The sequence below is a fragment of the Akebia trifoliata genome, chromosome 4 (assembly GCF_017979445.1).
Source record: "Akebia trifoliata isolate Shusen 1 chromosome 4, ASM1797944v1, whole genome shotgun sequence".
Classification (NCBI taxonomy): domain Eukaryota; kingdom Viridiplantae; phylum Streptophyta; class Magnoliopsida; order Ranunculales; family Lardizabalaceae; genus Akebia; species Akebia trifoliata.
Window position 1 is genome coordinate 41,148,558 of NC_141378.1, and position 72,089 is coordinate 41,220,646.

General features: G+C 33.4%; 3 protein-coding genes and 1 non-coding gene across 6 annotated transcripts in view; 3 read left to right on the forward strand and 1 right to left on the reverse strand.

Annotated features, from left to right (window-relative positions):
* Nucleotides 1–17,621: 17,621 nt before the first annotated feature.
* On the forward strand, nt 17,622–32,435 carry LOC147404996 (Protein kinase superfamily protein). Of its 3 annotated transcripts, XR_015178033.1 has the most exons (16): nt 17,624–19,193; nt 19,509–19,807; nt 19,902–20,046; nt 22,145–22,260; nt 23,307–23,494; nt 24,305–24,841; nt 24,966–25,006; nt 27,340–27,408; nt 27,876–27,976; nt 28,543–28,627; nt 28,733–28,831; nt 28,916–28,984; nt 29,529–29,660; nt 29,917–30,011; nt 31,944–32,108; nt 32,252–32,435. XR_015178033.1 is itself a non-coding variant. In XM_086441119.1 (15 exons), exons 1-15 carry the CDS (start codon nt 18,501–18,503, stop codon nt 32,038–32,040), a joined length of 2,766 nt encoding a protein of 921 aa, XP_086297245.1. In that variant the 5' UTR covers nt 17,625–18,500; the 3' UTR covers nt 32,041–32,435. The 3 variants fall into 3 exon arrangements, 2 of the variants coding, with proteins under 2 accessions (XP_086297247.1, XP_086297245.1); XM_086441119.1 differs by having other exon boundaries at nt 17,625–19,193; nt 31,944–32,435; XM_086441121.1 differs by lacking the exons at nt 29,917–30,011; nt 31,944–32,108; nt 32,252–32,435 and having other exon boundaries at nt 17,622–19,193; nt 29,469–29,610.
* A 5,305-nt stretch (nt 32,436–37,740) lies between these two features.
* On the reverse strand, nt 37,741–47,368 carry LOC147404997 (Xanthine/uracil permease family protein). The gene is made up of 10 exons (XM_086441122.1): nt 46,483–47,368; nt 44,297–44,394; nt 43,921–44,091; nt 43,407–43,507; nt 42,250–42,385; nt 42,038–42,088; nt 41,141–41,428; nt 39,943–40,177; nt 39,483–39,763; nt 37,741–38,419 (listed from the first exon to the last, which is right to left on the reverse strand). Exons 1-10 carry the CDS (start codon nt 47,150–47,152, stop codon nt 38,198–38,200), a joined length of 2,253 nt encoding a protein of 750 aa, XP_086297248.1. The 5' UTR covers nt 47,153–47,368; the 3' UTR covers nt 37,741–38,197.
* A 15,579-nt stretch (nt 47,369–62,947) lies between these two features.
* Nucleotides 62,948–72,089, forward strand: part of LOC147404998 (uncharacterized) — a 10,946-nt gene continuing 1,804 nt past the window's right edge. Inside the window, exons 1-5 of the mRNA XM_086441124.1 lie at nt 62,948–63,427; nt 65,305–65,497; nt 67,437–67,523; nt 68,287–68,661; nt 71,219–71,381. Of these exons, the coding sequence (XP_086297250.1) occupies nt 63,357–63,427; nt 65,305–65,497; nt 67,437–67,523; nt 68,287–68,661; nt 71,219–71,381 (889 nt within the window). The 5' untranslated portion in view covers nt 62,948–63,356. The remainder of the gene's footprint in view (nt 63,428–65,304; nt 65,498–67,436; nt 67,524–68,286; nt 68,662–71,218; nt 71,382–72,089) is intronic.
* Nucleotides 70,942–71,015, forward strand: TRNAE-CUC (transfer RNA glutamic acid (anticodon CUC)). Its single transcript has one exon. It is a non-coding gene; the product is annotated as a tRNA-Glu (tRNA).

The window sequence follows — 72,089 nt, forward strand, 5'->3', positions numbered from 1 at the left end:
ATTTCGTAGTATCTCGAATACGAATCCAAAATCCATTCCGACGTCCGTAATCTTCATAATATTTTTGAGCTTCCATACTACAATCAAAAAGCATCCCTACATACGGTGTTAAAATTTCGACGTCTTTGTTTGGGCTTTGATATTCAATATATTCACCCCCATCTACTTCCATTGTCGAAGATCCCACAACATCATCAATAGGCACGTCACCAAAAGTTTCAACATCGATAGTATCCATGATGGATTTCTACAACTGATAACAGAGAAAACTTATATTTTCAAATTCAGAAGAATTCATTTGTAATAACAAGTACATTATAATTATTCCTACAACAGCAACAATTCCATCTCAAAACACTTTTATCCATATTCTACACATAAAACCTATCTAAAATCCCATGTATTGACATCAAAATCTTTTGACTAACATGTGCAAACCTTGAATGTGTATTGTGGACTTGTGTTGAATGGGTTTTCTCTTCCTGGTGACAATTCAAGGGCCATATGAAAAAACAATGGTTTTTCAAAATATGGGTTAGAGGTTTTGGATTGAGCTAATTTTTTGCGAAGATGGTCACTATGATGAGAAGATCATCCTCACAAAAAATCAGCTCAATCTGAAACTTCTAAATCCATCAAAAGTGATTTACAAATTATTGGTAAAAATTGTCAAAAAATCGACGGTCCACATTCTAAATCACTTTTAATGGGGTTAGAAATTTTTAGATTGGATTGATTTTTTTTTCCAGATAATCTTCCCATCATAGAGATCATCGTCACAAAAAATCAGCTCAATCAGAAACTTCTAATTCATATTTTGAAAATTTATTAATGTTACATTGTTTTTACATATGTTTTTTCATATGGCCCTTGATCCTGACCCTCTCCTCCCTAGTTATACTTCTATATAACGTACAACTTACATGTGCTTTGAAATAAAAACAGTATTAAGTCAGCCAGATAAAAGAAGGATTAGTATTGATTCATTCATGCCTGAAATCAAACAGTGTACAAGGAATCAAAGTCTCAAACCCAATGTGACTAAAGAATGAGATTATCATTGGCTCTGTTGATATAACTCATCCAACTAAAACATTGACTCCATCAAGTTTTAGTTGGCAAGAGAGATGAATTTCAGACTATGCAGGGTTAAATTTCGATATCTGAAATTGCATTTGAAGCAGAGGCAACATGTTTCTGTACATCCTCACTTATTCTCTATGACAATCAAATTTCTTATTGGATCTGATAAAAAGAATGTTTATATATATATGATCATTCATAATCATTCTTCCCCTCCAAATCAAATATTTAGTATTAATTTATTTTTCTCCTACGTACGTACATTCATCATCTTCTATAGGTAAGCACACAATTCAATGAAAGATCAATAATTTCAAGTCAAAAGTTCGATTCGACTGAAAGATGGCAAGAATTCAAGGATGTAATAAATATAAAAATGCATTAACAATCAAACCCAAAAATAATCAAGAATGGATAAAACCCAGATAAAATAAAAAAAATTTATGCAAAAAAATTTGGGATCTGAAGTCACCTCTGCGAGTACCAAAATTGTACAGGTTCTTTGAATGGTCTATCGATTGAGAGAGGTTTCTCTGAGAGAGAGACGTCTGACGAGTCTTCTACAAATCGAGAGAGTTATCCCTTTCAATTTTTAGGATTTTCTATTGAAGGGTTCCCACCAAATCTAGGTTTTCTGTATGAGACGAAGGATTTTCTATCGGGACGAATGGATTGGGGTTTTTGTCAAGGCGAGAGAGAGAGAGAGAGAGCAAGAGAGTGAGATCAGTCGAGGTTTTCTGTCGGGACGAATGGGGGTTTGATTTTCTGTCGAGACTCGATCGAGAGAAAGAGCGAGCGAAAGAGAGAGAGAGAGAGAGCGAGCGACTGATGTTCAGCTGAGGTATTTCGATGGAGACGAAAACAAAACTGAAGTCTCTCAGTCGTTCTGTCGAGACGAAAAGAGAGAACGAGGGTTAGTTTAAAAAGTTGTAAAAATCGAGGGAGTTGTTTGAAATTTTCAGAAACTCCGTTTTTTTACAATTGAACTGACATGAGAACGAATCTGCGCCGTTGATATCCGTCCATCCAACGTCCGAGAAACATCAGTTTCTTATCTGGTTTTGGAGACGTCCGTCGAACCACCCCTTATATATATATATATATATATGTAGGGAAATGTTCGGCACCAAAGATTTTGGCAAAACATTTTTCAAAACATAGGTTAGAAGTTTTGGAATTGGCTGATTTTTGGTGAGGATGATCTCTACGGTGAGGAGATCATCATCACCAAAATCAGCCCATTCCAAAACTTCTAACCCATCAAAAATGATTTACAAAAAATGGACGGTCCACGATTTTTCAACTTGTAAACATGGGGCTAGAAGTTTTGGAATGGGCTTATTTTTGGTGAGGATGATCTCCTCACCGTAGAGATCATCCTCACCAAAAATCAGTCAATTCCAAAACTTCTAACCCATGTATATATATATATGGGAAATGTTCAGCAATAAACATTTTGGCAAAACATTTTTCAAAACATGGGTTAGAGGTTTTGGAATGGGCTGATTTTTGGTGAGGATGATCTCTACGGTGAAGAGATCACCATCACCAAAAATCAGCCCATTCCAAAACTTCTAACCCCATCAAAAATGGTTTACAAAAAATGAACGGTCCACGATTTTTCAACTTGTAAACATGGGCTAGAAGTTTTGGAATGGGCTGATTTTTGGTGAGGATGATCTCTACGGTGTAGAGATCATCCTCACCAAAAATCAGCCCATTCCAAAACTTCTAGCCCATGTTTTGAAAAATGTTTTGCCAAAATGTTTGTTGCTGAACGGGACCATATATATATATATATATATATATGTCTGATTCTATACATACCTAGAAATGAGAATCGAATCGAATTAAATCGAATTAAACAATTCTTTAATTTTTTTTAACCTAGAACTAAATCGCAACTTGTTCCAAACCGAACCAAATCAGTCCCAAAGATAATGATTTGTTTCAGTTTTTGATTTGAACCAGGCCAACTTACACCCCTAGTTGAAATGAGTTTAGTACTTAGTCGACTCAAAATTAATCGAGTCATCCAAAGTCTAGAAATCACCAATCAAGTTGATTTATTTGTAGTGCCTCCAACAAAGGGTGGCCTAAACATTCATAAATCCATCTTAGAGTATGTCACGTGGCATCATGACAACATGTTTCATATTATATTTTACTATTATAGATTCTATGAGAAGAATCCAGATGTTAGGACCACATCATTTTGCCAATAAATTGTTTTATTATTTATGCTTTAAAAATAACAAATTCTTTATTATTTAACAACTTAGGAACATAGATGCTATGAACCTACAATTAAAAATGTAACTGATGAAGAATCCATTATAGGGTCTTATATAGTGGACAGTGTGATTAGTGAATAAATTAAAGGCATCAATCCACTGAGTGGTAAGAAATTAAAGGGTAAATTACATTTTGACCTCCTTAATTTATTATTATTCCATTTTAACCCCTTAACATTTTGATAATTACACTAACCTCCCTTTTCACTGATGAGAGTTAAAATTTAATTGCTATTTTACTATTTTATATTATTTTTTGTTAGAAAAAATAAATTTAAAACAATAATTAAAATAACTCCACCTTTGCTTTAATTGAACTCATTTTTCACGGGCATATTTTTGTTTATAAAAGAGAATAACAGTTTAAAAATGGCAAAATGGTCTTTATAAAAGAAATTTAACCATTAAGTTGACGGCAATTTGATGAACCCCTTAATAACTATAAGAGAGGAAAGTGTAATTATCAAAATATTAGGGGGTCAAAATGAAATTATGTCAAATTATAAGGAGTCAAAGTGTAATTTACCCAAAATTAAAAAATACCCTCGTGAGGCTTAGATCCTCTACTCGTGATTGTACTCGGTGTCCTTTACATATCACATGTAGATAAGCCTTTTGATCCAACTCAAATATCAATTTAATCGATCGATTAGTTCTATTTTCTTTTGCATTCTCCACTACTCATATTAGTATCAAAACAGCAAATTCACTTTTTGAAATAAAAAAAGATGGGTGGCACAAAAATAGAAAATATAAATTTTATTTTACTAAATTGTACCTTGTAAAGTGGATAAGATTGATTCACACCAATAATTTATGATAGAATGGCATCGATAAGTGACCTTAGATATTTCTTCTAGGTAATTTGTTTATTTGAAAGTAGAAATACCATAGACCCCTACCCCACTCCACCCCACTCTAATAATTAAGGGTTGCAATCTTAACATGGCCTGCAAACACAACTCGAAAATGATATAAAATTAATGAATTTGGGTCAAGTCTATTGTAGACTGTCAATTTTTTTTATTGTTAATTTGTAAATCAATTTTGATGGGGTTAGAAATTTCAGATCAAACCGATTCTTTGTGAGGGTGATCTCCTCACCATAGAGATCATCCTCACAAAAAATCAACTAAATCCAAAACTTTTACCCATGTAAGACAAATTTTGGCCCTCTAACGTTGGCTGCCAAACGCTACCCTAATATATATATTAGGAACGGGTTCACCTGTCAAAATCTTAAACAAAGATCCAAACAAATCATCCAAACCGTGGGAATGTTTGAGATCTAATGGCGCAAATATGTTATAAATGCACATGCACAATTGATTCACTTAAAATTATTACAAAATTGCAACCTCTTCCCTTTGTCTTTAAACCCAATTGATTCACTTAATTTTTTAAAAAATTACATCTACCTCCCTATGTGCGCAAACCCCCAAATAACATTTGCCTTCTTCCCCAACAAAACCCTCCTAATCTGAAGTTAAAACTTTGAAAATTCAAGCACCCTACCAGATCTGAACTTATAGAATTGATTGTCAAAATCCAATCATTATAAAAGATCACAAAAAATAAGGGTAATTTGTAAAAATTTCAATTAGCAACCTTATAGACACTCCAATTTGAATGGGCCCTCATTTGAAAAAAATCAAAAAAAAAAAAAATTAGTTTTTTAACAAAATCCGTCAATGGGCCTAAAAAATCAAAATCATCGAAAATCGACATTTTGATCAAATCAAAAGGTTCTAAAACCCGTAAAAGTCTCATGGACCCACAATAAGGCCTCACAAACTCCTCACCTTCTCCATTTCTCACCTCTTTAATCCCGAACTCGAAAACTTCCTAAACCCACCTAAGGCCCACCAATGTTCACCCCCCTAAAAATCAATTTAGCCTTACCCTAAAATAAGTCTAACCTTAGTCAATGCCTTAACCTAACCAACTTTAACCAAAATCCTAAACTCAAGTCAATTCTAAAACCTAAGCCCTCATCAAGACAAAAGTCCAACCCAATCAAGTCTAAACTAAAGTTCATACCCTTATTCATATCCATACCCATTATCAACACCAATCAAGATTTATGCAACCCTTGATTATCGAGGGGGAAACTTGTCACCACCACCCTCTGCCTCTCAAATTCTTCTAACCAATCCCATCATCATCCTCAAAAAGTAAACCAACCCACACTAATTTCATAACCTACCCACATCGTTTCATCAAAAAACAACCATTCTCCTTAGTCAACTCACCTAACACACACATACCCCCACACCTTTGGGACATTTGTCACCATCTCCTCCATCATTCCAAAATCTAATCACATAATCCCTTACACAACCCATTCTCTTAACCAAACACCATACCCATTAATTCCACTTAACACTCAACTCATATAGGTATAAGAGTTCAACCCATTTGGGTCAAATATGACCCATTCCCATCACCTTACACAAATACCTATCTCCAACCTTCAAATAACATCCCTCTTATACCTACACATAATGCCATTATCTTCTAACATTTTACCTTTGACATTTCTAACCTTAAAAGCAACCCAAAAATCTTATAAATACCCCATATTGCCTCTAAAAAGGACCTATTCTATCAAGTCCAAAAGGGCTAAAAATTCTCAACCCCTCTTTCTGCTAAACTCTCTTCCTCTCTCACTTCATCATCTCTTTTAAAAACTCACATAACACTACTAAGGACTCAAGAAGAAAGAAGAGAAGAAGAAAATAAAAATAAAGGAAGGAATGAAGATGAAGTCAAGACCTTAAAGTGGGTTAGAGAAAGCATAGCTCCTCCCTCTCTATTTTCTTCTTCTACACCTTTCCCCTCACTTCTTTAATTTTATTTTTAGAAAACTTCTAAGACGTATGCTCACCTTTCCCTACCTCTAGTAGATTGAACTTTGATTTGATCGAAAGTGTAGGGGATGTAACTACCTTCAAAAGAAAATAATTTTAAACCTTTGTACACATCTCACTCAATTCGTTTTGAAGCAATCGGTAATTAGATCTTTCTCAACCCATGAGAATGGACCCATAACCTTATTCAATATTTTTTAAAAACTATGTTCCCAAGGCTAGATTTTTATAAGGATCATCTCTTTCAATGAGATGAACCCTATAATTCGAACCAATAGTAAATCCCTTCTTAGGATACAAGTTGTCGATCATTCGACTCTTCTCTTTATTTATTTATTTTATTTTATCCAAACATGATCAAGCTTTTGAAGTTACCATCATTTGATGAAGAGAGAATGGTGCCTAACACCTTCCCCTCTCTTTAATCTGACCACTTACCTAGATTTTAGGTAGTCTGGTACTTTATTTGTATGAGAGTCACTATGATACCAAAATGACAGTTTTCTCTAAAAACACATTCTAGATAACCATTCACACCCTTTTACAAAAATAATGGTGGCAAATTCAAATCCACATAGAGGTGATCTTCGGATTCGAAAATCACGAATTTACAGACCTTAATTGAATTGCTCAACTTGCATATATATGTTCACCATTCGTGGTATACTGAAGATCTCCATCCCTTTTTCGATTCCTTATCTTCTTTAGATTCGACTAGAACTTCACAACTTCTACGGTTTTCAGAGGCTTGATGGAGTTCGCCATTAATTGTGGATAGCATCCATGTATTTTTAGCTAAAGTAGGCATAAAAATGGTGTGGGAAACGGAGAATCTGATTAACATCATAAAATAATTAGTGCTTCTAACCAAGGATATTTCTTCTCAAGTATGCATCACTAGCCTAACACTTTGAAATCGTCTGAGATGGCAAAGGGGTTTGGTTTGGGTTGGGGGTTAGGGTTACAAAAGAAAAGAAAGAAGAAGAGCAAAATTATACCTGATTTTGATTTGTTTTATTTTCATTTGGGTCCAACGAACATATATAACGCAGGGAAGTATTTGAAATAAACCCTAAACTTTTAGTAATTTTGCGAGCATGTGATTTTCTTCAACTCTGTTGATATGCTCCATTGATTTGTTGTGATCCAACAGCCTGAACATTTTTTCTAGGACTTTGCCACACGAATCCGACAAAGTCATATATATATATATGGGTTGGGATTCGTTGACTCCTAAGGAAGACTCGTGAAAAAAAAAACACGATTCCAACCCTTTAAACACAAAATCCAATGGTTGAGATTTATAAGTATCTCGATAACACAAATCTCAAAGATGCGTATCCTGAGGATAAATCTCAACATTGGATTTTGATTTTAAAGGGTTGGGAACATACGTTTTTTTCATGAGTCATTCTTATGAGTCAATGGATTCTAACCCTAAGAATGGGTTAGAAGTTTTAGAATGGGATGATATTTTGTGAGGATGATCTCTATAGAAAGGTGAAAGCGCTTCGACACTTTTCACTAAAATAATAAAAAGTATCAGACTGGTCAATTGGAGATTTTTTGAGAATTGGGAGTCGTCACCTAGTCTAAGTCTATGAACCAAAAATAACTCAAGAATGGATCGGATTGGTCCATGGGTAAGATGTTAGATTATGGGTTTTAGAAGGTGTAAGGCACCGAACTTGCCCAATCGAGATGATCAGTCTCTACTACGATCCAAGAAAATCCTATGATCTATGGGTAAAGACTAGAATCAAGATAGGGTCCAATCATTATTTTTCATGTCAAATTGGCTAAATAAATCCTATGGTCAAAATTCTTCCAAATATTATATAATGCCTCGAATTCCGTACATAAAAAGGAAAATTGTGAAAAAGCCTAAATTCTGTTCAAATACCCTTAAGCTCACGTAGCAAGTTTTATCAATATAAAATTTAAATAAAAAGACAACATGCATGAATAATTTCCAAATGAATAAACAATTTTAAAATTGATAAATATTCCATATGTATAAATAATTTTCAGATTGGTAATACCATGCATGCACAAATTGCTATCAAATAGGTTAAATATCATAACATGCATAATTAATTACCAACTCGATTCAATATCAAAATATGCATAAATAATTATCAAATCGGTTAATTATTATAACATATACAAATTGATTTTTCAAATGGGTAAGTTTCATTACATGCATAAAAAAATTAAATTAATAAAGTCTGCACATATGTAAAAATTTTGGAATCGATAAAATTCATATCACGCATAGTTACTAAATTGGTAAAATATAAATAAATATAAACTTTCTAAATTAGTAAAATATATATACCATGCATAATTGCCAAATTGGTAAAATATGGATACATGTAAACCTTCCAAATCAATAAAATCGATATCACACAAGATTGCCAAATTGATAAGATATGAATACATGTAAACCTTTCAAATCAGTAAAATCGATATCACTTAAGTTGCCAAATTGGTAATACATGAATGCATATGAACCTTCCAAATCAATAAAATTGATATCATGCAAGATTGCCAAATTGGTAAAATATGAATACACTTGAAATTATAAACTAAAAAAAAAAGAAAAATCTCACATTATGAAAATTTATAAATTAAAAAATATCCTCACATGTAAATTAACTCACAATTTAAAAATTAAATCATGAATATCTTCTAATTTAACAACTATGCTATAGCATGGAATTATTCTTAAATATAATGCATGTTAGGATTCATTGAATTGAACATCATATATTCCTAAACATGAATAATTGAAAGGATAATTTGAATTACTCTAGCCATCGAAAAAATTTCAAAACAACCTCAATAGAAATAATGGTTTGAGCATGGTAATCATGAACTTGTAAAAAAAAATAATAATCTCCAATCCTACTAATGTGAGAAATAAAAAGAAAGCAATGAGAAAGAAAAAAAAATCCGTATACCATAAGCTACATGATGGTTATAATTCGAAAACAATAGAGAGTATCAATCAAACGATCATCGAAGAAAGAAAAGAAAAATAAGAAATGATGAAAAAAAAATGAACTTACCTCTATGACAGAATGGTGGTTGGGTGTAATCCTTCAGACACCACTCGAGATAACTTGCAAGTGTATATATGAGATGAAGAAGTGATGGCTGTTGTGAAGAGAATGAGGCATTGAAGATGGATGAAGAAGTGATGGTTGATATGAAAAGAAAGAGGCGTTGAAGATGGTTGCTGCTAGGATGAGAAAGCCTTGATGGGAGAAAGAAGATGATGGAGATTGCTGTTGTGAGAAGCATTGATGGGAGAAAGAAGATGAGTTGGTGCTGTCCATTTTCAGTTCTTCTTCTTTCCTTACTTTCTTCTTGTTTTTTCCTTCTTATTATTTTATTTTTGAATGAACAATTGAATAGAAAAAAAAAAAAAACAGCCTTTTGTCATGTTAGGAAACGAGAATGGGTTGCTGCCTATCTTTTTATAATTTTTTTTCTTTCCAAAAATCCTCTCTTTCATTATGTTTTTATCTTATTTCTATTTCCACTGATTTCTTATAAGGACATTAGGGTATACTCTAAATTTCAAAGACCATTTTTCTTTCCTTTTTTTTTTCTTCTTCTCCCATCGGATTTTAAATAGGGACTTTGGGTTTATTTCCACTTTCGAAGATTTTTTTTTTGTTCTTATTTTTTATTTCCCTTTTTCACATTTCTTATAAGAAAACGTGGGTAGCAATCCTATGTTATTCATGACTCAGTAGTCCTTGACCATATTTCATTCATTGATTGGTTGGATGATGAATTAGGGCCCGTGTGGATACAGGAGCCAGAAGTACTGTCTGGAGTAGGTGGATAACTGTTGTGTGTTTGGATACAGGTTCTGAAAAGTACTGTCAGAATTACTTTTGATAGAGTTTTGTGTTTGGAAACTATTTTGGATTCTGTTAAAATGATCAAAATGCCCTTATAAGTATTAGTTACTATTTTTAACATTATAACTCAACAAATTATTATTCAAAAGAAATTAAAATGTTTTAATTTTTATTCATAAAAACTAATATAAACACCTAACAATTATAAACAAATAGAAGATATTGTGAGCAAATATAAACAAGCACTAAAAATATGAAGAAGCTTTCACCACATCAATGGATAGTAAATTTGTGTGTAATTATTCATATCAATCTTGCAATAAGAAAATTTCAACCATGGTTGGAATGCTCATGGATAAATCATTGAGTGAGCAATTATGGAAGGTAAAAATCCAAATTCAAATGCTACACTAAAAGGCTACCACCACATCAATGGATAATAATAAAATATTATTTAATTGTATTTTTGAAGATATGCTTGTAATTTTTAAAATTTTACTTAAAAGCTATCACCACATCAATGGATAGTAATATAGTATTACTGCAATTGCATTTTTTATGGTATGCTTGTAATTTTCAAAATTTATGAGGGGTATACTTGTCTCAAATGTTACTCCAAAAGGCTACCACCATATCAATGGATAGTAATATAATATTATTCCAATTGCCTTTTTGAGGGTAGGTTTGTAATTTTCAAAATTTATGAGCGGCATACTTGTCCCAATCCTGTCATTTTGACATTGTTTTGTGGCTTTGCGCAAGAGTAGTTTAGAGAAGTAGCATTATCGGTACTCTGTGAAAAAGTACTAAAATGACTTCACAGTAAAGTAGTTCTTTCTAGGAGTTATTTATCCAAACACCTTTAAAGTACTTCTGACTCCTCGCAAAAATCGGAAGTACTTAGAAAAGTCAATCCACACAGACCCTAAATTCTCATTTTTATTTACGATTTTCTGGAAATCGAGATTTCTACAAGTCGTCAAAGAGTATTTTGGTTATTTTTATAATTCTTTATAAACATCTCCATTTTCGTCGATTTTAGTCTCATTAGACTCGAAATCATATTTTGAGAGTAATAAAAGTACTTTTAAAACTTTTCAAAGGTACGGGGCCCACGAGGGGTATTTTTATTATTTTATCAATTTTTACAAATTTTAGCCTACAACTTCTTTTGATCCTAATGTGATTATTTCTAAATCTCGATGTCATATTTTTATAGTGTCACGAGGTCTCTAAGTTATTGAAATGTGTGACGAACCTAAGCGTATGTACTTACTAAATCGAATGTGGAGTGCATCAATGCTAAGCGTGCGTAACTTTTTATGTCAAGTTGTTACGAGTAAGAGAGATCAAATGACTAGAAATAGGAAAATTTTCTCAAGCTTTCTAGTTCTTTGCACTAATTATTAGAAACTCACAACAACTGGGTAATGAATTGTCAAATTATGCACATGCAAAAATGCAGTGTTTACAAGACTAGATCATCCTCACAAAAAAATAGCCCAATCTGAAATTGCCAACCCCATCGAAAGTGGTTTAGAATTGTGGACTGTAGAGTTTTTACTATTAATTTGTAAACTACTTTTGATGGGGTTAGAAGTTTTACATTGAGTTTTTTTTTTTTTTTTTGTGAGGATGATCCTCTCACCATAGAGATCATCCTCCCAAAAAATCAGCTCAATCAAAAACTTTTGAGTCATATAGGACAAATTTTGACTCCCATTGATGGCTCCCTAATGTTGGTTGCCGAAAACTACCTTATATATATATATGGGTGGGGTTCCGTAGACACATAAAACTACACATAAAGCTACAACGTTTTTGTCTTATATGGTTAAAAAGGTTCGGAATAGGCTGATTTTTTGTGAGGATGATCTTTATGGTGAAGGGATCATGCTTGCAAAAAATCATCCCATTCCAAAACTTCTAACCCCATCAAAACTGATTTACAAAAATTGGACGGTCTAAAATTTTTCAACTTGTAAACATGGGGCTAGAAGTTTCATAATAGGTTGATTTTTGGCAATGATGATCTCCTTTCCATAGAGATCATTGTCACAAAAAATCAACTCATTCCAAACATTTTTGCCCATATAAGACAAAACACGTTGTAGCTTTATGAGTAGCTTTATGTGTATACGGATCCTAATCCTATATATATATATATATATATATATATATATATATATATATATATATATATATATATATATTATTTTTATGAAATGATGAAGTGTCAACTTAGCTAAATGGTAAGACGTGTGGGGTGTTATTCCTACGTCCTAAGTTCAAATCCCCTTAAACCCCAACTTCATTTGCTAACCACTAACCTTATACCTATCAAAAAAATGTATTAAGGAGAAAGAAAGTACATCAAAAAAATAAATTGTTATTGACCAAATGTTTTCCGTACACAAATAGGAAAAAGGAGACGAAGAGACATAATATATTTTCCGTGGTGGATAGACATTGTAGCTTCCTAGTTCGATTAACCAAATGTATAATACGATGACTAATTTAATGCATTGCATGAGTTCGTAAATATGTTAGTCGGTGATAGTGACATTCTACGAAATCAAAGCAAACCTATGGTATTTGGTTTGCTTGGTTCAAATGTAGGTTTGCCTTTATGAACCTACAAACTCATAGTTTTAGGTAGAGATAACTTGTTTCTTGATATGCTTAGATTCGCTAATTTGGTTCGCGTGTGCATATAAGTAACTAAAGCATTTAAGTTACACGTATAGCTATAATGTTAAAAAATTCTAAGAATTAAACAAAAACAAAATCATATAATGAGAGTATCCATTGGTATTCGACCCTAGAACAATCCTATAACATATTAACTATTATATAATACACTCATCTGCTATTGTTTGTGGAGTCTGATGGTATTGGTCTGTAAGGAGTACTGTTCATCATTTAACAAAGTATTCGTTAAAAATTTTCTAAGGTTATTTTCATAATTTCACTGGTATAATGTAAAATCCTAGTTATGTTTTCCTAGATATATATTTTATCTTTAAAGTGAAATGGTGTAATTTGTAATTGCAAGTCGTCTCTTCATAGTGAAATCGATATAATCCGCGGATATACTCCAGTCTTGAAGGAACCATGTAAAATCTGTGTGTTTTTTTGTGTGTGATTTCATCTTTTTTTTTTTTTTTTTCTCGGTCTTTGTTACCTTTGTTTTTCTCGTGCAGTTGGATAATAATCATTTTTCATGAATCACTTGATCCAAAAAGCCAATACAATATATATGCCAAGAATATACTATTATATGCTGATTATAATGTGATAACACCTTACCAACCCATTTATTATATGTTCCAAGTTGCCCCAACGACCACAAAAACACAATAAAAATGTGACCATGTTATTGCTTTAACCCATTCTGGGGAGACATTAATTGAGGACTTTTTGGCCATTTCAGTACTGAAGTGTTCATACATGGGTAGTTTAGTGTCTAAATCCCTTGACTAAGAGGACAACTTGAGAGGGTTAGACATGCCCTCAATTTTATAAATACCGAAATGCCCTCAATTTTTTCTCAAATGATTTTTATATCCTCTATAAAAGAGTTTATTATCACTTGTTAAACATCATGTTCTTCATCTAATAGAAATGAATCCGTCGATTTTTCTCAGAATAATGCAGTCATGATTTTAAAACTCGTTTTGACGTCTGATTCATGAAAGAGACTGAGTCATCTCGGATGAGACATCCGATTCATTTGAATCGTTTCGGACAAGATTTAGTACAATGCCTTAAAGTGAGAAAAAAAAATAATGCCTTTGAGATGACTTGTCAACTTGTCTCGTTGGTGGACGATACTGAGATGACTCGGGCGAGATTTAAAATCATGAATACAATCAACTTAACTATTTAGATCGAATGATCCAGAATCGGAACATCCAATCACATTGGGATTATATCTTTGAGGTAAGGAAAAGGTTATTTTCCCCAGGTTAGTACGTATAGAAAATTTTTTACAAAAAAACTAATTGCTAGCAAATTTTTTTTTTTTTTTTGAATAATACTAGAGTGATTGCATAGGACACTATGTTGGACACTAAACTAACGTGGGGGTATACTTAGAACCAGAGACGATTTTTGCTTAGTAACAAATAAAAGTTTTTTGTTGAAAAAAAAAGGGGTCAAAGTCTTAATTAATTATAGAAAAAAACTTAATAATTGTTCAAAAATTACTAAAAATAACTTAAATTGCTTTAGTGATTTATATTCTTTTTTTGCCCAAAAATGTCAATAATGTCTTTATACCATTAAGGCTTTTAGGGGTATTTTTATCATTCAAATTAATAAAATACATAAACTTTGGACTGTCCATGAGTTACTAAAACGATGGACAGTCAAAGGATTAAGTTGTTTTTGGTAATTAATATAAATTTTTTTTTTTTGAGTTGTGATAAGCTGACTACCTCACATGGCATACTCAATCGACTATTTGGAGTGACAAGTTCGAAAATCGTGGATTTGAACTCCTCAAGATACATGATTCCCTCGAGATACATTTTTTTATGGGGAAGTGTAGTCGTGTATCCTGAGGAGCACAAATCTACGGTTCTCAAACTTGTCACGTCGGGGGTAGTCGATTGAGTTTGCCACGTGGGCTAGTCAGATTATCACGATTCATTTTTTTTTTATTTATTTGACCCCGGAAAAAAAAAATAAAAATCTCTTTCTTAGGAGAGGATGACTCATAAAACATTTCTTTATCAAAATTAGGAAGTCATTTTCTCGAAAGAAATGATTTTCTATGAAAATGCGCAATCATACATCTATGAATTGCACTTTCTAAGGAAAAAAGATTTTCCACCGATTTTTCCACGCAACCATATATACAGACTCTGAGAGAACAAACCTGGAAATTTATTTATAAAAAAAAACTGATATTCGTTGAGGACGGTTGGATTGATTAAGGTAGTTGAGAAGATATGGGATTGGAAGTCCAAAAGCTATAATGGATTTTGATTGATTGACGACATATCATGTGTGGACGGTCATATTTAATGATATTTTGAATTATATATATAAGTTTAGATTTAATTTTGAAATTCTTTTTAAGAATAGATGGTTTTTTTTTTTTTTAATTTTTTTTTAATTTTTAATTTTTAATTTTATTTTAATGACGGGTGTATCCGAACTCATGTGTGACTAGTGGGATCGAAAGAGAAGAGCTAGAGACTAGGTCAAAGCGTATGGATCAGGTCCCCCGGGCACGTGCATTGCCCGTACATTAAACGCACCCAGTAAGTGAAGGTGTGCCCTCGCGGGTGGCCCTGAGGAATTATCACACATACTGGGTATCAAACTCACAACCTACAGACTTTCACCACTTATCGATTTGAAATTGCCATCGAGCCAGCCCGCTCTGGATTTGTTTTGAATGTTCTTTCGATATTCGATAAATATCTTAAATGACAAATACATATCACTATAGGGGTAACGATAACGATAGCCTACTGATAATAATTTAAGAAAAATGAAGAAAATTTTACCCTCTATAGGGTTGTCTATGGATATGGTTATGATCTTATTTTTATTGGAACATGATATTTCGATCTGACAACAATTGAATTGGGTTTGGATCACTGATCAGATATATTTCATTTCAAATATTATATTACGACAATATATTGTCAAATTGGATCATTTTTTGACCTAATCTTTATCCGAAGTAAAATTCTCAGTCCAGACCGAAAGTTCCAATATGGTTTGATTCGTTGGCAATTTACCCTCATAATAGGGATGTTAATGGATTTGATCAAACCTAAAATGACTCAAAATCGGATCTGATAACTTTCGAATATTGATCGAAGATTTCGATCTCTATAAATATCCGAATAATAATATGAACAATCGATTCCGGATAAACCATGCCCTGATCCGATATGATCCTGAGATAATGTGAGAAATTACATATGATGTTTATTTATTACTGGTATATCAATTTGGATTTGGATCCTAAAATTGAGATATGCCCAAAAAACTCCAATCCTTGTCGAATTGGTAGAAAATCAACCTTGATCCGAACCGATCCATTTACAACCCTACATACCTACTACATGCACCAAATCAAATCTAGTGACAGAGACCTGGATCACGGGGGGTATGCCAACTTAGTCAAAAAAGCAAAGGGTATATCTCTAATTAACCTCAATAGCACGGATGAGTACAGGAAAATTTGATTGAAGTACACTTTACAAATTAGGATATTCTAGAAACACCCCTTATAAAATTGATGATTTAAGACCTACCCCCTTGCAAAATGCAAGATTAGACTTACCCCCTTGACTGTAAGTGAACCTTGCGTTTTCTTGTTGAATGGGAAATTTTAATTTTTTTTTTTTATATAAAAATTCTCCTTAAATACTTAAATTACTAAATCAAAATATCAAAATTTTACTATTTAATGAATAAGAAAAAGCAAGGTTGCCTAACCAAAATACCCTACAAGTTATCTTATTTTTCAGATTTTAATTTGTAATCAAAATTTTAATTTTTAATTTAAAAAGAGAATTGCTATTGGCACCCTAAATTTTAATTGTTACTCTCTGATTTTTAAAATTATTTATCACCCTAATTAAATATTAAAACACACCACTCGAACATTGCGAAGGTTCAATTCAAGTTATTACTTCCACGATATAAAGTATTATAACACATTCAAACAATTTCAACAATTGTTCAATAATTCTATTTACCAGTAAAGTTTGACTCATACAAGGACGAAACTAGGATTTTACCCATATGGGGGGTAATTAAAAATATAATTTTTTTTTATAAGTACAACTTAAAATGAAAAAAATATTTTATTAGGAACAATAGTGAAAAATATTTTTATCCGTCTTTAATATCCATGTAAGAGGGAGAGTGAGTTTCTATTTGCACATCAAACTTACTTGCAATAATTGATATATTAAATTTTTTTTTTTTTAATTGAGGTGTAATAAGTACAAGTTGGGGGTGTCAATAGCAGTTCTTTTAAAAATAAATCTTAAACACCGAGGGTATTTTGGGAAATGAATAAAAATAAAACTAACAGTTTTCACGCATCCCGAGAAAGAAAGAAGAAGAGCTCCCACTTTCATTCACAAACAAAGCCAACGGCGCGAACTTTACAGCTTAGAACAACCGTCACGTACAGTTGGAGATCACAAACAAAAAGATATTTTCGTCATAATAGAGAAATGTGAGGGTATTCACGTCATTTCAGTGAACTTAGTTACGTAACTAGTAACTGCTCTAAGTAGATATACATATGACGTTGAGACCAGCTTCGAGAAAACCATCAAAGTCAAAGATCACACACTACAGTGTCAAGGGTGCGTATTACGCACTCCTTTTTCTACTTTTGTCTACGTGTCATCATGGGCTCGCTTTCGTGCTCACATGTATGCGTGAAGAGAAAAGTGTGTACTTACGCACACGGCGTATATTAGTAATTCGCGCTTATTTTTATTTCAATTTGTCATCTGTTTTCATCCTCTCTCTCTCTCTCTCTCTCTCCATTTCCAAGCTTTTTAAAAACACAGGTAACTTGGACTCATGGGCTACTCTGCAAAACCACTTGTTTCTACTAAAACCACCTTTAAATCCGCTTTGAAAGCTTCGCAAAACAGCTTTTCAGTTCTGTAAGAGAATTGATGAGGCTTCAGTGTTCCGCAAAACCGCTTTTCTTATCCAAGGAGAATAGACGAGCGTTCGAATTCTTTAAAATGACTTATTAGTGCTTTTTTTTTCTAAAACCACCTTCAAATCCGCTTCGAAAGCTTCACAAAACTGATTTTCAGTTCAGAGTTCTGCGAAACTGCTTTCTGATCCAGAGGAGAATAGATGAGCGTTCGAATTCTGCAAAACTACTTATTTTCGCTGTTTTTTTGTTCTTTTTTCTAAAACTATCTTCAAATCTGCTTTGAGAGCTTCGAAAAACGGCTATTCAGTTCTGTGAGAGAATAGATGAGCCTTCAGAGTTCTGCAAAGCCGCGTTTCAAATCCAGAGGAGAATAAATTATAGACGAGCGTTCGAATTCTGCAAAACCCTTTTTTTTTTATCCATCTGTGCGTAGATGCGCGTCGGTATTTGGCGAAAACAGCTTTTTCAGCTCTGAGACAATATCTCTTTTCGTGAAAGTTTGATAATTTGCAGGTTTTTTCATTTGATCTTGGAAATGTCGGTACTCTGTTTTTTCTTCTTGAAATTTGAGAGAAACTTGTTGAGAATTGAGATTCAACGATCGATTTTCCGAAAGTGGAAAAGCGGTTGTTTTTCACGGAAATTGTGAGTAAGAGAAGTTGACGTCGAAGTTGAAGATCGTACGTGTGGTGGTGGTGTTGTTCTCGTGAGGCTCGTGAAAATGCCTCATCGAACGACATACTTTTTTCCAAGACAATTTCCTGATCCTGGATTCGATCCTTCATCAAAGCTTTTACCTCCAAATCACGAGAATCAGATCGCGAAAGGTAACGTTAATGTGGAAAGTGACAGAAAAATCACGAAAACCACGAAACAGACAACAATTGGGAAGAAAATACCTGTATCAGATCTCTTCACGGGTGAAAAATATGGAATTGGAAAGCGAATTGGAGCTTTTGGAGATTGGGTTGTGGATAGGAAGAAGAACAATGATCGATCCGTACAACTGCAATCGAGATCAGAAGATGAGGATCGTGAGCTTTTGCTTGAATCAGAATCGGAACCACCAGTGGAGATGATTGTGAGTCAAGATCGGATTTTAGGTCGGGAGAGTTCGTCGCAGAGACTTTCGAGTGGCAGTAGTTTTCCTGGAAGCCTTTTTTCTTCTACAACGGTTGATGGAAATGTTTCGAGCGATGCTAAAGATTCACAATCGTCAAATAGACAAGAGAAAGAACAGAGAAGAGAGAATTTGGCGCAGAAAACGAGAGAGAGTTACTGTCTTCAGCTTACTTTGGCTGTTCGTATCTCATATCAAGCTTCTCTGGCTGAAGAATCTGTTCTTCTGCAAGAGAATTTGTTGGATTCTCAATGTGTTTCTTCTGATGTTGAAACAGTTTCTTATCGACTATGGGTATGCATTTCCTCTCACTTTAAAAAAAAATTCAAAATTTTGTTAATTTTGTTCTGTTTTAGGTTGGTGTTCTCTAGATCCAGCATTATTCAGTTTAAAAAACGGTACTTGTTTGCAAATTATTACCAATTTGAATGGTTCAAGTGTTATCTCAGTGTTGGATTGGGCAAATCATCTGTTTGAAGTTATAAACAGCTTGAAGTTGAGGTTCGGTTCAAGCAAGTATTTGCAATCGAATTGTTTTTAAGGTCAATTAGTTATAATGATCTTAGTTATTAATGTATTTGATTCTCCGATATTCTTGCACATCTTCAGGTGAGTGGATGTCTATCTTATTCTGACAAAATATCGGATGGTTTTTATAACATTCTGGGAATGAATCCATATTTATGGGTAATGTGCAATGAGTTCGAGGAAGGGAGACGTCTTCCGCCTTTAGTGTCTCTTAAAGCTGTCGATCCTAGTGATGCATCGATGGAAGTGGTGCTTGTTGATAAACGTGGGGATTCAAGGCTCAAGGAGCTTGAAGACATAGCGCAAGAACTTTCTTATGCTTCAGGAAATACATTAGTGTTGGTGGAGAAGCTTGGCAAACTTGTTGCTATCTATATGGGGTAATTCCTTAGTTTCTTCTTAGCATGTAAATTGAATATAGTATTTCTTTTGTTCTTTTAAATTTGTGTGTAAAAATTTTGTTGGAATTTGAAGGGGAGCATTTCCAGTAGAGCAAGGTGATCTCCACATGCATTGGAAATTGGTTAGCAAAAGATTGAGAGACTTTCGGCAATGTATTGTGCTGCCTATTGGCAGCCTATCTATGGGACTTTGTAGGCATCGGGCCATCCTTTTCAAGGTGATGTGTAGTCTACCAGATGCATAGTCTTTGTTACATTTTACATGTTTTATGCTTCATCATTTATTTTCTTTGAGCATATTGACTGCATTTTTTTTTTTTTTCATTCTACCACTGAAATGGGCTTTTGGTTTGGATTCTAGAATATGATTTTGACTCATAATCGGATTCTAGAATCTGATGCACTGTTTGGTTAGGATTATTCACCTGATTTTTTCATAATCGGAAACTAAAAACATAGAGAATTAGAAACTGTTCTCAGGCCGTTTCTCCTGATTCTTACATACTATCCACTAATGACAATCTTGAAATACATCTTTCAATAATAATAATAATATTAATAGAAGGAGTGGGGTCCCCTAGAACCCTGAGTTACCGATCAAAATAATAATACAAATACTAATAATTATTATTAACAACGAAAAAAATTTATATAAAAATACAGAACCATCATAATTCATTAGTTAATCTTAACATGCCTCTTAAACATACAATTCACTTGAAAACTAGCAGAAAATAATCTAAATGCCCTCTTAAACGTAGCATCATTGTGGAGAGGTTTTTAGGCTTTCCACTCCTTGAGATGTGTCGGTCTTTGATGCCAAGCTCGGTCTTGATCTTTTGGTATTTTCTTCCACGTGGACTAATTTCAACTCTCTTTTGCTCCTTTGATTTCTTCTCGACCAGCATTGCTGATGGAGGTGGGAAGGGTGGTCGACCTTGGTTCATGATCATGGTGGCCGTTTGACTACCTCAGTCTGAGTCCTTCCACTCGCTAACTCCAAATCTTCTTGGAAACCTTTTGGCCTTCCACACCTCGAGCTACAAGTTGTCATTCACTTCGGTTGAGGACCCAAGGTGTCTTTTCTTTCGTGCTTTAGTGCTATGACCAACCTCCCGTGCTAGAGGCTTCGGCTTCCATTCTTGGTCCTCGACTTTTCTTTGGGGAGGTGTCTTGATTCACTTCCAAATTTTTGTTATTGTAGCCAGGAAGAATCTTCTTCTAGTCAACTCGACTCTTCTCCCTTGCTGGTGTGGGTCAGACGTCTCCCTATGTCAGAAGAATTGGCTTTGAATCGTGTTCTTTTTCTTCCTTCTTTGGTTGGCTAAGCTCTCTTCATCTTCTTGACTTGGAACTTCCCTTCTTTCCTCTGTGCCGAGCTTCTCCCATGTTTGAGGGTGGTTTGATAAAGCCAATCTTCCATTGGGCTAAACCTCATTTCTTCAACTTTTCCCCCCTTTTAGGTTTGTGAATCAGGATCTTCTTGCTACCTTGAGGTCTCCATAGTGACAGAAGGTGAGAAGGTAGAAGAATGGGCCCCCCGGTGTGGGGTCTGCCAACGTTCCTCTGAGAATCTTGTTAGTACGTTCATATACAAAAGAAGATAGAGAATCTTTCTTATATTTTCTTCCTACTTCTCTCTCCTTTTTTTTTCCCTTCCGACATTTCTTCATGACTTTAGTTTATGTGGATGAAAACTTAGGGACAGTTGTTGCCACACAACTGATCTAGGTGTTATAGATTAGTCACTTTTGTTCAGGCTTACTCAAGTGTTTTGGGAGACTAACCCATCACTTGTCAGTGAGATGTGATCTTGATGTATAAGCGTGTCTGGTTCATTAAATCTGAAGGGAAATATCTCTGACCCATAGTGTCCCTATTGTATGGCGTGACTAAAATGACCTCCATAATCATTATCATCATTATATCTTACACCATGTACCAAATATTAAGTCTGCAACACGAATCCTATTTCTCTATGTGCTTTATCTTGGCCAAAGCATTAGTCAGGATGCGTATCTTCATATCTTCAGAAGCAGCACACAATGAGATACATAATAGATTCATCAGACTTGATATCAAAATAAAATGCAGACACTAATAAAAAATAATACTTTGTTATGTACTCATACATGGACCTATATGCATAGAGCTTGTTTTATAGAGTGTTTATGATATAACATTTTGTGTTGGTTTGGCATATTGTCGTGCCAATGCATCCATGGAAATGCAGCTGTAAGGAAAAATGTACTATAGCTTGCATGAAAGGTATTTGAATTGCAGATCTTAACTGATGATATGCTTTTGTATGTGCAGAAATTGGCTGACTATATAGGCTTGCCATGCCGGATAGCTCGAGGTTGCAAGTATTGTGCAACAGACCACCAGTCTTCTTGTTTGGTCAAAATTGGAGATGACAGGCATTCATCTAGGTCAGCTGTTACTCTCTCATGAAGCCCTTTTGATTAGGCACCAGTTTCGTTTTCATTTTCATTGCCAGAGTATTTATAGATTTACCTATCCACACTGATAATTATATCAATTTCTTCCTGAAATACCATAATTTTTTTGTTTTGTTTCGGTTCTTATGTTATATTTTTACTCTCTTTAGCTATATTACCTGAAGTAGTTTTCATGATTGAGGAAGATTTTTCCTACTAGAATAAGAGTTGGATAGTTAAAGTAGAGTTTGTGCTTTTTGAGGCTATGTGACTGACATGATCAAATTAAAAGAAAATTGTCATAAAACTACGGTATGGTTGTTTATGCTTTATGTAACTGAATGTTGGGCAATCAAGAAAATCATGTTCTTAGATTGAGGGTCATAGAGAAGAGGATACTTAGATGGAGGGATGGAAAGACTAAAAATATTAAATTACAACGAACGTAATCATGAAAATGTACCCATACAGGTGATGAACGTAATCATGAAAATGTACCCATGCAGGTGATGAACGTAATCATGAAAATGTAGGAATAAACCCTTCAGGGAAGGTCGATGGAGGTGATTTGTTCACATTCATTGAAGGTCAATAATGGCCCCAATTTCTAAACAACCATGAAGAAGACCTAAAAATATATGAATTAAGGTAGTAAGAGTGGATATGAGCATGTTTGAATTTACCCCCCAAAACAAAAGACATGGCTTCGGACAAAGTTGAATTTCTGCTTGGCCGCCCCTAATTTTTGGATTTGATTTTCATTTTGATGATGATCGATGACCTTTACATAATGGATTAGTGGAGGAATACTTACTTGAAAGTTGTAACATGCTATCTATTTGGCATGTAAGACTTTCTGAAGTTTGGAATGTCAGTGAGATGCTGAATTTGGTTTATCGCTTAAAAAGATCAAAACATGGTTTCATACTTATAGGGTATATCATGCTAGCAAATCCTTTTTGAGTTTTTATTTATTTATTTTTCGTCTCTTTCATTTCTATGTTTTATTGTTCATGTGTATACCCATTTTTTAACAGGGAATATGTTGTTGATCTAGTTGGGGAACCAGGAAATGTCTATGGTCCAGATTCCTCCATCAATGGAAGCTTACTTTCATCAATCCCTTCACCATTCCAAATTGCTCATCTCAAAGATTATCAACAACCGTATATGGATAATGCACCATTTAACTATACATCAATCTCAGAGAATCCTCAAAATTCAGGTATGATCTATTGTGCATAACTTGAAATCTGTTGTTTAAGTTCTGATGAATCGGAACTTTAAGTGGAATAATGAATTTGGCTGGAGATATCTTTAACGACATGAATGCCTTGAGATTTTCTGGACTGGGATACCTTAATCTTGTGATAGGTATGAATGGTAAAGGGAAAAAATATCTGACAGTTGTGGACCTGATTATAGAAACGCTTCCACTGATCATTACTTACTTCCATGAAAATTTTCGAAAAAACTTTTGAGATCATGGGTTCTATTACATTTGGAATTTTCTTGTTGATGTTTAATATAGAATAACTTAGTATTGTTTAGCCAAGGGTTAGAGAGAAAATGAAGTAAATTGAATTATTTTTTGTTAAGACAACTGAAAATAATCATCACTAGCTTTTACATGAGCTATTATTAAAAAAAGAAAAACAAGTTTAAATGGAAGCACTCATCTTTTATATGTTCTCAATGGATGAATTCTTTTTCAATAACCTTACAAACTTTAAGTCTTTTTTAACGAGTCTTGGGGTATTTGGGGAAGTGTTGCCTCATGTGAGATTTGAGGCGTAAGCCTTAAGAGCCTTTTGAAATACTCAAACTTTCTTGTGTACTGTTGTATTAGGATGCTTCTTTTTTTTGTCCTTGTAAGTTTCCATGATTCAATGAACCGGATTCACTTGAAATCTGTTGATAAGCTTATGAGGTCCTTCTATCTTGTATCAGTCTCAAATGGTTGTGCTGCTTATGTTGAAATTTTCAAGTATTGAAGCTGACATTCTTTCCCAAAATGTGGTAAATCTGCTTGTAGCAAATAACAACCATAGAGGTTGGCCACAAACAGGTTTGGGAAAAGAAGTTCAGCCAACCCAAGATCATGGCTTGCTTGAAAACTCAAAGGCTTCAATCTACTTCCTGATTGATAAAGCTTGTGGAGGATCAGGATCAACAGTTATGCCTCTGGAGTTAGAAAATAATACCAATGGTTGTACTCAGAGCATGACAATGCCTTCTGGCCCAGACAATGTATCAGAAACTCTGGATGATATTGCCGAGATATCTATTCATGGACATTCTAGACTTCATGGAGACAAAGATCTCATTCAAGAATGTAACGAAGAAGGGTTAATTGCAAGTGGATGTCCAGTTATAATTAATGCAGTCAAACAACCTAAAATTGAATTATCTTGTCAATTGAAGCTGAGGGCGGCTGAGAACAGACTCGAGAATAGAGCTGTTTTCCCCAGTGTCACCAACGCAAGATATTTGAATCTTGAGCCTAATCTTGCAATGGACTGGGTTGAGATCCCATGGGATGAATTGCACGTCAAGGAGCGCGTTGGTGCTGGTATTTCTTTTCTAATAAAATCTCCTTTTTACAGTGCAGATAATATACTATTTTAGCTTCAAAAAGCAGTTCTAGGAGTTTTTAAACTTATAATTCTATTTTTCTGTGGTTGCTTATTTTTCAGGTTCATTTGGGACGGTGCACCGTGCTGAATGGCATGGATCGGTTGGTATTTCATACTTTGACACTATGATTTGTATTAAATCACTACTTATGTTGTTGTTCTCATGTTTTGTTGGTTTTACCCACTGTGTTTGCCAATGTAGTTGTTTCCTTCTAAAATACCATACTTATCTAGAACGAAGTAACCGAGTTTGGATTCAAGATTGTAAAAAAAAAAAAAAGATGCAAAGCATGATTAAATTGTACCACAATAAAAAAAAGGCAGTCACAGCATGATTAAACCAAGTATTACAAATTCATGATCATATAAAAAGACAATACAAAGATTCAACTATTATCGGGGAGAGAAAAACATAAAAACAGAACTTTTCAAAGCTTTTATATTGAGGAGGTTCAATGATTTGCTGAAAAGGGTGACTTGCCAACTCACCTGATTAATGGTGAATTAATCGGCAGACCCTTGCCGATTTTTTCAAAAATTAGGAAAAATCATTGAATTTTTCAACAGGATTATGGAAAGACCAATTAATACCTTGTTGAGCTGTTTTAGCAGTAGTTTTTAGTTTTTCTTTAAATTTATGTTACATGAACATGCACTATGCTTTGCTTCGATTTGCTCCTTTCTGTTTAGCGTTATCTTGGTCTATTTTATGTTTGCCATTGCCTTTTAGAGCAAGGTTTGAACTAATGTGAATTGATGGTTTAGTAGCCAGGGACCGTAATTTTATTTATATATAACGGTAACAAAATGGTGTTGCATAACGGTGCTCCTTCCCCCTCAAATAATATTAAAAAGAGTTTTGAAAAAAAAATGAAATTTGAAATTAACTTTTGAACTTGAGTGACAGAAATGACAGTAAATAACTGTTGCTTTAAGTTTGGAATGGATTTTTTTTCTTCAAAAACCATCGTCATCATCATCGTCGAAGCTTCATCCTTAAGATTTGACTAAAGATTTCGATTAGCTAAGCGAATTGTGTTCCTCCCTAACAAATCTGAATCTAATAGGTTGTGTTTTATTATCAATGGTTCTTGTTTTCGAGGTCTTTTTTTTTTTTTTTTTTTTATATATATATATATTCAATTAAAGGAAGTGATGTACCGGTCTTTTATTTGCTTCAAAAAAGTAATAAATATACTATCTAGGAAATGAACACACACTGAGAACCCAACTGGGAAAAAAATGAGCTTGTTTCTTGGCCATGTTTATTCTTTATTTTTAGGGAAAATTACTTAATGATCCTTGGCGCTAAATTTTGTTTCTGATTAGTCCTTGACTTTTAGGCATGAGCTAAATAGTCCATTTAGTAAATCCCTCTTTTCTAATCAGTCCATGAATCCCACTCTAGACATTTCTCACGTTTAAAATGTCAAAATTGCCCTAACCATTCATACTCACCATTTCCATCCAAAAAAATTGGATTTCCGGCATCCCGATCGACTTTTGGAGATTCTATTCCGATGAAAGGGATTTGAGAAGGAAGAAGAAGTCATTTTCAAACATTTTGAAGATGTATGTAAAAAACTCGGGTTTTTCAATTCTTTTGTTTCGTTTTTGGATGAAAATTGACCAAGGATGGTTCTTTTAGTTTGAAATCATCTACACAAGTTGTTATGTCAAGTTTTTAGTTAATCTTTCCATGTATGTTAGTTTGAAAAACTTGAAAAACAAAAACAGATGGGTTATACAGCGTCGAGTTCAGCAATTTTTATTTTTGAGTTCAATATTTTTATTGTCGAATTAGACAATTTTTTTTTTTTTTAATTTGTCGAGCTCATCAATAATTATTGTCGCCTCACCAGTTTTTTCAACTAAAATACATGGAAAGATCAGCTTAAAACTTGACATAACGACTTGTGTAGAAGATTTCAAACCAAAAGAACCATCGTTGATCGATTTTCATCCAAAAACGAAGCTAAAGAATTGAAAAAGTTTCTTACATACATCTTCAAAATGCTTGAAAAACCCCTTGAAAATGGCTGCTTCTTCCTTCTCAAATCCTTTTCATCGGAATGGAGTCTTCAAAACTCGATTGGGATACCGGTCCAATGTTTTTTGGAGGAAAATGATGAGTTTGAATGGTTAGAGGGAAATTTCGACATTTCAATCGTGAGAAATGTCTAGAGTGAGGTTTAGGGACTAATTAGAAAAGAGGAATTTACTAAATGGACTATAGAGCTAACCCCCAAAGTCAGGGACTAAATAGAAAGAAAAGTTTCCACCAGGGACCATTAAGTAATTTTCCCTTATTTTTAACGAGTTATATTTCTCTCTGCGAGATGATTTCTATTTTTCTCTTTTTTTTATTGGTCTGGTTACTAATTGCGGCAAATAATGACCATGAACTTATTTACTGAAAACATGCAAAATGCAGGATGTTGCGGTCAAGGTTCTGAGCATCAAGGATTTCCATGATGATCAATTGAAGGAGTTTTTGAGAGAGGTGTGTGTATGGTAAAAATATGAAAGATCATATTTTTACGTTTGAAAAATATATTCTTCCTACTCATAGACGTTGTAGTTGATCATTTTACTCTGGAATTTTACGACTTAAATACATTTGCAAATAATGGGTCACAGAATTTGGTAATTATATCTGCTTGTAACCATTGAAATGCATTTTACTTCTAATCTCTATTAAATGTCATTTCTGAAGTCTTGTATTCATATGCATTTTTTACAGATTTTTTAAGTGATAATCTAGTGGAATACATTTTTTTTTTTTCGCAAGCTGTACATACTTCTCACAATATCATGTTAGACATGGAGCCTTGACCGGAACTTTTGTACCATGTATATATAGTTCTAAACTTCAAATACTTAGTTTTGGCTTTTGATGTAGTGCAAGATGGTCGTTTAAGTGAGTCCCTCAGAACTGCCACTTAACCAGTTCATCCCAATTTATTTCAGGTTTCGATAATGAAGCGTGTTCGCCATCCAAATGTTGTTCTCTTCATGGGTGCAGTCACTAAGCGTCCACATATGTCAATAGTGACAGAATATCTGCCTAGGTGAACCATCTTAACTTTGTTTACCACAACTGAAGCCTGGCTTCTTGAGTCCTGACAAAGTCCGGGTATAATTCGGCAAGAGAAAGCCACGGAAGAAGTCGGGAAAATATCGGATGAATAAAAAAGTATAAAAGTGGTTCACAAAAAATAGACGGTCCACGATTCTTCAACTCATAAATATGGGGTTAGAACTTTTAGAATTAGCTGATTTTTGGTGAGGATGATCTCCTCGTCATAGAGATCATCCTCACCAAAAATCAGCTCAATCAGAAACTTTTAGCCCACATAGGACAAAACACATTGTAGATATATGAGTAGATATATGTGTACACGGATCCTGACCCATATATATATATATATATATATGTAAATGAAAAAAAAAAATTATACTTACAAACTGCTAAAAAAACAAAAATAATCCATGAATTTTGAAAAAAATTGGGATTAAATCACGATTAATCGTGATTTTTTCAAAAATTTTGTGATTGTTCGGAAAAATCAAGATTTTTGTCACTATGGTCCTGACAATAACTGCTATTATGATATTCTAATCTTTTTTCGAACAGGGGTAGCCTTTACCGTCTCATACATAGAGCAGCCGCTGGTGAAATCTTGGATAAAAGGAGGCGGTTACGTATGGCCTTAGATGTGGTTTGTATGCTAGTTACTTTATTCTTTTGATCTTTTCCTTTCAGCTTCCATGAAAAAATTGTATTTTGTCTTTGACCTGAAACTTATGTTATGTACTGGATGCAGGCCAAGGGGATCAATTATCTGCATTGCCTAAGCCCTCCTATAGTTCACTGGGATCTTAAATCTCCAAATTTGTTGGTTGACAAGAATTGGACGGTGAAGGTATTTCATGATTCTAAGTACTCTTGTCAAAACATTTTGTCTTTAGTTTGTCAACTTGCTTCATCTTTTACTTCATGGATGCAGGTGTGCGATTTTGGTTTATCTAGGTTCAAGGCAAACACCTTTATATCATCGAAATCTGTTGCTGGCACAGTAAGTCATTCTCTCTGCTTTAGTTTGATTTCTAAATGGTTTTGCATGCTTACACTCTGGATATACCTCATAAAAAATCTAAGGGGAATTCATTGCTGTATTACTATCTTGATTAGGAGATGCATGCTTTAGAAAATCTATCTTGATCACTAAGGAATCTATCTTTTCCTTTCATTGTATCTTGAGGAAAAATCAACAGCTCTCTCAACACTGCCATGTCATCGTAGTGTTGAGCACAGTGTCAAAGGAAGCCAGTTTAGAACTATCCATTAAAAAATCGCACATCCATTTTCCAATAAATTGAATACCTTTATTTTTTTTTCCTGGAAATTGTTTCTTCTTTTTTTTTTGGGTTCGGTTACCAACATTTTGTTTTCCATATTAAAACTCAGATTAGTAGGGGATAATTGAGTAAATGTCTCCAACCGGTTAATAATTTACTTATGCCATAGAAAGTCAGATACGTTCGTCCATATCTTTGCAGGTTAAGAATTTTCTTCACAGTGCAACTACCAGCGTGTAATTCTATTACTTTCCTTTTCAGCCTGAGTGGATGGCTCCAGAATTCCTTCGTGGAGAACCCTCGAATGAGAAGTCTGATGTTTATAGCTTTGGAGTCATCTTATGGGAGCTTGTGACCATGCAACAACCTTGGAGTGGACTCAGCCCGGCCCAGGTATTTTTTTAATTTTTTGAAAAATTTAAGTTGTTATTAAATAGAGAGGGTCAAGGCGACATAACTGACTTTGACCTAAGTCGGACACATAAGATCCCACCCAAACACAAAATCTTAAAAAAAAATACACCTTTAAACTCAATAAACTTAAATAAACACCTTGCCCAGGTATTGCCATTAAGCATCTGAGATCTGGCATTGTAAATACCATTTATTCACAATTTTTTTTGCATAATTTGAAAGTTAAAAATTTCAGGTGGTTGGTGCTGTTGCTTTCCAGAACAGAAGGCTTGCTATCCCGCCAAATACCTGCCCCATGTTGGCATCGCTCATGGAGTCATGCTGGGCTGAGTAAGAATGCTGGGAACTCTTAGTACTTACTATTTAATACTGCTATTATAATTTTTATTTTCATTTTGGTTTTGGTCACATGGTTTCTAGTCCAACTAAAGAATAATTTTACTGAATTTTGTGATTTAACCTGAAACATTAAATATCCAAGTATTTCTCACTTCCATTGCTTACTGAGATTTAATTCTTTGGACACCATCTATGAAACATTAATTTACAAACTGTTTGTAGAAATTCCTGCTCCGAGACATCATTTTGGTTTTGAAGTCAGTCAGCTTCCTCTTTGATTAGGTGATATATTCATTAGAAACAGTAAGGATAAGAGGGAGGTCAATTTTTAGGAAGTAAGAAACAAGGATTTCAAGGGATGCCAAAAGAAATAGACAGGCTCAAAGAATGCCTTCTTTTGAATATGGGGGTGCCTGTCTCAAAATATGAGGATGCATTCTTTTGATATTCTGATGCTTCTGTCTAACTAAGCACATTTTGACGTCTCCCTTGATAACCTGGCAGACATCATATTAATCAAATTTGGATTTGGCAATTATTTGTTGAAGGGTCAGTCCAGTTAATTCCGGAAACAATTAAGTAAAATTTCTGGCAAAAGAGTGATTATTTTAGCTATATCAGCACTACAAATATTGATTGGTCCTAAGGAAGTGATCATATCATGTTCTTATTTTATTTTCCACCAAAACTGATGTAGCCAGTGTCAAAGTTGAACTTTGCTCTTATGGGCATAGTCACCAAAGTCACCAAAATTTTCAAAAATTCGTGATTAAATCGTGATTTTAAAGACTGGTGATTAAATCATGACTTTTTGAAAAAGTCATATGATTTTAAAAAAAAAAAAAAGCAAGATTTAATTGTCCACTTTTTAAAGAGTTTTTTCACAGACCATTTTTTCTTATAGTTTAAAATAAGATTTGATGATATAAATGATAACAGCACTTAGTAGATAAAATTACATTGTCCCAACATTGTTTCGATTTTTTCCCGATTTTATTTTTCGTTTTTTTTTAAAGACTTTTTCCCGAACCTGACTTGGTGACTGGGGGGGAGTGGACCAAATATTTAGTGTTTCGATTCCTCTTCTTGCTTGTGAAAGTCAAGTGAAGTGCATTACTTAAAAAAAAAATGATCGAAGTAGTGATGCAAGATGAAAAGGGAAAAGGTTGAAATAAAGGGTTTGGGGATCTGGTTTGGGATAGGGCTAAGGATTTGGACTGTAGTATGGTTACCTTAAAAGTTTAGGGTAAACTCAAAAGGGTTTGATTGTGTGGTTTAATTAGAAACATTTTGCAATTATGGATAATGGTACGCAAGAAACTAATTCTTTATTCATCAAACTCTCAAGAAAAAAAAATCTTATACAATCTATGGGAATCCTAATAAAACTAAAGAACCTAATCCTGGAGTCCCGACAAGATTAACGTAAATAAAACAAAAATATAACTTTTTAAATTACTACTACCCCCACAACTATTAGGAATTACTCGTAGGCCACTATAATTCTCATAATTGTGAATAAACTAAGGGCGGTAAATACTCTCAACAATAAAGTCTTTGGCTGAAAATAAATTAGAAAATAAAATCCTAAAAAATCTACTCTTCAAGCTTTGATGTCTCCATCAAATAGTCAGTAGTCTGTACTAGCTGTTGTTACGGGTATCATTCCATTATTGGGGACTAGCTGAATCTTCTTTTGTATGTATCGTTCGCCAAAAATTGTGTTTTGGGCAAGAATATAAAAGGAATCAATACTCCGAACTACTAAGTATATTATGATGACATTACAGGTTTACAAGTCCCAAGGTATCGTCCCTATTCATAATTTTTTTTTTTTGGTTGGGGTGGACAATTTCAAGTATTTTTCAACTTTTCTTCTAACACTATTAATACGCCGATCTTCATTTTCTTCGTCTTTGACAGTGATCCTAACCAGCGGCCTTCATTTGCAAGTATCGTGGATTCGCTGAAAAAGTTGCTGAAGTCTCCCCTCCAGTCAGTACAGATGGGAGACAAATAAAGCGAGTAGTCTCTATACCGAGCTTCACTTCACTATACTACGCAGTGTAGTACCCCTATGAATCCCAGGTTCCATCAACTATTCCCTCCCTCATCGAATCTATAACTATATATTGGCACAGTTTTTGTTTTCCCCGTTCGATCGATGCTGGCTGGGGTTTCGGATAATTTTGGTTATTTTTGTCTAACTGGTTTATTCGAATCATGATCAGTAATTGTAAATGCGGTGGAGATAACGGATCTCCGTGTTTTTTTGATGGAGGAGATCGGCATCTGCCAGTATCCTTTTCTGCTTTTATTTCTAATGATGCAAAACCTGAGGGACTTGGAATCTGTAACTAGAATTCAGTTTCTGCTCATACTAAATAAGAATGATAATCTGTAACCGTCTCTTCATCTCAAGTGTCGGCCACGATGTTCAGTCCTCTCTGCAAGCAAACCTGGTAAGGCATCCATTTTGGTAGATGTCTCAACCCTTTCAATTCTCATGCAAAGTAAATTATGTTTACAAGAGCTGAGTTTCAATCTACTAGTTTTATGTTCTACACTCTTACCATTATGGTAACAAGAGTTGAGATCCCATTAGGTGTCGACGTGGCACAATTTAATTAGGAAATAAACACATTGGGTTGCTTGCCACGTAGACACTTTAACCTATCTTATAGCTATACAATACTGTATCCCATTCCTATAGATGGTAATTAGGGGACGCCAATGGGTAAACGTTTTTGGTTCCACCATGAGAGAGTGTAGATTAATTTTCGGGTCGGGTATATGGATAGTCATTTTACTGATCCATTAAGAATCAGTTCTCCATTGGATATGCCGTTTTTTACATGGCAACGCGGTGTTTAAACTCTGATTAAAACGTGCCAAATAGACACCAAATTGTGTTTAAAATCTCGTTTCGAAAATTCGATAAACGTTTATTTGACCTTTTTAATAGATTCTTTAAGAATGTGGTCAACGGCATATAATTAGTAATTAGTTTGAAAGTATGGGTTTTCAAATATTTATAAAAATATGTGGTCTTTATCTAAATAACCTGAGTCTTTTATGAAAGACTCAAGTCAAGGGCAGGTCTGAGGGTTCTACCAAAATTTTGAAGCGCTTCAAAGTTTTTTCTTTTAAGTAGGTGAAAGCAATAAAGTGAGAATCCAATTTTGAAGAGGACAGCCCTTTCAAAATTTTGATAGAGCCCTCTTTACAACATGACACGTGTCATTTTATATTTAGTTTACATCTCTATTTTCGTATTTAACCCTTCAAGATAGTTATTGGATGAGATTTGGATCTTAACATTGAGATCCCATAAAAAAAAAAAAAACTTGATCTGATAAGAGTAACTAATCATGAATCTATTCCATATAGGTGTGGACCTAGATCAACAGTGATCTGATCCAGACCCGATGCATTGACATCCCTAGTCCAGATAAAGGATCTGAGTTCCTTTTTTTTTTTTTTTTTTTAAGGATTTGACCTGTAATTTATGTGATCGGTTTTGGATCAATCATATCCCAATCTGATAGAGACTTGATCCATGATTAATGGAACCCGAACTATTATCATTTAGAGAGAAGGATACGAGAAATTTAGGAAAACTTCTCTGCAAAATGTATAGAAAATTGTGGAGAACATACGGTGAAAGAATCGTAATAGCAAAGATAACAAGGATTTACGTAGTTCGACAGTGTGCCTACCTTCACAGAACAGAACAATAATAATCACTATTTTCTTTCTTAAGTTTTACAATCTTAGAGATCTCTATTTATATAACCGAGAGTTATTAAAATAAGTAAAACTCTTCAAAATAAAAATCCCTAAAAATAGAAAACCCCTTTAAGAAAATATTACACGATTGTCATTTTCACACTTTTTAAAAAATTCGTAGTTTTACCTAGCACAACAAAATACAAGACATTTACACGACACATACAAATGATGTGTTGAGGTTTCTTACCAAAACTTCATTTGGGTTTCTCAACAAAATCCATAATCTTCAACCTCTCTAATAAAGTAATCAAATATTGATATTATTTGAGTTTTGAATGTTGAACCAAAATTAGAATAAGAAGTACCCTTATAAAAATTTGAGGATGTTGGATAAATTTTTCATCCATCAAGGTGTTTCATGTTGATTTGCTGTCTTTTGTCTCGGGATTCCTATTGAAAGCAAGTCTATAAGGATGAAGAGGAAGGGCAGAGCAATATGATCACTATTTATCCACCTAGGAGTAGAGAGGGATTTGTGATTTATGTGTTGGTGGGTAGGTATAGATAGTCAGTGCTTAGAATTGGGCAAATGCATTTGATGTGTGATATTCAATGGCTCAATTGGGATTAGATTGATGGGTTACCTTTGATTGCTAAATCTTTCAGTGTTGATTCACAGCGAATGTGCAAATCATAGCTCCTTGCTTGGTTGGAATTACATCCACGCGTTGGATTTGATTCAAATTCGACTCTTCCCCAAAGTCTCTGGTAAAAAAAGTTATGCGACAATTAAATGTTGGGCATACACATTAATTCCTTGACGTGGATTGTAATCTTATAGTGGGGATGGTTTCTAAGGGAAAATGTGTAAATTTAACCAGGAAGGGTAGGTATTTCACAGAGAAGGTTCCATTATAGCAACAGTACTGTACTGATGTTCCTAGGTATCTTTAACTTTAAAATATTTAATTTGGTGGTTTGTCCATACATCATTCTTGATGTATAGGACATCTTATTTAATTTGAAAAGCTATAAAGGTAAAGAAGACATTGGTCCAATTCAGATTGTGGGGGGAACCTCAATTCCCACCAAATTATATCGGGGTACCTAATTGTCGACTCAATCAAGTCAATCAATAAATTGTGCCAAGCAATTGTATTGTTTGAGGGCTCAGAGGAGAAAAAAATATGAAAGGAAGCTAGGATTTCTAAATCTTGTATTTTTTTGAAGAATGATGGAATGGCTCTTTGGAGCCTGTGGACGTAGTCCGATTTTGGGATGAACCCCGTAAACAAATCTTACTTTTTGTCTTCTCTCTCTTTCCATTCTCTTTAATTATTTATTTTTGTGATTTTTTATTATTTAAGTGCATCAAGAACAATGAAGATCGATTGTTAAAGGTAAATCTCAATCGAAGAATCGATGGCATACGAGATTTTACTTCACAATTATAATCTTTATAATAAATAAATAAATAAAAACACAAAACTGTTTAAATGATGACTAAAAAGGTCTAAGGGAACCCGTCATATGAGGACATAAAATTACTAGGGTGCAACTTGATTCGGTTTGAGGTCAAATTGGAATCGACATAGGTTGGTTCCACTAAAGAAGAACCAGAACCGAATCAAATTCCAATAGAATCAAACCAATCCAAATCGAACTAAAGTCAGTTTGGTGCGGTTCAGTTCTATGGATTGCCAATAATCTATAAATTGTAAGAAATAGTTTTTAATGAAAAAATAAATATAAAAATTTCATACAATTAATCACTAATCTTTCCATAAAAAGTCATTAGTTTATCCATAAAAGATCATTAATCTATGTCATATTTCCTAAAATAATTTATAATAGTTATTATATACATATATATTTATTTATTGCATAAGGGCTCAATTCTCGGTTTGATTCGATTTATACAAGCATGATCCAAGAATCGAATCAAGTTGATTGATTCTCCATTTTTGTAGTCCAGAACTGAATAGCAACTTGTTCCACATCGAACCAAACCACCCCAAAACTATAGATTTGGTTCGGTTCTTGGTTTGAACCAGCCCAAGTTGCACCCCTAAAATTTGCTTTAAATTAGAGAGATCAAAGTGTAATTTACCTAAAAACGTAATTAAGGACTCGTAAATATCTTTAAATCGAAGTCCGGTTCAATCAAACTGCGCCAAAAACCATACGTAAATCCAATTCTTTGAAGGATCAGGATCCAGACCGGTGTTTCTACTATTTTAAAACAAATCGGGCTCCTAAACAAGCCGTTTTGTTTTGTATATAGCACTCAGCCCATTGTGCTTTATGTCCAATCAAAAATTGACACGTAGACATTGTTTTGTTGGTAATAGGAAAGGGACGCCGTTCCAGATTTTGACTCTTCTTCCACAAAGTCCAACTTCATCAATGATTCAAATCTTTTAGAATCTCTATAAATAACCCTAATCTCCAAATAAAATCGCACAAAACAAAATTAAGATAACTTACTCTTACAGAGTATAGTTACAGCCATGCAATCTAAATCTAAAGTAGAACGACTGTTAAATTCTCTAGAAGAATCATTGTTTCTTTGGGAATCGAGACACAATTTGAGAAAAACGAAGAGAGACCAAAACTTCGATTCAATGTTCGACAAATTCGATATGATCTTAAATAATATAGATTTAATTCTAATTCTTAGTGATCTTTGTTGTTCACCATTGAGAGAGAGAATTTCGAAGTTACGCAAAAGAATAGAGTTAAATCGAGAAAATCTTGTTGGGGAAATGTATTCAGCTATGTATCCATTATACATAAGCATAGCGAAGATGAAAAAGATTTCAAGTTATGAGAATTTGAAATTGGATTCTATGGAAAGTGAAATTTGTGTTATCTGTCTAGAAGACATTGAAGTGGATGAAGATGACGATGATGAAGTATTGATCACAAAGTGTTCTCACAAATTCCATTTACATTGTATTTTTCATTGGCTTAGATCAAGTCAGGTTTGCCCTATTTGTCGAGACAAATTATTGTAAAATAGTTTTTATTTTTTATTTTCTTACAAATTACAAATTTATTATTAGATTTTTTTTTGGTCAAAATGAATTAAAGTTTATCAATGCAACACCATTATTTGCTCATTATTAGCTATCAAATTTTTTGAAAATTTGGATAAATTCTCTCTCTCTCTCTCTCTCTCTCTCCCTTAGTCTCATAGAAAGTCATTCGCTGAAGGAGTGATTGGATAGCTATTTCTTTCATGACCTAACGACTTCACGTGGATTGAAGAGGGGTTGACATGGCAGGACTTCTAAGCTAGTCGAACCACTTAGAAACGATGAGCAAAGTAGTTTCCTTCGACAAGCAACTCGGAGAAAGAAAGAATTGGCTAACTCATCTATACCTTCGATCTTATCTCGAAGATTAGTATTCTCCAAAAGTTGGGAGGGTCAGACAGTCTGAGGAATGGACTTGGATTGAAAGAAGTGTTGAGAAGAAAAACCCTTTAACTCAATTTCCCTCTATTATGTTTGGATTGACATGAGAGAAATTGAGACAAATTTGAAATTTTAAAATATCTTAAAAGAGATATAGGGTAGAGTTGAAATTATAAAATTTTAAAAGGGTTTCTCTCCTTTTCTCTCCACTTTTGGAGAGAAAGAAAATCACCTTTTTTTTCTTTTTCCTCTTCTCTTCTCTCCCCCACTTAACAATCCCAACAAGAGAAATGGAGAGAAACTCATTTTTATTCTCTTCTCTCCTCTCAATCCAAACAGTGGAAATTTAAAAAGGCTGTATGAAATATGCATCCTTGACACCCTATAATATTCTTAGGAGTTCAATTGTAAAAAATTAATACAATTAATTTCCTTCAAGACAAAATTAATGAGATTAAATTTGAAATTCAAAAATGGCAAAAGTTAATTTGTTTTTCTTCTTAGAAAAAAAAAGAAAGGAAGAAAAGTAAAACTTGGAACCTAAAGTTTTAGAGTTCAAACTTCAAATAGGATCCCATACCCCTAGATATCACAGCTATAGAACCAATAATTCTCTCTGAATTACATGGTGTTGTAAAAATAGAATTGAATATTTTTACTTTAAAAAAGAAAAAAAAAAAAAAAAAACTAGAATTGAGTTTCCACTTCTAAAACTAATGGATTTTTTCCCCTGAAAAATCGGACTACCATAGTGCAAGCATATATCTTCCCTATAAAAGAATATGTATTAGTCATTGAATGTAATATGCACTCACCCATCTCTCTTTGTTCCCCCTCTCGATACATTGTGAGATGTTCCAATGTGCTCGTTGGAGAGTTCTGAACAAATAATATCCATTTTTTTGTTCTCCTATATGAATGATGTAAATTTCCAAATCCAAATCTGCATATTAGATTTTCATCAAGTGATTGCTTTGACCGAAAATATGAAGCCTCATTTTCACAAAAGTCTTGATGAAGAATCTGTCATAGACCAATGCACTTTGCCCACCCGAAAAATCGGGCAACTTTTCTCGGAAGGGAATAATCTGCAACAAGGGATGGGTCGTTTGATACATCTTCAGAACTTGACCATATGTACACTCCACGCTCTTGTCGGCTACCAGGAACTGTGTTATCCAGCACAAATGCCACGAGGAATGTCATCACCATGTTTAGTGACATAAGACCATTTACTGCAAAATCAAACTGATACCATTCATCCATATAAATAATGTCAGCTCATCTCCACCATAATACTAGGAAAAAAAACAAATTAGAAGTAGGCATTAAAAGCGGAAGAAATGTTGAAGCAGCCATCCCGCTTCAAAATTTTGGTAGAACCCTCTCCTTTGATTTATACGTGGTATCTCCAAGGAGGTATCCCGAATATTAATGAAAAAATAGGGATATCAAATAAATACAAAAAGCCACGTGTCATGATACAAGGAGGGTTCCTCCAAAATTTTGAGCCGCTTCAAAGTCGGATCCACTAAAAGCTGTTAATCAACCAACTACTCCAAAAGACCTATCTGTAGGAGGGGTTGAATTATGAACATAAGGGGGTCACGGGGCTTAACTGAGGAATGAAACACCCGAGAGTTGAGGTAAATATACACTCAACACTCCCCCTCACCCATAAGGGTGGAAAGAATCGAACCCGTGGCCTATACGAACCTAAGATTGTGAGCCGAACGCCCCCCCATATATGTATATATATATATTATTAATTATTTTGAGAGATTCTATTGCCACGCCAACTTTTTCTAACACCACCCAATTCATATGTAAATCACCAAAGAATTAGCATGTGTTGGGGTGGCATTAGCAAAAGTTGGTGTGGCAATAGAATCTTCCATTATTTTATGAGTTAGGACATAGATTAATGACTTTTTGATGGATAAATTAATGAAGTTTTTTATGGATAGGTTAATGAAAATATTAAATTAAATTTTATGTTTAGTATATATTTGTTTTTTTTTTTTCCAACTAAAAATATGTCACTTCCAAGTAAGTTCATAGAATATTGGCAACCCATAGAACTGAACCAAACCAAACCGACCTTAATTCGGTTTGGGTCTATTGGCATTTCAGTTCGGTTCGGTTCTGGTTCTTATTTAGTAGAACCGACCTTTGCCGGTTCGGTTCAATTTGGCCCCAAACTGAACCAAGTTGGATCCCCTACAAGTTTGTTCAATGCATGCATCAATAATTCTGTATTTCTTGATGCATATATTTGTGGATTGCACATATTAAGAATATTTATGCTTACTTCTTTACTGCCGGTGTGGACTGGTCCGTCAGATGCCGCTCCATAAGGAACAAAATAACTTGGCAATATGAAGCTAGTATCCTGTTGATATTGTTGAAAATATGCAGGAATGGAAAAACCAAAGAACAAGGAAACACCGACAATTGTTATATTTCTAAAGCTTCTTGTTGGACTGTACTGCAAAGTGGAAAGACCCAATGCAACAATTAACGCCCACATGAAACACAGTACTGAAGCAGCTAAGGCCATTGGTATTGAAGCAAGAAGGGCGCCCACTTTTCCTGATACCAAAAAAGAAAAAAATTTAAGAGAATTATTAACCATATATGCTTACAGTGTCACTGAAAATGGACAGCTATTGAACTCCCAAATTTGAAAGTTCTTAGAATTTTGTCTTTTGGATGCCACAAATTGATGCGATAATGCATGGATTTTTGCAATTGAGGACATTTCACCTTACCTACAAATGAGAAGAGGATCAAAAAGCCCGCTCCAACTTCGACAGCTCTTCGACTTGCCACCTTTGTTATGTCAATGGTATGCACATTTTCGGTCAACGTTGTTGACCCAGTACCCGTACCCCAAAGTCCTGCCAGGAAACTACAAAAACCTTCCAATCCTATTCCTCTACTGACAATTCCTGGTGTTGGGGGCTTTGAATTAACTAATAAAGATGTAGAGTGATATGTTCCAACCTGGGATGTATTAGACCAAGTGCATTTGGGTTAGACTTTATAGACCCATAAACAGATATGAACGTTTCAGAGAGCTTATATTTTTTTAATGACCGCACCCCTCCTATTTCTTCTTCTTCTTCTTCTTCTCCCAAGAAGCTCTTTCAGAAACCCAGATGAGAAGAGTACTTCGAGCTCTGAAAGGGCAAGTTAGAAGAGGGAGATAGAGTTCTATTTTAATTCTCTCTTTGTTCTTTTTTAATAATCAGTACGATCCATTGGAATCGTATCACAGGTGCTCCCATCTTCCTCTTCTTCTGTTTTTTTCTTTTGAGAGCTTCTATTGCCACACCAACTTTTGCTAACGCTGGCCCAAGATGTGTGCTAATTCTATTGTGATTTACAAATGAGTGGGGTGACATTAGCAAAAGTTGGTATGGCAATAGAATCTCTCTTTTTTATTTCAGAACCCCTTTATAACGGGGAATTTTTCCCAAAATGTGCACAACTTATGTCCAAATTCCGGTTTCAGTACACTGTTTATTTTAATTCCCAAAACATGCATGAATCATTTTCCATCGAGTTTGTTGGTAGTTATTTTTAATTTAAAATGACGAATTCGCTGGTATTAAAGTGACAAATTCATCGGTAAATTTAAAGTCAAAATATCTTCGATTTTAAAGTGACGGATTTTCTGGTATTAAAGTGCCGAATTCGTTGGTATTAAAGTGACGAATTCGCAGGTAAATTTAAAGATAAAATATCCTTGTATGAATTTGCTGAAAAATGATTCATGCATGTTTCGGAATTAATATGAACAGTATACTGGATTCGGAATTTCGTCATATTCAGCACACAAAATGGTAATTCACCCTTATTCTAGTGTGTCCATAATTCCATCAACTGATATGTTACAAAAGAAAGTTGGAGTGGCAATATATGTTCTCCTATTTAATGAAAACAAAAGGCATATAAGCTACTCACCGAATCCACTGACACAACCAATGAAACGATGATCATGATGAAGGAAGTCCTGAAATGGATTGTAGGGATGCCCCACTGAAAAGGATAGGGAACTCTAACCCAATTGGCAGTTGTCCAAGCATTAGAAGCATCAGTTCGGCAATGCTTCATCGTATATGCATGTTGTCTACATGCATCGGATAAGATGTTTGAACTTGGTACGTTGGTGGTGCAGCCTTTGTAGCTGTACGCTCCACCAGCTGTCAAAAAGACTGCGTACACCCATACCATTGTAACGCTAAGAGGCACCTGCAACAGTTATTAATATAAGAGGAGGAGAACTATGAATATAAGAGGGTCATGGGGCTTAACTAGGGTATGACACACCCGAGAACGGAGGAATATATTCACTCCACACTCCCCCTCATCCATAAGGGTGGAAAGAATTATAACCTATACTAACCTAGCACTCTAATATAATATTAACCAACCAACTACTCCAAAAGACCGATCTGTTGGAAAGGAGGAGAACTATGAATATAAGAGGGTTACGGGGCTTAACTGGGGTATGACACACCCGAGAATGGAGGAAAATATACACTCAACATTCCCCCTCACCCATAAGGATGGAATGAATTGAACCCGGTAACCTATACGAACCTAGCGCTCTGATGCCATGTTAACCAACCAACAACTCCAAAAGAATGATCTGTTGGAGAGGGAGAGAACTATGAATATAAGAGGGTCGTGGGGCTTAACTGGGGTATGACACCCGAGAGTGGAGGAGGAAAATATACAGTCAATAAGTATTTTGCGTGATGTGTGTGGATGTGAAAGTAAAGCCATATTTCAAATCTAGTCAGCAAACAAAGATATGAAACCTCTACTAAAGAACTAACAAGAGGGTGTAAGAAGTACCGCGTACACTCGAAATATCCTATGCCCAAAGATGGAAACTCCTCGAAGGTACTGAAAATAATGGCAATGGAGTGGACAGTGAGTGTCAATCATAAATCAAGCAAATGCACGTAAATGTGTCAAAAATTCAAAAACAGATTTTAAAAATCCACACTGTAACAGTAAGAAGTGAATTAGGATTGAAGAACAAAATTAATTATTGAGTTGCTTACCAGGGAGAAAATAAGGACCAAGAGTATCTGAGGAATACTGATTTCCACACAACTACCAGCTTGAGGAAAACCATAGCTGAAAAATGCTAAACCGACTGCAGCAACCGTAGGTGCTACCACAACTGGGTTTATCAACCTGCAATGCAATAGTATATATACAAATAAGATGGAATCCATTTCAGATACAATAGTGACATACGATCTTATTGTACTTGATATGGTAGCTTGTGAAGAAAAAGATATCTGGTTCTAGAGTAAAGGTGTCCAAACAGAGTATATAAAGTGGGAAAGGTAGAAAATTTGAAACATATACTTATAAATACTATTATAAAGATGATAGAAGGCAGGCGTAGAAGTGGTTTGACACCAAAATTTAAGTGGTCATAAATGCTCCCACTTTTATATTTAAATTTAGAGTCGTTCTAAACTGACTTCGTTGGACACTGTGCTGCCATGGCCGTGGACAGAGAACCATAGCACTTTTTCCTCGAGAACCATGGCTCTTTTTCCTCATTAATATAATGAAGGCCATTTTAGTAAAAAACCCAGAAAATTGTGACTCACGGTCCCAGAATCACCTTGCTTAGTATTCAAAATTACAAAAATATCCCTTTTTTACTATTTAATCTATAAAGAAAACCTCTAACCAATATTTTAAATTACAAATAAGCCCTTTTGATACATGTGCATTTGCACATGCCACCTTCTAGTATAATTTAAAATACACAGCCTGAGAACATTATAAAATGGTACATTAATGGAATACGACATGCACAATGGCAAATGGAAACATCCATTTGAAAACTTACTTTTGTTATAACCCCCCTTTGGACCATAGTGTCTTTGACAGCCAGAAACCATTGAGGGTTCAAATAAAATAACTTAAGCAATATATAGTAGGCAATTCCCACGAGCTAGAATGTTTTGTTTCGGAGCTCCATTATATTGCTATAGAATTGAAGTCGTGTGAAAAGAAATTAAAGAGTGAAACAGCATGACTCTAGGATATTCAATATTACATTGTTGCTTATTAAAAATAATGAAACAAAAAGGAAACAAATAAATAATAAAAAGAAATGACCAATAAAAAATAGAAAAATAAAAGAAATGCATCACCATGCACAGGGAAGAGATTAAATGGGAGACTGTTAAAGTACCTCAGAAGAAGAGACATAAGACCGCTGTATCCTAAGAAGCTTTGGAAAATTGAACCTACAATAATCGCCCCTTGCAACTCCCTCATTATGTCCTTAAATTTCTGCATTTATTTAAAAATGGGCACCAAACATCTCAGGAAAATGTTGTAGAATTCAAATATTTCATTGAGTCATTGAGGAATATCAAAGTCTTGAGAAATCTCATAGTAATTTTATGAGGAAACAATATGATTAATTGCAATATATCTAATTCCTAGTAAAAGCTTTCAAACTCTACTTTTTTTCGATATTATTAAAAAAAAAAAATGCAATTTTATGAGGAAACAATATGATTAATTGCAATATATCTAATTCCTAGTAAAAGCTTTCAAACTCTACTTTTTTTCGATATTATTAAAAAAAAAAATGCTGCAAAATTTTCATTAAATGTTCAAGTTTTTTGTGACTGAGAAGCCATTCACTGGTACAATAGCCCTTTTGAGATGAGAAATTTTAGTTAATGGAGCAGACTTACATTTTCGGCAAGGTTTCGATATTCTCGAGAATTTAAGATAACCAAAGCTGGGGCCAAATAGATGAACGAGGCTCCTTGAACTAAAGGAAGCCGGGTACCAAAGTAGGAATGCAGTATCGTCGAAAAGCCGGACACCAACAGCATAGTGGAAATCACGGTGGCAGTATCCTTCTGTCAACACAAACTCAATAAAAAGAACATTATTATCATGTTTTTAATTGGTCCATGAATATATTGCCACACCAACTTTTGCTAATGCCACTCCAATTCATATGTAAATCCCAAAATGAATGAGCACACATCTTGGGGTTTCATTAGCAAAAGTTGGTGTGGCAATAGAAGCTCTCTAAATTAAATCCAAAGATGTGATACTTACATCAGTTCCACCCATGGCTGGTACGATGATCAATGGGATGAAAATAAGTGAACCAGCCAATGATAAATAATGCTGCAAACCATAGTATATAAGGGGAGCTGCAGTTGGAGATTCCACAGAAGAATAGAAAACAATGAATGGTTATTCATACAAATCAATCTGGACCCTAAATGTAGGGTTTGTAAAATACTACCAAAGGCTTAAATAAATCAGAAATATAGGGCTAGAAAAATAAGCATTTTCTGTGTGTTTAAGAATACAACATCAGGGTAGGAAGAAATTTTTTGTTTTGTTTTCAGCAATGAGTAATTGTAGGTAACAGAAAGGACCACTGAATCTCGTATGAACACCACCACAACTACATTAATAAAGGAAACTAATGTTTTAAGAGGTATAACCCTTCTAGAACTATATTCAATATCGAGGACAGATAGATATCAAAGGTCTGGAAAGTAGTTCTCTTGATGATTAACAGTAATTTTCCAACTAAATCAGGTTCAACCGCTTTGGACCCGGGTTGTTGTATCAACGCTCCACAAGCCTTACTAACTTAGCTAAGTTGGCACCTTCGACTAAGTAAGCCAGCATATAATACACCACAATGGCCAAGAATTTTTATTTTTTATTTAATTTTTTTGTAATCGAGGTGTCCGGGTCTCTAACACCACCCGACTAATCCTTGGGTACTGCAGCGACCCCTAAGGGGTGATTTGAACTCGAGACCTTCGCTTCCTAAGGCATGGTCTTGGCCATATCACCAACCCTTTGGAGTTAAAATGTTGAATGATATAATTTATTGATCCCATCTTGGAAATAAAACCATTTGACACCATGATCCTTACATGCTGGAGTTAACCCATTCCATGTAATACCATGAACATAAACTTGGTTCGACAAGCGTATCAATCCTTGCCAAGTGGAAACTGACATGTTTGTTGTGTCATAAGACACGCATCAGAGAAGAAATAAAAAACATAACATGGGTGACACTTATGAACTAGGCTAAAATTGTTGAGTTTATATTTTCCTCCACTCTCAGGTGTGTCATACCCCCAAGTCAAGCCCCATGACCCTCTTATATTCATTGTTCTCCCCTTCTCCAACAGGCCAGTCTTTTGGGGTAAATGGTTTGTCAACATGGTTCTCCCCCCCTCTCCAAGATTATCTCCTTGATTGTTGGAAGATCTGTCAACTATGTCCTTGGAAGATCTCATCCAGCTATGCATCTCCAACGGATCTCCTATTCTTTTTATGCATCTATCTATTGTAACCAAATTTGTTTTCTTTATTCCATATCTCATCCTTCAATCAAGGATTCATTGTAATTATACATACCTTAGCAAGTTAATGCAATATACACGTTTTTGCTCACTCTTCTCTATTAAGTAGAATTTACATCGTATCAGAGCCCTAGGTTCGTATAGGTCACGGGTTCAAATCTTTCCACCCTTATGGGTGAGGGGGAGTGTTGAGTGTATATTTTCCTCCATTCTCGGGTGTGTCACACCAGTCAAGCCCTGTGACCCTCTTATTCATTGTTCTCCCCTTCTCCAACCTATTGGTCTTTTGGGATAAATGGTTTGTCAACATAGTATCAGAGCTTTGGTTCATATTGGTTATCGGTTCAAATCTTTCCATCCTTATGGGTGAGGGGGAATGTTGAGGGCTAGTTTCCTCCACTCTCAATTGGGGTATACCCCACTTGTCCCCCATGAACCTCATATATTAATAGTTGTTGTCTCCCTAACACTAATTGATTTTGGAGTAAATGGTCCGTTAACAAAAATGCATAATGACAGTTAGGATTGAGGGCCCCCACCCCTTTTGAGAGATATCTCTAGGGAAAATTACATGGTTTTCTTTCTTTCTTTTCTTTTTTGGTGATGGTAGAAGGGGAGTTCCATTACCTCAGTAAGTAAAATGGTCCTCGTTTTATACAAGGGTTGTCGTTGATCTTCAATTACTGTCCTAGTACAAATACATTTCTTCTTTAATACCCTTTTCATCCAATCATTCCCTATTATGTTAATTGGTGAACTTATAAGAGTTCTGTTTTCTAATAAGGATGAGCTCAAAGCACCAGCATCAAGCAAGGCTTACAAAAAAAAAATAATCTTAACAATTATAACTATCAATGTTGCTTTAAAACAAAGCCAAACACTAAGAAAGTTTAAGAGTAAACTAACCAAACCCCGGATTTTCTCTCAGCCCACACCTTATCCTGGACGGTTTGTGTGACCCTCCATGCTCAGGTTCTCTATCCTCTGGAAACGCATCGATTTCCAATCTTTGCTCATCATTGCTGGCTTCTTTCTTCGGTTCAACATTCGAATTAATCCCCAAAACTTCCCTCCCATTCGGCTCGACTTTCTTCTCATCTTCCTTCGTTGACTCCAAATCAGGCTCAATCCCAATTCTCTTCTTTTGGATTCCAACTCTCTCAGGTCCATCCCTCAAACCCAAAACACCATCACTTCCATTCTTCCTCGCCTCACGCCCAACCCCAGAAACTGGTTCAATCTCAATTCCCCTGTTCTCTCTGGTCCGACCCAAAATCGGATCAATCTCAATTTTTGGAGACGACCCACCGCGGCCTCTATCAAGACCCTTCTCCAAATCAAAACCCAAACCATCATTTTTCTCATCAGGGTCTCTCTCACTCACAGTGGTGGTAGTTGTCTCTCCTGATAAATTGAGGTTGAACCCGGTTCTCTTAGCCCAGGATTTCAATTCTCTTGGGTTGTGATCGGTTCTTGGAACAAATGGACCGATCTTAGGAAGGTGAGAATCGGGTTTTTGCTGACCCTTTTGCATTTTGGACTTATCTAGGGTTTCTGAACTCGACCCAACTTCCATTGAAGCTTTTCTTGAAATAGGTATCTAATTTCACACAGAAAACCAACAGAAGAAGAAGAAGAGAGAGAGAGAGGCTTAGTAGCTAAGGAAGAGAGGATTGGAGCGAGAGGATTTGGGGATTATTGAGGAGAGAGAGAAAGTAGAGTAGTGGAGAGAATCATTTTTAGGATATTTTTTTTTTTCCAGTTTTTCTTCTTTGATGAGAGTGTGTGTGAATCAAGTGAGTGAGAGGGTAAGCTTTAACAACCGTCGGTTGCCAGTTGCTATCAGTAGTTGGAGCTTTCAGAAATGGTATGAAATTACTAAAACACCCCTATTTGTCCGTTACGAATCGATCTGGAACATTAATAATAATTACAAGTGTAATATAATCCAACTTCACTTTTTTCAAGAGCTTACTTTCATTTGAAGTTTGTTGAATTCGGTGAGTCAACTCATAAAAATATGATGTGTTAACTCGGAAATGTCTGCATATGTTTACAATCTTGGAAAACAGTTTTGTCTCGTTCTTGAACACACCGAGATGACTCATCCCACGACATCATTTTTGTAAATCTATGAACTAGAAAAGAGAAGAAGAAGCTCGACTCGAAGAAGCACCAACGAAGAATAGGGCCTATTTGTTATGGCTTTTTTCGATGATTTTTTTTTTTGCTTTAAATTGAAAAGGTCGAAAAATCACATTTGTTGGTGATGACTTCTACTTAACAGCTTTTGCGGGAAGTTCAAAAGTATATTTTTGAAACGTCTTATTAGGACTGCTTTCGTGCAAGGGCCACCATGAGAAGCCAGCATCAAAAAAAGTTTGAGGGTGAAAATGACGATTTCATCACTCATTCTTCTTAACTCATCTATTAAATAACATAATCAATTCGACTTTTCTCTATTATTTTTTCATCAACTTCTGTAACAAGCAAGATTCACCTGAACACAGCTTCCTAGACTATGAGCTTTTGTTTCTCTTAAACATAGAATTCTGACACAAAAGTTAGAATATGTACAAACAAATCTAAGAGAGGAAAAAGATAGACTAGGACTTCTCATATTGCCTCATTCACGAACATTGAGATGACACGATGAAGTCATCTTGGTTTCAAACAATTTTTAAAACCTTGGAAGTCACTCCGAGATACAATAATTATGGTGCTTACCAGTGATGGTGGTGGTGGTGAAAGTAAAGCTTCTAACAAACAATAAGCATGAATTGACTATAAGGAAAGTAGAGACACTGATTCCAAAGGTACATTATAATTTTGATCATTGGACTCAGTCACACTAACCTAACTCAAAAGTTATTGGATGGATAACATCTTTTCCTATAAATTTCTTGTTTTTAATTATCTTTATTTATTATTAAAAAAATATCAACTATATAAATCATTTATTCAAAAAATATCTAATCTTGTATTCATGGGCACTTTCACAAAAATGACAATTTTGTGGTCAATTGAAACAAATAATCTCTGTTACATGCACCTCAAGATTCAACCATAAATCTCAAGTATCAATCAATGGACTTGATCTTGGGATCATAGGTTTCCTCTACTACCATCTTTTTCTTTACTAAGACAAAACGTGATTTTAAATTATTAAAGTAACCTTATCACCTTGACCTTAATACTCCTCAAATTCATATTTTCAAATCATTCTTCAAAGTAATCAAATAGAATATTCTTCAATTCATACTTTTAGTTTATTCTTAAAAGTAATTATGTAGCCTCCACTCAACTAATAACCTTTGTTTTATTTTATTTTTTAAGTTTTTAAAGTTAAAATTCTTACTTTTTGAAGAAAAAAAATAGGAAGATATTTTCCTGAAACAATAGTCCATCTTCTATATGTTGTTTGTCGTACACAATTAATATATCCATCAATCGAGACCACTAATTCAATAGTTGATGGTTCTCAGAGACTCATAGATCCAATTTCCTTTCTAAAACAGTCTAGATCAATGAATCTCTTGATAAGTAAATCATAAAATCTAAGTAGTCGATTGAGGATATCATGTCTTTTATTTCTAACCCCTTCTTTTAAGGGCATAAGCCTTAATAGCAAGTTGGTGAATCAAATGATTTTTTGTTAAAAAAAGAGAGTTGATATTGCCATACCAACTTTTTTATGATATCCCAATTAACGAAATTATATATGACACACCATTTATTGAAAAAAATAATCGGAGCAACCTCAAGTGTATTGAGAAGGCCCCTTACACTTAACTAAGTGGTAAATGCTTAAGGAGAGTTGATCACATGACCTAGATTCAAATCACGTTAAATCCACCTTCACCTCCATTAATCACTAACCCCTTGCTTGTCTGGCCAAAAAAAAACTTAGGTGTGTTGTGATGAAAAGTAGAAAATACATTCTTAAGAAACAAATCCAAATTTCTATTAAAATAAAAATGTCTCTATGGTGTTATAAATCATATAAAAAATATTGCATTTGATCATGTCCTAGTCTAGTTGGTTGAACAATATGCATCATCATCATACACAAATCTACAATCATTATAGTCAAAAAAAAAAAAAAAAATTTGAAAGATGGTCAATTGGTTAGTGCTTGTTGGATTCTTTCCACCTAACTATGGGGTGTTATCGATCTCTAATGAGTAGATCTTCCACCTTCAAAAATCTTCACAAGAAGAATAAAATGTAAAGGGAGGGGTGGGGCAACAATTAAAAATATAAAAGAATAGTTGCCCTCATTCTAGATCTGAATTAATTTCATTGATAGGGATGTTATAAAATAAAATATTGGTGTGAAAATATCGAATCTCTAAAAAAAAATATATTATACAAATAATCAAACCACGAAATTATCATAATTGACACTATAACATTGTTTGCCTATTATTTCTAACCCAATGGTTTCTAATCTCGCCACCATATCTCATTTAGTAAAGCAAACAAATACACACTTATTTATTAAGTTATATTTTCTTCCTTGCTTACTTTTACAATGAATGATTTGAGTATATTCTAAAGTAATAGAAATTATATTCTTGTTATTGAGCATATAGCTCAATTTGATGTTTTAATCCGTGTTTTCATGGTTATAAGATATTGTTCCATTCAACATAGTTATATTTAATACCCTTTTTAGTCATAACCACCTTGCATTTATAATCTCAAAATTTTCAAAATTAAGATTTTGTCAATATATATGGCCAAGGCGTCTCTCCAAAAAGGAGAGATTTTGAGTTGAAGGCCCCCCCTCGTTGGCTATCCACAAAGATTTATCCCTACTTACCCGATATGTGTGGTTTGTAAGGGTATTACATATATCATGTAAATACCCCAATTTGCACGAACCCATTAGAAAAAACTCAAAATTTCAAATCTCAAGTTGATTTCAATTAAGAACTTAAAACCCTTGAACGGGCCCATATTGCATAATAATTGCCACTCGACACTTTTCTTTATGCATACATGCACACATTCATTATGTCATATCATTTTGCATACCTAAACCTTATCCTTAATCCATATCTAATTTCATACCCACTTTTTTAACCCATCGTTCCAAATCCATACACCGACCCAATCCAAACCTATTTTCTATTAACCAACTATTACCCATACCCTAACCCAATACTAAGCCCACATCTAAGTCTAGTCCAAATACAAACATATAAAAAAATTTATAAACTTGAGACTTATCTTGCGTCAAACTTTTATTCTTTCTAAGATTAAAAATTAATCAAATAAATATCTATATATCCTAGTTTCAATAATGTTGTTATACAAGATAATGAAACTTTGAAACTTACCTTACATCAAACTACAATTTTTTATTTTATTTTTTGAAAATGAAAATTTGTCAAATGAATCTTCATGCATCATAATTTTATTAATATTTTTATACTAAACAATGGATTTGTAACCACTCCTCCTCGATCCCAAAGCCTCCCCAATCCTCAAAATGCTCATGCCATATGTAAACTTCTTCATATGCTTGATGTTGCATTTTATGAAAAGGTTAACTAAGACAAATTGCATATATATATATGGGAAATGTTCAACACCCTAAGCTTTACCCTACAATTTAACAAACGTGTTTTGTCCTACATGGGTTAGAAGTTTTGGAATGGGCTGATTTTTGGTGAGGATGATCTTCTAATCATAGAAGATCATCTTCACCAAAAATCAGCCCATTCCAAAAAATTTAGCCCTATGTTTACAAGTTGAAAAATCGTGAATCGTCCATTTTTTGTAAATCATTTTTTATGGGGTTAGAAGTTTTGGAATGGGCTGATTTTTTGTGAGGATGATCTCCTCACCATAGAGATCATCCTCACCAAAAATCAGCCTATTCCAAAACTTCTAACCCATGTAGGACAAAACATGTTTGTTAAAGTGTAGGAAAAAGCTTAGGGTGGCGAACGGGACCTATATATATATATCGAACGGCCCGAAAGAGTTTGCTAAAGCGTAAGGTAAACGGTAAGGCGTTGAACGCCTCTCATATATATATATATATATATACAATTTCAGAATGTTCAACATTCCAAATGCAACCTCTAAAATGTGGAAGTAGTTTGACCAAAAATATTTGTATAGTTGTTTGATAGAATTGAGACCTATAATGTAGCATCCTATCATTTATTTATTTATTTATTTGACAAACAACTTAAGTTACACTCTAAAAGCAATTCCAAGACTTCAAATTGACATCTTCTTTTTTTCTTTTCTTTTTTTTGAAGATTCTGAACCACTTTTGATCTCCAACCCAAGTCTTCAAATAGGCATCTTTTTTAAAAAGAAAGCTAAAAGTAAAATTTATAAAGAAAAAATGATAAAATAGGTATTCTGGAAAAAGTGAACAGTGATAGAGATACGGACTTCAAAATTTCTCTCTGGGTTCTATATTTAAAGACGTGAATAATGATATAAAGCCCAAATCTTCATTTTGAAGCCTGATTGGAGTTTGGGTCGAAGAGTTCCATCTCTAAATATAGAGATTTGAAATCCAAAACTAAATTTTTCAATAATTGTGTTACGAATTCTACCTACTAACTCTCTTTATCACCTCTTAATAAAAATAGGAACGTAGAAAATGATGCGTATAGAGATGATTAAGAAATACAAACATTGATAATAAAAAATTACTTAAATAAAGTTGAATAAAAAATAAAATTCATAATATCGAAATTAAAATTAGGGATAGGGCATAATAATAAATATAATGAGATAAGGACGAAGAGAACAATTGAGGTACCTGACTATGGATTCTAATGACGTTTTATCAATATCACATTTTAAAACGACATGAATCAATAGTTCTACTAAGATCTTAAAAAAATTTATATTAAACATGTACAACTATTTTTTTTGTAGACTCTATTTTCTTAATCCATGTAAGAGAATAAGAGAGATACACTTATTACAATTATGAATCGACTAAATATTTAGTATAAAATACTTCATACATGAGATCTATTTAATATATATTTAACTAAAAGGTGACATGTGCAAAAACAAATGTTTCATAAAGAACTATTTACAATTTAAAATATTGTAAAGATTATCGCGTAAAAGAATAATTTTGTAATTTTAAAAACTATTCAACGAGGTTATAGGATGTGAGATTGCAATTTTATTACTTTTTTGACTAAAATAAACCTAGTCATATTAGTTCAATATGAAAGGGGGGCATTTTTTAATCCAAATTTTGACGTCGAACCACTTCTACTACGCCTTTTCTCATTATAATAATAGATATATAAAGCAAAATTCCATGTAAAACATATTAATGACATTTAAATAAAATTATTTGTATGCTTTTTTAATGAAATTATTATTTTTACGAAAATTTTTATGATATCACGTTTAAAAAGATTTTTATATAATCACGGGCATTAATGCATTATATACTATTTTAGTTGATAAAATCATTGCACTCGTATGAAAATACATTGAATGTTAAGAAAATATAAAATACTCATTGAAATAATTATCATTTATTAAAAATATCAACTTTTAGTATTGTATACAATTATCATCTGTATAATGTTATTTTCTTAGTCTATTAAATGATTATGGATTCTTTACAACACAATCATTGTAATATTTGTTATAAGTATTTCAGATAAATTAATTTTTAAAAGAGTATGTTTAAATTGGATAAAACTTATTTACTTTTTCAAAGATTATTGCCCTATACATTAGATGGTGGTGTTAAGTAAAAGGAAAAAAAAAATACTTGTTTTGTAAACATGTTGGTAAGAAATTCTTTCGGAGACATATCATTATCATTGCATAATTACTTCAATCTAATGAGAGATTTAATATTTGTTGCATTAAATGTTTATTTTTTGTATGATCTCACATTATTATCCTGATGTCAAATGTCAATATACACAAGAATCACATAGAGGAAAAACATCACTATTATGTTGTCTTATTGAGAGAAATTAACAGAAAAATAAAAAATAAAAAATAGATGTTTTTAATATTATCATTTTTTATGGTTAAAATAAAATATTTACGATCTTGAAAAATAAAAAACAAGTCCAATAATTAGATGGCTAGAACTTAGTCATTTGAGGCAATTTTAACACAATACTCATTTCAAAAGCACTATTCACCAAATATCACCTTATTCTATTAACAACCCAATAATGTACTATCTCTAAAGTATAAAATGCATACCATAATTTCTTTTGTGAACTTTTTTTTCTTGGTCTATGCATGGTTAAAAAAAATTAATGTGGACCTCCTACGAGTATACTATTGGATTTAGATATGATGCACTATGGTGTATTAGGGTACTATTGGTTTTTTACTACAAAAATGATAAAAAATAAATTTTATTTTGTAGTATAGATAGTGATAATATTTATGAGAAAATAAATTGACTCAAAATCTCATTCGAGAATTTTAAAATATCACCGAGTCATTTTGATTGTCAAACAAAACAATGTGTAATATGAGTCACAATGGATATTCTGCTTATTCTTAAAAAATACCAAGATGACTCAACCAAGTAATCAAAGTCTTGGGCGATATTTAAAATCAAAATATGAATAATCTTTTATATAAGTTAAGTTTTAAAAAAATATGCTTACTATATTGAAAAATTGATTCACCTTTTCAAACCAATCAAGAGTTAATTATTTTCATATTGTAATTTATTTGTACATTAAATATCTATTTTTGTACTTATATTGAAGAAAAAATCATCACTATCTTATTATTTGAATTGAGAGAAATTCAACATTAAAAAAGAAGAATTTGATGTTCTTAATTTATATGTATTTTTATTGCTTTTCTTTTTATGGTCAAAGTAAATTATAAACCATCTTGGAAATAAAAAGCATGTCAAATAAATTATTAGAACTTAGTCATTTGAGAAAACAATGGCCTAATATTTCCTTTCAATAGCACCACCCATCAGACGTCACCATTTCTTGATGTACCATATTCAATGAACAACTCAACAGTAGAGTATCATTATGATCTATAATTCTTGTATTGATTATCTTTATTTTATGTATAGTTAAGTTTTTATAATCATGTCTTATTTATGGTAGTTCACTTTTACATGACGAACACAAAAAATAAATTATAAATATTATTTTTCGTACATACTTATTTTTTTAATGCATTTAATGTGTCAAAATTACCAAATCTTATGTTAACATTATGAGTGTCAATGGAAATTGAATTGAAATCGGACCCGAGAACTTTGGTTCTGGATCCTTTTTTATTGGAACTGATTAGAGTTGATTCTCATGTACATCAAAACATACAAAAATATATAGATTCATGTTTTTTATCTCAAAATTCTTTTTTACGTCTTATTTTTGTTAAAATAATTTACATTTCTAAATATATTGTAAAAAGTGGTAGAGTGATAAAGGTAGTGTTGGTTAGAATAATAGTATTACAATAAAACTTTTTCACTTCAAAGGAAAAAAAAATATTGACAATGATGTCGAAGGAAAGAACAAGATTGAAAATCAACGTGATTTGAAATAATAAAAAAGAAAGTGATTATATTTATTTGTGATTGTTAATGTAATAATATCTAGTACTTAATAGGCCCATATCATTGAATGTTCCACCCAAATGTTATATAATCTATCAATTTTTTAGAGGGATACTTGTCGACAATAATTTTACGATATATCTTGGGATGCATAAAATAAAATCGCAAATGCATTTTATTGATTTGATGAAAATAATAGTACAGATCTTAATACACTTGATAAATAGAGTGTTCTCCAATTAATAGTCAAGTACAATAAAAATAATGGTAACGTGTGTGTAGCTTTGTTCTATCTGGGCTTCACGCTTGATCAATTTAGAAGACTATTTTGATGGTGATTTTGTTGTATTTAATCTCTATAGATTCTTTATGTATATTTTTTCTATCAAAACTTCACACTTGTCCAGGACTCAACATTTAATGTGGATTAGTTGGACTTGGTTGGATCATGTGTTTTATTTGCAAATATCCAAAATCCAAGTTTTAGAAGGCCTATCCCAATTAATAAGCCCAATTTGGATGTATGGGATCCATTTTGGTCTTTTTTGATCGCAATAAAAATTATTTTACATATCCTGAATTGGATTTTCATTAATCTTGTGATAGAAATACTTAGTAAGATTAACCTCAATATTGTTTGTCGAACATTTATCCCTTGTAAAATTAGTCTACATGTTTTTTAATATGTATTACAAAATACAATATTAATACAAAATCTTAAACATTGATTAAAAATAATAAAAATCTCATTGTCATAATTTTTCAATATCATATTGTATTGTCATAATAAATATTTTTTATAATTTTAAAAGTAATAAATACCCTTAAAAAATTGATTAATCTATATCTTAAAAATTATTTAAAAGTAATAAATATCCTTAAAAAAATTATCTTTCATATTGAATTATATATATATATATATATATATATATATATATATATATATATATTGGGTTCTTGAAATTTGGAGAAACTTGTAGCATTCTTGACTGAGAGAAAAATATTGAATACCTTGAAATCACAAGTTACACTTATATTTGATAGGGCATGATGATGAGAACTATCTTTTCACCTAGTAAAGTAAATAGTTTAACTAGCTTAGTAAGATTTTAGATCTTTATAAGAGTTGTGAGCTCATATCGTGACATTAAAAAATATGAGCTAATGCCAATAAGTTGTAAAGGAAGAAATTTTAAAAAGTTTGAAAAAAAAATTTAATTTTTACTATTGAATTTTATTTTTAAATTCAGGATCTCGGTAACTATCCATTTTTCCCTTTGATGATTGCTCAAAATATTATTATTATTATTTTGAATATGAGTTTTTCCATGATATCTAGAAAGTTGTGGTATTGGATTGCCAATGTGATAAGCTATGTGGGGGCAAAAATCCTAGTAAGATTTGAAATATTACTAAGTTTGTAAGGAAAGTGTTTTTCTAGAGTTAATGGCATAATGATAGACATGGGAGAGAGGAATCCCAGTCTTTTGTTGAGATTCTTGAGTTTTCTTGACTACATAATTCATGTGTGGAACTCGCTAAATTAATTAAATAGTAATTATACGTGACACACGCACACAATATTTGGATAATATATTTTATACGGTGACTTAGGTATAATAACATAGGAAACAAACACAACCTTTATGAATTTTACAGACTTCCAATTGATTTGTAAGGGCTTTCTTAAAATCTTGATACCTACACATACATTATCATTGTTCAATAGTAATAGACGAATACCAATATAATTCATATTTTCAATTCCAAATAACTTTTTTTTACGATTTATTTTGTTAAAATAATTTTTTTTAATATATCTTTTAAAAGGAGCATAATGAGAAACATAGTTTTTAGAGACAATAGAGATTTTCCAACTTTAAAAAAAAAAAAAAAAATACTATGTTGAAGGAAATTGACGTAGTTTGAAATAATAAGAAAAAGTAAATGACAATATTTATGCACAACAAATAAATTAGAAATTAAACAATCACCTAGATAACGGTAATGTAAACCCCAAGGGCTATTATCTTTTGGAGAAAACTTTAAAGTGCCCATCCCACTTGAAAATTTGAGTAGAACCCTCTCCTTTGGATTACATGCAGTGCTTCCAAAGAGGTATCCCAAATATTAACCATAGGGGTGTGAAATGATCATAAAACATCACATCTCAGAGGAGGTTTCCTCCAAAATTTTGAAGTGGCATGGTCGTTTCAAAGTTGGACTCTTACTTGGATCAATTTTATCGTTTTTCAATAATAATACGTGAATACCAATAGATTCATGTTTTTTATCCCAATAAATTTTTTTGGCCTTATTTTTATTGAAAGTTTTTTTCTAGCACATTTCCAATAACAAGATGATAGCGATGGAAATTGTTTAGGTAAGAATAATGATATCATTTATAATTTTAAAATGAAAAATATACTAACGACAACATTTGAGACATGACATCAAATGTACCAATGAGATGTAAAGATATTTCTAGGGATTCTTATGAAACAAATCCCTATAAAATTGGTATTAATCCCTAAAATATTTATAATTTTTTTCTCATCTCATCTTTACGTTTAATTGGGTGTGACTCAAATGTGGTTTGAACTTTGAAGTTAGAAATTCTAAAATAGAAAATATAAAATTTGTTGGAACAATGGAATGTACATATTAGGGATGTCAATAAGTACCCATTTACCCGGAACCAAAATCAAAACCCTGGTTTGGATTCCCTTTTTATTGGAACCGGTTAGAATCAGGTCTAATATGGAACCAGATTGATAGGAACCATAACCATTAGGTTCTATCCGATGGGTACCCGGAATTGATTTATTTTTACATTATACATAATTTAAGATTTTCCTATGTTTTAAATTAACATAAATATTATATAAAGCTCTTCAATTTTTCATATAAACTAAATATTGGAGCTTGAAATGGTTCATCCCTTCTCTTCTTAGAGTTCATCACTTGTAAAAAATATGATTTTTAGTTTTTGAAAAAAAAAATCTTTAAATCCTATTTTTAGTGGAACAGATTATGATTAAATTGATAATTTGTAAATAATATGTTATTTTTTATAAGAAAATTTTTTATAATGATTTTAAATTAATTTTCCTATTTGATTCTTTCGGAACAAAATCGATGGGTACCCTTGATTTTTCGCGGTTTAGATTCCATTTATTTTAAAATCGGATCCAGAATCGCTAATAATCGAAATCAAAAAAATATAGCAATTATGGTTCTAAGTTTCTTAGTAATTAATCTAGAACCGACCTATTAACACTCCCTAGTATATATGAATATTAGAGTGAGCATGTGCCTACGACACAAACATTCTCTTTTGGGTTAAAGGGGTAAAAATGTAAAAAATCAAATTTGAGGGGTATTATTAAAAAATTTGAAGGTTAAAGAAATAAAGATAAAAAAATGAAGTGAGTTGAAGGGGTTAAAGAAAAATATATGAAAAAATTATAGGAGGAGAAGAGTAAAGGAAATAAAGTGATCCCACAAAACTATAGTTTGATGGGAAAATTAATAGGGTAAAAGTGAAAAAATTAAGTTCAAAAGGTATTATTGAAGAATTTTTTTATGATAAATGGGTAAAAGATGAAAAATAATAAAATAGGTTAAAAGATGTTACTATTAGAATGAGGGATGTGTAAAGGAAATAAAGTGGCCCCAAAATATTATACCTTGATAGGAAGTTTATCCTAATTGAATTTGTGTCCTACAAAAAGAGGAACATGTTGTTGTTATTAAATTTATTTCTAGATTAAGAGGTAAACAAATAATAAAATGGGCTAAATAAGATAAATAACATAGTTAGTGGGAGTGAAGATGAAAAATCAAAAAAGTATGGTGTAAGTCGATGTGATATTTGTCTAACCACAAAATTATAGTTGCTGAGGGGACATTTATCTCTAAGTCAAAAAACACAAAACTATACCAACTCAATTGTGTTTTGTAATATATTGTGTCTCACAAAAGAGGAACCTACCATTGTTATTGAATTTTTTCGAGGTTAAGTGGTAAAAAATAATAAATAGGCTAAAGAAGATATATAATAGAGTTAATGAGTAAAACGGGAAGACAAAAAAGTGTGGTGTATGTTGATGTGACATTTGTCCAACCACAAATTGTAGTTGTTGAAGGTACATTTATCTCCAATTCAAAAAATACAAAAATATAACAACTACATTGTATTTTATAATATACTAGAGTTTGCCCATGCCTATGACACAGACATCCTCTCTCAAGTTAAGGGGTAAAGTGTAGAAAATAAAGTTAGAGGGGTATTATGAAAATTTTTTAAGGTTAAAAGGATAAAAGATGAAAAATAAAGATTAAATGGGTAAAAGACAAAATATAAGAAAGTTATAAGGGGTGAAGTATAAAGAAAATAAAGTGGATCGTACAAAAATATACCTTGATGGGAGGATTAAGGGGGTAAAAGTGAAAAAAATAATCTTAGAAAAAGATTATTAAATAATTTTGATATTAAAAGATAAAAAACTATAAATAGGTTAAAATGGATAAAAAGGAAATATAGTAAAGTTAGAAGGAGTGGAGAATATAGAAAATAAAGTAGGACTCACCAACTATAGCTTAATGGGCCCCATACACAGATAAAAAATGTAGTATTGTGAGCCTAAAGTCAAGTTAAGGAGGGTAAAAGCGCAAAAATAAAGTAAAAGGTGGTATTATAAAAAATGAGATTAAATGGATAAAATAAAAAAATATAGTAAAGTTAAAAAGATGTAGAATTCAAGAAATAAAGTGGATCCTACAAAAGTGGGTTCTACTGTTATTATTTTAAAAATTGAAGTTAAGAGGTATAAAATAAAAAATAATAAAATGGGTTAAAATTTTGATATAATAAAGTTATAGGAAATTAAGAGAAAATATAAAAAAAATGTAATGTAAGTTTGATGAGTCATTTGTCTAGCCATAAAATTGTAACAACTCAGTTGGATTTTATTATAGGAAAATATTGAAATAACATTGAAATTGACGTCGTTTCAAACATTGTTGACGTGGATGTGTGTACAGAACCATAGAGCATCTATGATTCTGTGTGCACCAATGTGTTAAACGAGGTCAATTTCAATGATATTTGAACATGACTCTTTATTAAATAGATTTTTATATATTTAACAAATATAAAATGGAAAACATTTGAGGCCCTAAAGAGAGTCAAACATTTTTCAAAATAAGGGTTAGAAGTTTCAGAAAGCGCTGATTTTTTGTGAGTCTATAGTGAAGAGATCATCCTCACCAAAAATCAATCAGTTTATTCCAAAATTTCTAACCCTAATTTATAAGTTGAAGAATCGTAGACCGTCCAATTTTTGTAAACCACTTTTGATGGAGTTAGAAGTTTCGGAATGTGCTGATTTTTGGTGAGGATGATTTCCTCATGATAGAGATCATCCTCACAAAAAAAAAAAAAAATTAGTCTATTCTGAAACTTCTAACCCATATATTGAAAAAATGTTTGACTCTCTTTAAAGCATCCCAACACCATCCATATAAAATAAAGAAAATTATGGGGGACTTCATTTTTCACTACATTGATGTGATAGCTATAGACGTGTTTCCTCGAGATACAAATAAAAGCATCTAAGGATATGTGGGCACCTCCACATTAGAAATGTGAGAATTGCAGTAAATCCCAACGTCACCCAGGCATCTTTACTATTATAATAAGAAAAGGCTGAGTTGAAAAGTCAATAGTTCCAAAATTTGGATTCCAAAAATAACCCCATCTTAACATAATATATTTAGTCATTTTTGTCAAAATAAAGTAATTTAAGGTTGAGTTGAAAAGTAAAAGTGATAAATGCTATATCATGTCTCAAAATCAAGTTTGTTAGTTTTTGAAATTACAAAAAAGAGTTAAGATCTAGAATAGTGTCCCATTTTTTTAGAATACAAACAATATCTACGTGGCAAGATTTGATTAGAATATAAAACTCATAGGACTCCTAAACAACCGTGCACGCAACCTATGTGTTTTAACTCCCAACACAAAGTGCCATGTAGACGTGCAAACAATTGTGGATCGCATTAAAAAATATTTTTTTCTATTTATGCAATTTTCCAAAATAGAAAATCATATCCATGTCCCAAAAATCATGTTAATAAATTTTTAGAAAAAAGAAACATTTTCCTTACTAACTTAGTAAGATCTTAAGCCTTACTAAACGTCGATTGCTCAAATGGACTAGCATATCGACAATCCAACACCATACCCCTCTATGTCTATTCTAAACACTCATATCTAAAAATAAAAAAATAAAAAATAAAAAATCCTAAAAATTATTTCGTTTGAGCTTGATCCAACAATTTTGAAAATGGACAGCTACCGAACTTCCACATAATTCCAGAACTTCAAATTGAAATTCAACAGTGGAAAATAACTTTTTTTTTTTTAATTTCATTTTTCAAAGTTCATAGAATTTTATCCTCTACAATCCTCAATTGAATCGTGCTTTTGGATGCTACAAGGTGAGCTCAAGTATCCTTATTGAGGGTGAAATCCTTACCAACTTAGTAAGGCTAGGTGGACTCATTAGAAAATCTTATCACATAAATCACTCTTAATTATTTAATTAATATTATTAATATCTTCAAGTTAAAATAAAAAAGCAAAACGAGTTAAGATCTAGAAGGGTGTCCTATAATAAAAGTAACACTAGGTGAAAATTGAAAATTTTGACAAGAAAATTCGACGAGCCAAAGCTTGCACATTTTAGAAATCGTATTTCGATGGGCCATGGCCATTGAAATTTTTTATGTTTGCTAATTCGACGGCTCAGAGCCATCAAAATTTTCTCATCTGCCATTAATTTGACATTTTCGGTCAGTGAAAAAAAATCGACAATGACAAATTTGACATTTTGGTCTGACAAATTTTATGAAATTCGACCGCCTTGAGCCATCGAATATAAGTTTTTTTTACATTGTGTAAGGTATCTGCATGTCACGTTTAACCCAGTCCAACGCGATGTGTTTGAACTCGAATAAAAACATGCCATGTAGTCCACTAATGTTGTTATAGAAATAGGACACCGTTCTGGATTGCAACTCAAAACAAATAACTACAAACTACGCAATTTTTCTTCTCTATTCTGGAAGAATCAAATTTTCTTCTCTAACGTCTTCTTCTTCTTCTCTATCAAAGGAAACACTCCAAGCTCCAATATACTTCTTCTTCTTCTTCTTGCTAATAAAATCTTATTTCTCCGTTATTCTCATTTAAATAAATTAGAGAATCTAAAAAAATCACAATTAATTTATGTTTTTCATTATTCTTCCTCCAATAAATTTTATATCTAAATTTTTTGGGTCAATTTTGCAAGCATTGGTCTCTAGAAATCCTAAAATAATCAGACTGAGGCATGAATTCATGAGAAGTTGAAGGGATTAATTGTGGTGTCTCAACATATCTTTTAAAAATCAGGATTAAGGTTTGTTCTTAGATATATTTTAAACAAAAAAAAAATTCTGAATTTACTTAGTGAATTATTTTGTTAAAATGATAAAAAAAAAAAAAAAAAAAAGAATTCTATTATTTTTTATTTGTTTCCTGTACTTTTATATTTGTGTTCATATAATTAGAAATATTGTAAATATTCTTCTTTGATATTTTATTTAATTTTTATATTTTTAAGATTAAATTCCACGTTCACACAATCACGTAATTTCCTTTTTTTTTTTTTTTTTATTTTATTTTATTTTATTTCACCCACGTGGGTCGCATAAAATAAAAACTTATCTGTTTGCATATTTGGCCATCGTAACATTTTCTTGTCGAATTGAAAAGGATATCTTACAAAAGTGCCGGGTTTTTTGGTAATTTTTGAAATTTTCGAGGTTCCCTCTCTCTTCTCTCTCCTGATCTGATTCAGCACCGCTACTGAAGTCTGAACCATTCTCTCTCTCTCTCTGTGATCCGATTCAGAACCGGTTCAGAAGCTAAATCGGTTGGTTCGGTTTTTCTCTCTCTCTTAGTGGTCCGATTCAACACCAGTTCAGCCACCTTGGTTGGTCCAGCACCGGTTCAGAAAGAAGCATCCTAAGTGGTTCAGTCAATCTTTCTACATCAGTCTCTCGAATCTCTTTTAGGGTTCTTCCAATATATCTACAGACTCCAAACAAAAACAAAAAAAAAAAAACCTATTTTTCTTAGGGTTTTAGGGTTTCACGGAAATATATAATGGAAGAGATCAAGAAGAAGAAGAAAAAGGGTTTCATCAGTGAAGATGACATGTCCTGGATTTTACCAAGGTAACGAATTACTGTAATTTTTTTTATTTTTTTGGAGTCGAATAGACATATTTAGGGATTTCTGTGGTTTAATAATGAATTAAAATCAAATTTATTCTTTAAAGAATTCATACTTTGTGAGATCTTAATCTTATTTGGTGTATCTAATGGTTTATGTTTGATACTTGATAGTTAAGCTTAGCTTTAGTCTATTTTGATTATGGCAATAATATGGTTTAAAAATTAGTAATCGAGATGACTCGGACGCTTTTAAGACTCATCCAAGACCGAGATGACTTGGTGAGTCATCTTATTTTTATAGGCATCCCTGTGAGACATCCACTGCAAATCCCTCGTCTCATTGACTCGCATGTGATCCGATTTGGGTCCATTTTTTAGAACTTGGCCGAGTTGACTGGTTTTGTGATTCAGCATATATTTTAATCCAGTTTACAGCATAAAATTATTATTAAATATAAATGTGTGAATTACATAAATTGAGGTTTTGTGATTGAGCATCTATTAATCCAGTTTATAACAGAAAAAAAATATATATTATGAAATTTGAGGATGTAACTATGATATTCATTTAAACTGTCTTCAAAGAGTTTGATTTGTCTTAGATGACTCGCCCAAATCTTGGTATGGGCAAGTGTTGAGATGAGATGAAATGTTGAGTTTAAAAACCATGACGAGTCATCCAAAACCCAGGGAATTATTCAAGAGTTGGTCTATCAAAACTCTTGCTTTGTTTGAGAGAGGGTCGATCAACAATCTCCCTATGAAAATGAGAATTTTGTGGGCTTTAACCTCATTTTCCATCTGTTGGGGTATCTGGTTGGAACATAATAGCAGGGTGTTTGAAGGAAATGAGCACTCCTTGCAGGTGCCAACTAGACCTAGGTTCAAATCCTGCCTGCACTGAGCTATTGAACTCACTAAAAACAGGTTTACCAGTAAAAAAGAAGTAGAAGAGAGCAGTCCTTGCACTTTGCAAGAAGTGGTGGTATCCATTTTGGGGCTTCTATTCTTCTGGGACAAGTAGTTCTGTGACTTTAGATGGATTTTTTTCAAAGATCTTTTATTTAGATGTGAGCTTTTTTGTAGCATTTGAGTGTGGTGCTTGCTTTGTATTGTTTTGCTTTCTTTCTTTGTTTTGCTCAATGGCCATCTTGGCCACCTTTTTCTCTTATTAATAAAATTTGCTTTGCCTATATAAAAAAAAGCCCAGACCATCTTATCCAAGATTTTGAAAAACTCAGCCAAGCCAGCCAATATAGAACTCATATATAGGCTCAAGATCCATAGACTCATGGAAAAAGAACTCATATGAACACTCATAATCCCAACCTTATAAATGTAAAATCCAACGGTCAAGGTAAAAGATGTATTCCCAGAATACATTACATATCTCTAAGAGGAATCCCAATTGTTGGATTTTGCATTTACATGGCCATGATTATGTGTGAACACGAGTTCATTTTCATGTATATGATAAAACACAATTGTAGGGCCCACTTTGCTACAGTTGTGTGGGGGATAAACCTCCCATCAAATTATAGTACGTGAAACCCGTTTTATTGCCTTTGCATTTCACCCCTCTAACTTTACTATATTTCCTCTGTTACCCCATTAATTCACTTTATTATTTTTCATCTTTTACCCATCTTAACCTCAATGCTTTTTAATAGTACTCTTCCAATTTTTTTCCCACTTTTACCCCCTTATCCCCAAAGTGAGTCTGCATATCCCAACCCATATACGAATAAAATGTATTTGAACCAGTTTGGAAGGTTTGACTCATCCAAGTCAACTTGGTCTTGGTGGGCACTGATACCATTTGAAAAACCAGGTTTTAAAACCATGGGTGATAGTGATGTGATTTTTGGTTCTTGTAGGTATAGTGCTACGACAATAATAGCTTTAATTCGGGAAGTTAGTCAGTTTGCTGATGTGAAGATGGATTGGAATATGCTTGTGAAGAAGACTTCAACAGGCATCTCTAATGCACGTGAATATCAGATGTTATGGAGGCATTTAGCCTACCGTGAGGCTTTCTTAGAAAAAGTTGAAGATGGGATCCTACCTATGGTAAGTGTTGTAACTTTCTCAATATAGTACATTGTTTGGCATTTGTTGATTGCATCTATTAAACTATTGAATTTGTATATTGATCATGTTTGTTGCATCAAATTTATGATAAATACCTATTACACTATTTTAAGAATTTACTATTAGATGCCATTGAAAAGCATTCAGGAAATCAAAAATTTCAGATGTGGGGAATAGAAAGGTGAGAGTCCTCAACTTGGTGCATGTTATGTTGAAAAGTCCCAGCACAGACCCTGAAATGTGAGCAGTTTTTTTTAAAAGTAATTTCTAGTCGAGGGTTGTGTAATCCATCTTTGACATGCTACTTTAATCAAGTTGTTAACCAAAATTATATCTGTTAGATAGCCTTTCCTCGTACGTTCTACTTAGTAAGTTGCTTTTTGTTGGGTAAGCTGGATTTGAACCCATGACCTCCAAGTTGCATTGCAATATTTCTACCAATACAGTGAGCACTAGATAACACAGAAGAAAAAGAATACTCTGTGGAATCAATCCTTATTACTTTGACATGCTACTTTAATCAAGTTAACCAAAATTATATCTGTTAGATAGCCTTTCCTTGTACGATTCTACTTAGTAAGTTGCTTTTTGTTGGGTAAGCTGGATTTGAACCCATGACCTCCAAGTTGCATTGCAATATTTCTACCAATACAGTGTGCACTAGATAACACAGAAGAAAAAGAATACTCTGTGGAATCAATCCTTATTCGTCGGAAGGAAGAATACTCTGTGGAAGTTCCTCCCTTTTGTGGTTTGTTGGGGATTGTGGTTGGAGAGGAATGAAAGTCTTCAAAAGTGTGGAATCTTCGAAAAAGGATCTTTTGCTAAGTGTGTTGGGGCTGTTGTCTTATTGGTGCAAGCTTTGCCCGGAGTTTGAGGGTCAATTCTTTGAAGATTTTGTCTTTAGATGGGATTCTATTTGTATGATTTAGGTGCTTTTTTCTTTCTTTTGGTTGGTCATCTCGACCGCCTTTTGTATTTTTTGTGCAACAATAAATTTATACTAATAAAAAATAAAAATAAAAAAAAGTAGAAAAGAAAGAAAATAGGGAGCTGCTATTCACATCCCAACTGTTACTTATTACACCCCAATTTCTTAAATTATTTATCACACCCCAATTAAAGATTAAAACACACTCTTTGAACACTACAAAGGTTTGGCTCAAACTATAATCTCAATATTACAAAACATTATAACACTTGTTCAAAGTTCAAACAATTTCAGTAGTTGTTTACCATTATGATTAGGCTCATATACAATCCTAAACTCAAAAAACAGAAATCTAGAAGAAAAAAAAAACGTGTGCTTTTATTGGCACTCCAAACTTTTTTACTTATTCTCAATCATTGACTTATTTTCTTTATTTTTGAATAGGGTGTATAAGTAAAAGTTGGGGTGCCAATAGCAGCACTCAAAAATAAAATCAAGTAATGAAATTTTTTTTTGTTCTTTCTTATAAAGGAAAAAAAATGAACTATTGTTACATACAACTTGTGGTTGTGCCAATGAGTTCCTTAGATGTCAAATGCTCTGAGATGGACTGCCCTTTTCCATCTGAGTCATCCATAAATATCAAGATTCATGAACATGAATCTCGATCCTTCCTTCTATTCATTGCTTTAGATAGAATTGAACGGAGGGACACGATTCATTCAAACAACCCCAAATTCTTGGGTAACTTTTTAACAACGATGATGAAGAAGAAAAGAAAGAGTAAATAGAAATTGTATTTTAGTGGATATATTTCAAACTTCTGAGATGTCATTCATTTGTTCTAACTTAATTTTCCTTGTCAAAAATGAAGTAGGCTTTACTGAAATCCTTTAATCCATGTCTTCACTGTTTCCTTTTTTATCCAGCTTTGGACTTCCAAGGTAATGTTGTTTTAATCTAATGAGGCCTATAATCTGCTTGCAGGATGATGATAGTGATTTAGAACATGAGTTGGAAGCTTCTACTCCTGTTGGTTCTGAAGCCTCAGTGGAGGCCGCAGCATGTGTGAAGGTAAGAAACTTTATCCCATTTTTAGTGGAAATTGTTTGCTTACTAAAGAATTCTATTTGAAGCATGTTTATGGATAGTATACTGAAGCTGTTAGCATAAGTACTGATGCCATATTGATACATATGGCATGAGGAACGTGAAGGTGACTCCAACCCATGTCTCTAAATTTTTGCTTCAAATTTAAAGAAGATGCTCACCTCCGAACCAATTTGAACTCTGACCAGTTCCTTCTCTAAAACACTATTCATTCACTTTAAAGAGTTGAAAAGTTAAGGGGACATAAAGTAGAAGTTCAAAAATGACATTTATGGAAAAGGGGGGAAAAAAGAGGTATTTAAAAAAGATGAACAGTGATTTAAAGACTCCCTCTAAAATTTCTCAGGATCTCTATATTTGGAAATGTGAACAGTTATTTAGAGGGGATTTCTCTAAAATAGAGACTGGTTGGAGTTTGGTTGGGATGTCTCTCTAAATTTAGAGTTTTAGAGACCAGTTGGGGTTGCTCTAATAGACATGAATTGCACACTTGTGGGACTCCACGATATCCATATTTGGGAGCTAACCTCCTGCAATGCTATCTACGTCTACAAATGTTTGACTGGTAGACCATCTTTAGAGTGTACCTACATAATGAGTACCTTAGGTTTCTATTACTTGTTCTGCGAGATGTGAATTGAACTCTTTAAGGACATCTCCATTTCTCATTCTCGTAGTTTTCTTAGTATCTCATTGGCTTGTTGTTTGGGATGGTTGACTTGGTCAGGTGCTGCTGGCTTCTGGTTTGCCAAGTGACTTTGGTCTCCTTAATGGTTCAACTGTAGAGGCTCCATTGACCATAAACATACCTAATGGCCAGGCATCCCGGGCTCCCTCAGATTATTCAACGCCAACTTGTCCACAAGGGACGAACATTACTATTCCTGTTTCTGTAAGTAAACAACCATTGCCTACAGAAGTATGGGATGGAATTGGATCAGCTAGTGGTGGTGGTTTGCCTGCACGAAGGAAAAGGAAACCTTGGACCGAAGAGGAGGATATGGAACTTATTGCTGCCGTGGAGAAATGTGGTGGAAGGAATTGGGCAAATATTCTAAAAGGAGACTTCAAGGGCGACAGAACTGCCTCACAGTTATCTCAGGTTTTCTTGCTCACTCCAGAGAATAGTTCATCTTCACTGGAACAGTTCTTTTATTTTATTTTATTTTACTTTCTCATGAATGTGTGTGTGTGTGTGATGGTGTTGCTATATCATCACGGACATTAAATACATTTGTAGGTAAATGAATGGCTGATATCACATTTGAATGCATTTAATATCAGTGGAAAAATAAAATTGTTCTGTAGAAATGGCGGCTCCCTACTTATATCATTGTCATCAAAGTCTTATTTAAAAAATTTGGGGTTTGCTATATTGTACTTAAGGTTGGGATTGGTTGACAGACTAAATGTTTTCTTAGCCCACACGATTGTGGGCTTCATGTCAAGCCGAGACAAGGGCTGATTTTTGGTGAAGATGATCTCAGCACAAAAGTACTGCTTTCTGAATTAAATGTGGAGTTTAAGCTAAAGGTGAAATGGGTGGCCCAGAATTTGTAATAAACATTTCATAAGGCTAGGACTTTCCAATGGGCTGAGTCAAAGGCTGATCTTTGGTGCACCACAGAAACTAGCCCATCTTGACACCTTTAGCCATATGAAAACTAGATTACAAATTGAAAAATTCTGGTCTGTATTTGACTCTTACCTTTGAATCCACATATGATAGGTTGGAAATTTCAGAATTGGCTGTTGTGGAAAGTCCTACCTACGCTTTGATTTTCGTGTCAGGTATGATACACGCAAGGAAGTCTTGTATTCCAATAGTGTAGCATTACCATACTCTTTTTTCCTCTGAAGGTGAAGGCATCAATTGGAAGATTGATTTCTAAAGATGTCACTGTGTTTTAGAAAGATTAACTAGTTTATTTTAGCTAGTTTTTGTTGTCTTTATGCAGACACACTAAAGATTGGCAGGCAGAAATACTACTATACTCTAAGAATAATGCTTATGATACCTAGAATAGTGGAATGATTCTCTTAGACCTTAAGGAATAAGGACATATGGGGAACAAACCTCTTTTACTTTGTGTCCCCTACCTCTCTTTTATGCTATCCTCTCCTTTTCTTATTGATTAAGTCATTTTTTAGGATCTTTGTGCATGGGTTGCTATGCTACAAATTCGAGATATACAGTTGTGGGTGTGAATCCTAAGGACTCAATGGCAAATCGAGAATTTCCTCCCACTGTTATTATTCTATGGCAAATGTGGGTCGTGAGGTTTCGATGACATTTTTTGGAATTCAAAAATGGAGAGCATTTATTGATATTGGGAAAGTGATTCAAATAAGACAGGAGCACTATCTTTGCCGCTTAGCTTAGATTTAGTAAAAAGGATAAACTTGGCCATTATGATTGGTGAAGGTGCCTTGAGTGGGTTTTCAGTAGAAAAGGATCTCTAACGAGGTCTAGGATTTGGTTTCTTCCTTGAGGATATCATTGCTGTCAATTGGTGAGGTGGATGTCCCGAGTAGTTATTAGGGTCTCTTTGTTGTATTCTGATGTAACTAGCCCTAGAAATTTGCAGATTTTTTTTTTTTTTTTAATTTTTTTTAAATTTTTTAATACCAATTTACTTCAATTTGCGATCTTACAAGCTCACAGCCTTTGTTTCTTTCTTTTTCTTTGTACTACTCGCTGTTGCTTTCTCTGTATTTCTCCTTGTTCTTATAAACTTGTCGTTAATGATCTACAAAATTGTATATGTGAAGTACATTATATATAGATATGTTGTTCTGTACTTCTGTTAGTTTGATAAACAAATCTATTGGTTGTTTCATAGCTTTGTTGTTTCTGCTTTGTCCTGTTAGTTTGACTCCTCCATGTGAGGCGAGACACAAACTTCTTGCTTCAATATATCAGTGTTGTGATGATTCTATTGAAGGATACTTATTTTTATTTTAAAAATATTTTCTTTTCCTCTTTTGGGAGGGGATATCCTCATTTATCAATGGGTTGAACCAATTCTTGAAGGTTACCAAACAAGTGAAATAATTTTTTCCCTCTCGTTTCGTCTCAATTTTTAACCGTAGCACTACAATCCCACATCTCTCTCTTTCTCACTCCTACTCCCACGATCCTGACTTCTCTCTCTCTCTCTCAAAAAAAAAAAAAAAAAAAAAAACTACTATGATATTGGTTTCCAAATGGAACCTAAAACTAGAGTTAGTTTAAATTATTGAACCACTTTTGACTTGTCTAAAGAACAAACCGACCATTGTTATATTTTCTTGTTCACCTTAATAATTTTGTGCTAGATATTTAATAGATAAGGGTTTTTTGCATTAAAAAAAAAAAGAAAAAAAAGGAAATACAAGCACATCCGTTGTCATCTAGTCCGGTCAGGATATCTGGGTCTCACCCAGATGACCCGGGTTCAAATCCCGGCAACGGAAGACAATGCTCTCCATTAACTTTTATTTAGTAACAGAATTATGTGGTAAGGTAATAAAAATTTTCTGTCATTAGAACTTCACCTTGGCTTCCTGTAAATATGTGTTTTTCCCCTTTATTAGCGCCAAACATGCTTGAAAGTGCGTACAGATCAGATTTCCTTTCCTTTCTACTGAATGGAATGTACTTGTTCTAATATTTACAGAGGTGGGCTATCATAAGGAAACGCCAAGCTAACTTAAATACAAGTGTGGCTACCAACTCAACAAGTTCACAACTTTCTGAGGTACAACTTGCGGCTCGTCGGGCACTTTCTCATGCTCTTAATATGCCAATGGTGGATAGCTTATCTGAAGCATGTTCAATCGGTATTGATGATTCCTCTTCATATTCTCCCATTTATAATATTCAGGAAAGCTGGCAAATCATCAATGTTCTACCTAATGGTGTCAATGGGTACCCAATTACCTGATGTGCCCGTAACCGATTACTTGGTTTTGGGTCTACAAATATGGACCCGATCATTTTCGGGTCTACAAATATGGACCCGATCTTTTTCGGGTCTGATTCTGGGTAGCTATCTTAAGGACCTGATAATAATCGGGTATCCGACGGGTACCTGACTAGTAAATTTTTAACATTTAGAATGAAATTAGTAATCTAATTAAATTCTTACAAAGAGATATCTTGAAGTGAATAAAATTGAACTAAAATTAAAATATAAAAAATGTGAAGTCTTTAACTTTTGCCTTATCTCTACATGAACTTCCATTCATTTTCCATATTGTTATATAATTTGAAGGACAAATAAATGGTTCGTATTATAATTTTCTCTTGACTTTATTCTTAGAAGTTTGATTTGCTTGAAGAATTTATTGTTGACCTTAACTTTTAATGTAACTTTCAATTGAAGAATTACAAGTTAAATTGTTACATATATAAATACATGTCTATTATATTGGATATTCATTTTTTCTCTCATTCAAAGACACATTATCTATCCTAGTGGGTACTCGACAGGTACCCGACGGGTATTGGGTATTTTTATTTTGTAGAGTTGGTTCTGGGTCCAAGGA

What these genes read in the sequence shown, in the direction of transcription:
- LOC147404996 (XM_086441119.1), top strand. Translation starts at nt 18,501, where the DNA reads ATGCCTCATCGAACGACATACTTTTTTCCAAGACAATTTCCTGATCCT. An exon ending in GATGACAGGCATTCATCTAG is followed by an intron (nt 22,261 to 23,306) that starts GTCAGCTGTTAC and finishes ATTTTTTAACAG; the next exon opens with GGAATATGTTGTTGATCTAG. An exon ending in GTGGACTCAGCCCGGCCCAG is followed by an intron (nt 29,661 to 29,916) that starts GTATTTTTTTAA and finishes TAAAAATTTCAG; the next exon opens with GTGGTTGGTGCTGTTGCTTT.
- LOC147404997 (XM_086441122.1), bottom strand. Translation starts at nt 47,152, where the DNA reads ATGGAAGTTGGGTCGAGTTCAGAAACCCTAGATAAGTCCAAAATGCAA. An exon ending in CTTATGTCTCTTCTTCTGAG is followed by an intron (nt 42,386 to 43,406) that starts GTACTTTAACAG and finishes ATTGCATTGCAG; the next exon opens with GTTGATAAACCCAGTTGTGG. An exon ending in TGGTTGTGTCAGTGGATTCG is followed by an intron (nt 40,178 to 41,140) that starts GTGAGTAGCTTA and finishes AATACATCCCAG; the next exon opens with GTTGGAACATATCACTCTAC.